The sequence below is a fragment of the Culex pipiens genome, chromosome 2 (assembly GCF_016801865.2).
Source record: "Culex pipiens pallens isolate TS chromosome 2, TS_CPP_V2, whole genome shotgun sequence".
NCBI lineage: Eukaryota > Metazoa > Arthropoda > Insecta > Diptera > Culicidae > Culex > Culex pipiens.
The window spans coordinates 205,441,602-205,500,659 of record NC_068938.1 but is presented as its reverse complement, the minus strand read 5'-3'; the positions used below and the strand labels follow the sequence as shown (position 1 = coordinate 205,500,659).

Sequence of the window (59,058 nt, the reverse complement as noted above, 5' to 3'; positions counted from 1 at the left end):
GGAAGATCTGCAGATTGTATGGGAAAAGTTGCGTAAAATCAAATTTTGATCACAGGAGGCTGAATAAGCAAACAAGCAAGAAACGTCAGGAAACCAAACAAGGGCAGGACGAAGTTTGCCGGGAAGAGCTTGTATATATATAAAAAATTTCGACGGTTTTGTTCGAACGCGAATCAGTTCAACACGGAGCGTCGGATCGAGGTGCTCTTTGTTGCGTTGGGTTCGTATAAGCCCAAGGAAGGTTCTTACGCCAAAAAGTTACAACTTTGGCCACTCTGGAACTGATTCCGGAAAATCTGCAGATTGTATGGGAAAAGTCACGTAAAATCAAATTTTGATCAAAGGAGGCTAAATTAGCAAACAAGCCAGAAACTTCAACTAACGAAAAAAAGGCAGGACGAAGTTTGCCGGGTAGGGCTTGTAATATGTTAAAATTTGATCGTAAGCTACAGTGAGTCAAATATTTGTCCGTACCCGGAAAATGTTTGTGATATAAAAGTACATAAAATTCGACTAAAGTGCCATGTTTTATACATCAATCGACGCGGCAGAATATCCTCTTTAAAACACTGTCATTGGATTTGCAAAAAACTTTTTCTTAAAAAATACAAAAATAGTTTACTGAAAAAAGTCAAAAAAAGAGGTCAAATAATTGTCCGTACCCCTTGTAAAAGTACAAAATCTGATCGATTCAAGTGAATTTATTTATGAAATGTTGTTTCTGTGTCAAATACTAGTACCTCTAGCCAGTTTGTGACAATTTTGAACTTCTGATAACTTTGTTTAGTTAGTTTATATTAAAAATTGGTTTAAATTTAGTATTTTTAAGTAAAACTTATCAAAACATAAGTTTATAAACAACTATTTTTATAAAATTGCTATTTTATGTTGTAAGAGTCTCTATTGAACAAGTTTCAACAATATTTGTTCAAAATATACATTGTTTTCATCTTTTTTATTGACATTTTCGATCAAAAATACTGTTTCGGAACGATACCGTTAAACAATCCGGATTGTCCCGGAACCGGTATAACCCCTCGGGGGGAAATTTTGTGGTGGTCAGATAGAGGACAAAAAAACCCACCTCTTGCAATTTGAAGCATCCAATTTTGTCCACTACAGCCCAATTACGAGTCCCTAGTCTGAAAATTTAAATTTTCACTTTCCGTGCTGAGAATTTCTGTACCGTCCTGGGTCAGAATGTTTTGCTTGAGGTATTTGAAAATTTCAAATTTCAGACTAGGGACTCGTAATCGGGCTGTAGTGGACGAAATTGGATGCTTCAAATTGCAAGAGGTGGGTTTTTTTGTCCTCTATCTGACCACCACAAAATTTCCCCCCGAGGGGTTATACCGGTTCCGGGACAATCCGGATTGTTTAACGGTATTGTTCCGAAACAGTATTTTTGATCGAAAAATGTCAATAAAAAAGATGAAAACAATGTATATTTTGAACAAATATTGTTGAAACTTGTTCAATAGAGACTCTTACAACATAAAATAGCAATTTTATAAAAATAGTTGTTTAAAAACTTATGTTTTGATAAGTTTTACCTAAAAATACTAAATTTAAACCAATTTTTAATATAAACTAACTAAACAAAGTTATCAGAAGTTCAAAGTTGTCACAAACTGGCTAGAGGTACTAGTATTTGACACAGAAATAACATTTCATAAATAAATTCACTTGAATCGATCAGATTTTGTACTTTTACAAGGGGTACGGACAATTATTTGACCTCTTTTTTTGACTTTTTTCAGTAAACTATTTTTGTATTTTTTAAGAAAAAGTTTTTTGCAAATCCAATGACAGTGTCTTAAAGAGGACATTCTGCCGCGTCGATTGATGTACAAAACATGGCACTTTAGTCGAATTTTATGTACTTTTATATCACAAACATTTTCCGTACGGGGGGGTACGGACAAATATTTGACTCACTGTAGTTTTGTTTTAATTCAGACAATCAATTTATTTATTAAATATTTCATGAACAGCCTTGAGGGACGGTCATAGAACTATTTTGAAAAACCGTTGCGGGCCGGATAAAATGGCTTCACGGGCAGGATCCGGCCCGCGGGACCTGATTTAGATCATTTTTATTTTCATTCTAAAATTTCGTGTTTTTTTGTTGTTGTTGTTTTTTTTGTTGCTTTTCACCTTTGTAGAACATGACACACTCTTAAAACAAACAAACGGGACACATGGGGTGAATTGAGACATCTGTTTCGGCCCACAGGAAAAATATATATCAAAATCTGCAACAGTGGATTTGCTGCAGAAAATGTTACATTCTATAACAGTTTTAGCTGCAACAACATGTATCATTTTTGCCCTGGTGTAAACATGTCAGTGATATGCAGTTCTCACCAATACATATTCATGCTGGAGCAACCCCGAGAAATTTCTCAAAGTGAAGAATGTGCTTGTGATCTATCCTTAACAAGCGCTCCACGGCGCAGTATCAGATTTATCAGATTACCAACCAAGAAGTTGCTGGTTCGATCCTGGTTTGAACATGTTTTTTGTCAATACCAGCAAACAGCAGTCGGTAAAGTCGATAACTGTCGGTAACGGGCAAAAATGCCATACCCCTATATCGCAAAAAATGTAGATTTCGTGCATAACCTGATATACTTTCATGATTCGCTCCAGTTTACGATACAACAATACAAATAATTAAATCATAGCGTCAAATTTATGTTTTCCTAAATATAGCAATCCTTTATTAAGAAATCTGTAGTTTATTGCATCATTAGTTAAAATTTCATTCTATGAAAAGTGCCATCAGACACCGTTTGTCACGCTACCCTCCAACACAATTCCGGAATCTGCAGGAAGCTCGACCGAGCTGCGATCCACTACCGATCCATCCACATAGTTGGTCTGCATCGAGGATGTGATGATCTCAAACTCCAGCGGCAATCCTTCAAACACCGTTGACAAATCGACCACCCTTCGGTTCTTGTTAAAGTTCAGAACGACCACGATGGTGCTGACGTCGGCTAGCTCTCGCTTGTAAATCAGCATATTGTCGACCACTTTCATGTCGAAAGTTCCTTCGCGAAGTGTTCGCTGCTTGCGCAGTCTCAACAGTGACTTGTAGATCTTCAGATGGCTTCTTGGGGCGGCTTTCTGGAGCTTGTAGTTGTTCTGCTTGTAGTACGGAGATACCGGCAGCCACGTTGTGGAGTTGGTGGAGAATCCGGCGCTGACGCTGTCATCCCACTGGAAGGGTGTTCGTGTCGGGTCGCGGGTGTACTTCATAAACTCTTTGGGGTTGGTGTTGCAACCGGCTGGATCTACGGTGTCTTTCCACGAGATGAACACGTCCTCCATGGCCAGTTCTTCACCGTTGTAGGTTACGGCGATTCCTGGAAGTGTGTTTAGGACAATGTTGTACAAATCTGCCCGGGATACGCCTAGGCGGGAAGCGAGCCGCTTGTTGTCGTGATTTCCAAGCTGAAAAGGAGGATACGTGATTTGTAGAATTGGGATAAAATGGTTCGATTGTAGTCACTTACCACCCAGTTGGCAAATTGATCCGACGGCAGAGCTTCGTAAAAACGCATCGCATTATTGTAAAAGTCCTGGGCCGTGCTGTCCTTGAAGATGTTGCTGAGAACTTCGAAGTTGAACGGAATTTGAGCACCTGCACGACCATTCTCACCAAACAACCGGATAATATTTGCCAGCGGCGTGTACGCTTCGGCCATCAGAATTAGATCATCGCCGCCGTTCTCCGCCTTGTAGTCGTCCAGAACTTTACGCCACTGGAACATCATGTCAAAGGTTTCTTCTCGGTTCTGCGTGTAGATGTGCTGCACATAGTCCGGATTGGTCGGATCGTTGGTCCAACCAGTCTTTGGTTCATCTGGGTACTGCCCGTCCGTCATTTCGATTTCAAAGAGGTACGGAACGGCATCAATTCGGAACCCACTTACTCCTTTCTGAAGCCAAAACGTGAGCACATCCTTCATATCTTGGACCACCTTTGCGCTACGGTAGTTCAAATCGGGCTGCTTCTTCACAAACTGATGGAGGTAATACTCTTTCCGAACGTCGTTCCACTCCCAAGCACTTCCTCGGAACACACTAATCCAGTTTGAAGGTTCCACACGCGTTCCATTCTCCAACAGCTTTCCCGGATGCCACAAGTAGTAGTCCTCATACCCAGCCTCACGGTTCACCGACTTTAGAAAGTTTGCATGCTCGTCACTACTATGGTTCGGCACAAAGTCCAGCACCAGCTTCAACCCCTGGGCCTTACATTCCGCTGCCAAGCTCTCCAAGTCGCCAATCGTACCGAACTCGTAGTGAATGTCCTTAAAATCCGAAATGTCGTACCCAAAGTCCGCCATCGGACTCTTGAAGATCGGCGACAGCCAGATCGCGTCCACGCCCAACTCCTGCCGCAAATAGCTCACTTTCGATTGAATCCCACGCAGATCCCCAACTCCATCCCCATCACTGTCCATGAAGGATCGCGGGTAGATTTGGTAAAAGTTCGCATGTTGCCACCAGTGCTCATCGGCTCCGACCAGCCCGATTCCGGCGACGATCACCGCCAACACCGTCACTAGTTGTCTCATTGTGCCCGACTGACTGACGCTGGCCAGGGTCAGATGGGACACTTTTATAGTTCCCAGCTGAAGCCCTTGCGGCGATCGTTATCATCTTACAAGTCAACAATGGGAAAAAGCGCGCGCGCGGTCGTTTGTGAATCAAAGCTGGATGACTTGGTGATGTTTGCTGTTTGATAGCACCTGGATTGGCAAGTTTGTGCTCAACAAACTGTTTGGCAAATTGATTATTTCCTTCGTTTTACTTATATTATAATTGACGAAACGCAAGGAGATTGTTTTGTAACTGGAAGAGTAACGCTCTCGTATATTAGTCAGCTTTGCTTTATTCTGAAATTTTGAGATACGTTTCAGCATTTAAATTTCCCTTAAACTAGTTAAGAACAGTCAATAAGGAAGAGAGACATTGAGCCAGGAATGACTGAAAAATCCCGTTCCTGGAAAAATAAAATGGGGTTTAATTTATTTTTTGAAAATGAACCCCAAACTTATAAAAAGATTATTGCAAGCCGCTTTTAGTACACGACCTACAGATTATTCACTTGTATGATTTAATTACTTAATGATACAAAACATCAAAAGAGGTTGATACAAAATTCCACCTATTCTAAAACATTAAATTTTTCATATTTAACAAATCCCGATTTTAACATGAAAATTCCAAATTTTCAAAAATTTTAGCATAACCCCAATTGAAACATCGAATTCATTTTACATCAAAATATTTTAAAAGTACAAAACAAATTATCCCATTACATTCAAACCACAATAAATTCCATTTTTTTTTGTTATTTATATTAAATCATTACCACGCTCATCCTAAACAACACTATTGTAATATAAAAGTCATTATTCGTACTCTGCGTTTTATGACGGACCCAAAATCGCGCCCGATCTATCCAACCCATCCCATATGAACCGCGAACCCATTCAATCGCAAAATCAATGAACAATGCCCCATTTCCAAAAAGGATGAAAATTCACAATTGAACTTGTTTCACAAAAATGGTACATAAATATTCGAGTATCTTTTGAGGGAATTTTCTGATCAAGGTATTTGAAGGTATTGATTAGGACCATTAAAAAATAGGTGCACGGAAAAAAGCCGATTCAAAATTAAATTTCCCAAAAGCCGTATTTATTTTATTGTTGAAATGTTTTTATAGGGGACAAAACCCCGACTTTTTAGCCATAAAAGAGAACGGCCAATTATTTTATGATTATTTTAGGAAATTTTACCCTGAAAAAAAAATGGTTTGTTACTGCACAGTGTTGCAAATGAGTGATAGAAAAGCTATCAAATGATTATCTCTGCACCAAAAACATCCGAGAATAGAGCTCCCGTCACTACAGCTTGTGAGATCTCTTCTTGGGTCTCGTGATTCCCAGCGATGTCATTCTCTCGCTATCACTCCACCCTCTTTCCTCGATTACGCGCTCTCACCGCTGAGTCTCTCAATCTCTCCGAAAACTGCAATGAGAGAACGTGAGATGGCGGTTATGAGCCGACCACGCATGATGTCCCGTTAAACTGTGGTTACGAAATTGGTTTTGTAGTTAAACGCTGTTGCGGTAGAATGATCGTGGAAGCGGGAATGAGAGAAAAAAGGAAAATGTCAATCGCGAGTGTGTAAACACGAAAACGTGTTCTGCTATGTTCGGCGCTGAGAGTTTCAATAAGGAGAGAAGAGCAGTTGTATTTGAGGCATGAATGTTCAGGTGGGATAATTGTAGTTGCTGAGAGCTGATATTTTGATATTTTAACAACCCTGTTACTGCATTTTCATCACTTTTGAAAAAAAACCTTAACATATCAAAAAAAAATCTAAAAAACCGGAGGAAATCCAGTTTTTTCACTGAAACCCAACACGTAGCCTTATGTGTGAGACAAACTTTCCTAGCATTTTTCTCTACTTGTTGTTTTTGCATATGAGACATTTCTGAGAGCAGGGGCAGACATAAAATGTATTGTTGATAGAAATTTTAATTTTAGGTACTTTATTTTGTCATACCGTTATTGCTGAGTTAGCGATGGAATAATCATCATTAAAGTAAAATCTTTGGACGTTCATCAGGATAAAAAATCCTCTCTCGCGCACGAAAGATCGGTTAAAGAAATCTAAAAAAAAATCATCATCTTGATTATTAGGCGGAACATCTTTTTCACCACTACACTTGCAAGTGTAACGTCACACGTCGAAAAATGACCTGTCTCATTTTGTAGACGAGCAATGTGTGTAAACAAAGTGAAATAAATTATTTTAAGCGTGCACAGCAACCAAAGAAGTTGTTGTCTTCTTATTCCAAAATAGATAAACTTACGGACCCAATCCTGCAACAATCAGATTATAAAAATAGGCAAATTTTGTTGTAAATCACTTAGAGGATGAATAAAAAAATATTTCGATAGTTCTCGTAGTTACGAAAATATTAAAATATCTGTAACAAAAATCTTGGTGCAAAAGCTCTGGTTGATGTGCACCGTTAAGTTGTGCTGGGAAGGAAATTAATAAGAAATCATCAGCAGTTTGATTTTCTTAAAGAATTTCGGGAGCGATTTTCTTTTGCGTGATTCGCCTCCTCTCTCTTTCGCGGGTGAAGAAAGTTCGCTTGCGAAATGGTTTGTTTTGCGATTATCCATCCCTGTTGCTGATTGTTTGCTAACACAATTGGAATTATTTTCAAATGTACTGTTTTTCAATAAACAGTAATGCCAAACATTTCGAACGTAATAATTCTTTTTTTTAATCATCAAAATTTTCACAAAAGTACGTATTTACAAAAATACTCAAAATTTTAGTTTTCTATAATATGGGTATCAAATGATCGGGAATTTTACATACATTTCAACAGTTATATGAAACAATTTTTGAAAATACTAAAAAGACTACAAAACCACGTATTTAAAAAAAGATTTTTTTTACAATTTTGGTATCAAATGATTGGGATTTTTTCATACATTTCAAAAAAAATATTTTTTTAAATACTCAAAATTTTCACAAATCTACGTATTTGAGAAAAATACTAAAACAATTGGTTTTAATTTTTTTAAATTCTTTAAATTTTCACAAAACTACGTATTTGAGAAAAATAATAAAAAAATGGTTTTTCACAATATGGGTATCATATGATCGGGAATTGCTTAACCGAGGCAGCTAAACGAAACATAAGCGGGGGCAGTGCAAAACCGGGGCATGACTGTTATTTTTCAAGGAACTGTTTTTTTGTAACAGTTTCTAAAATGTGAAATGGTACACACAAAAAAATCAATTCTCGTAATCGTGAATAAAGTTCACGAATGTGAGAACCACGAAGAAATTAATTCATGAGTATTGTGCATTTGCACTATAAACGTGAATATATTCCTTCGTGGTTCTCGCATTCGTGAATTTAATTCACAATTTCGAGAATTGATTCTTTTCCGTATAAAAGCAAATTTGCAATCGAAAAGTAATTTAGAGAAATTTTGATAAAGTGTACTGGGAGCACAAACATATCATACCTTGACAATATTGAAGCGTTTACTGCATCAATTTAAAAATATTTCTAGTAGTGTTATTAAAAAAAATGAGTATCGATGCCTCACGTTTGAGTTATAAGTTCAAGTAGTTGCAAAAAACCCTCGATTAAATCGGAGAACGTTGACTCAATGATACCGCCCAAGTCTGTTTGACCAACAGAAACTTTGAAAAAGCTTAAGTTTCCTTCAAGCAAACAGAAGCATTTCAAATGAAATGATAAGCGTTAAGTTTAAGTTGACAAAACTTTTCCTTGATTTGCGGCGATAGCGCCGCCGCACTTCGAATAAAATCTCGCGACACCGCGAGAAGCCATTTCAGTCGCGGTCCGGTAGCTGAACGTGCAAGTTTTCCACAATGGCGCAGGCCGGAAGTAATCAACGGTTAATTTGCGCCTCAATTGCACTGTTGGTGGTGTTGCTGCAAGTCGGTGCATCGTACGGTGATAACCTCCGTGAACTTAGTGTGAGCGATTGGTGGGAGAAGGCCGGATTCTACCAGATTTATCCGCGCTCGTACAAAGACAGCAATGGTGACGGGATTGGCGATCTGAAGGGAATCGAGGGCAAGCTGGAGTATTTGAAAGGGATCGGAATGAAAGCGTTTTGGCTGTCGCCGATCTACAAGAGTCCGATGGCAGATTTTGGGTATGACATTGCTGACTTTGTGGACATTCAGCCTGAGTACGGGACGATGTCGGATTTTGAGAGCCTGGTGAAGAAGGCTAAGGAGTTGGGTTTGAAACTGATCCTGGACTTTGTGCCCAATCACTCGAGCGACGAGCATGAGTGGTTCGTGAAGAGTGAGAATCGAGTGGCAGGGTATGAGGACTTTTACGTGTGGAATGACGGTATTGTTGGTAGTGATGGGCAGAGATCGCCACCGAATAACTGGGTAAGTTGTAACAGATTACCTCATTGATATGGTTAGTTCAATTGAAATTCTGCTTTTTAGAATGAAGCATTCCGAGGAAGTGCCTGGCAGTGGAGTGCGACTCGGCAGCAGTACTACCTGCATCAGTTCCACCGGAAGCAGCCGGACTTAAACTACCGTAATCCTGCAGTCGTGGAGGCGATGAAAAACGTGCTGAGGTTTTGGCTCGGCAAGGGTGTTGATGGGTTCCGAATTGATGCCGTACCATGGCTGTTCGAAGATGAGCAACTTCGCGACGAGCCTCTCTCGGGATGGTCGCAAGATGATCCGCTGCGCCCTGAATACCTGAACCACATTTACACGCAGGATCTGCCGGAAACAGTTGACATGGTGTATCAGTGGCGTGAAGTTCTGGATGAGTATAAGAAGGCTAAAGGTGGTGAAACTCGGGTGTTGATGACCGAATCTTGGTCTGCCTTATCGGTTGTACAAACATACTTCAATGATTCCAACGGTCGCTTGGGATCACAAATGCCGTTCAACTTCCAACTGATCATGCGACTGGATCAGAATTCGAAGGCATCGGATTACAAAACGGTTATTGACTCATGGTTGGATGCGGTTCCAGTTGGACACGCTCCCAATTGGGTGGTAAGTACGAGGTAATGATATTTGTATAACTTCACTAATTAAAAAAAATCATAGCTCGGAAACCACGACAAGCGTCGTGTGGCCTCACGTATGGGAGGAGAACACATGGCGGACATCATGGAGATGGTCGAGCTGTCCATGCCGGGTGTTTCCATCACCTATCAGGGAGAAGAGCTGGGCATGACCGATACCGACATAAGCTGGGCCGACACCAAGGATCCGTCCGCATGTCAAACCAACGAAAACGTCTATCAACAGTACACTCGTGATCCCGCACGAACTCCATTCCAGTGGGATGCTACGGCGAACGCTGGCTTCACGACCGCCAGCAAACCGTGGCTTCCGGTCAACTCCAACTACGCGACGATCAACGTAGATTCGGAGCAGAAAGCGGACAAAAGTCACCTGAAAGTGTTCGAAGAGTTGGTAAAACTTCGCGACGACGACGACTTCCACAGCAGTCAATTTGGAACAGCGGTTTTGGGCCAGAGCACATTTGCTATCATTCGGATCGCAAACGGCAGGACATACTTTACGTTGGTCAATCTGGCGAATGCTCAGGACACGGTCAATGTCGCTGAACTCTTCACCAAATTCAGCACTACCAAATCGTTCGATACGGCGGTCGTTAGGGTGGCAAGTGTTTCCTCAAAGAGGACCGCTAAGGAATCAGTTACGTTGAGTTCGATTCAACTGGATCCGTATGAAGGGCTTCTAGTACAGAGTGGAGCGAAGAATTGCGTGGCAGGTTTGCTGTTGATTGTCGTTGCTGTTCTTACGCTTTTAAAGTTGCGTTGATGAGCTCATATGAATAAATTAATGTTTTTTTTGCGTCTTTAAATATAATATATTTACCAAATTACAGCGGGCTGTTAGTTCTTAGCATGTTCGAAAAAATCCCCAAAAATAGTGTTCAGCGGACCTTAAACATCATTCTTCAACATATCACGTCTAAGAGCGCCTTTTTTCTCATTTTGTTTCACGGTGATATTGTTCGGTGTTCAGTTGCAAATTTTTGTGCAAAAAAATGTTCGATAGGCAATGGCATGTTAATTCTCAATAGGTTTGCCAAGAAACTATTCGTAAGCAAACACTTTGAAAAATATTACAACTGTCGTACTTGGTAAAAAAATCAGTCGTGCATCTCAGTTGTTGGTTTTTCTTGTCCTCAAATGGAAAAAAAAGAAGAGAAGGTTTAGTTTGAATAAAGTGTTTTTTTTTGTGTTTTGTTTTGAAACATGGGGCGAACCAGGTTTTATTGAACAATTTACAGGGTATTTAATAGAGCGTCCAATTTCCCGGGAAACGGGAAATTTTCAACCAATTTCCCGGGAATTCCGGGGAAATTTTAAATGTATTGAAAATTGTTATGATCTTGGGATTGATTAATGTTTTGTATCAAAATTGTATATAAAAGCGACTCTAATGGTTAAAATAAATGCTAAAATCAATTAATAGCTTGACTGCATGTAGCAAATTTTACAACTAGAACTAAATGTATATTTTTTTCTAATTTTATAAGATCAAATCGTACAATAAACCAAAAACTGATCTTATTTTTTTCAAACAAATCATATTGGTTTCAGATCGTGACCAAAATAGAAAAGCTTTTAAGTTTTTCTTGAAAAAAAAAAGTAATAACTTCTCGTCATGCTTCGAACAACTCAATGTTTTTAAATATTTGGAGCAAATTTTTAAAATATTGTTTTGGCACCTCTGAAACAATACAAAGTAGTTTTTCAATGATTTTTTTTATGGTTTTATTATGCCACATGGTTTTTGAGTTTATAAATGACTTCGGCTGAAGTTTTTTTCACAGCACAAATACCATGATATTAATTAAATGTATGATGAATTAATAGCACTCCACAAGCATTCTTCCATATTTTTTTTTCAAATTTAACCCTCTAACACTCAAGTGCTCCATAATTATTTTACTTCAAATTGTAATTTCTTGAATAGTAGGTATTAAACGAATTGAAGTAATTCTTTTTGCAGAAACCTTTTTGAAATATTTTATGATACTACATTATTCAATATTTATCTCATTTGATCATGGTAAACAAAAACGTAAAAAATCTCAATTTTGTTTAAAGTTTATTTTCATTTAGCTAGATCTATTTCCAGATCCTTCTAAAAAATAATATTAAATAAAATAAATTTTAATTTAAAATTTTCTGATCATTTGATTAATTCTTTTTCATTAGAACTGAACAATAAATGGAATTAAACAAATTTTTGTTGAGATTCTTCATTTATTGTTTTTTTTTTTCAGAGCAATTTCACAAAATTGGTTTCAAAAAGTGGAGAATATGTATATTTTCGCTTGAATTTCGGGAATTTGGAAATTTCCCGGGAAACGGGAAGTTTTTTTTTACGGGAATTCCCGGGATTTTTTTTGCTTAGGCTTTCTAAAAGTTTATGTTTTGTTTTGGGCCCCACTCTTCAAAGTCGGCCTGAAAAATCAGGGCAATTTTATTTTTCAAAAAAATTGCTGAAATAAATTTAAAACTTATCCCCATGCGTTTAGAATCATGTTTAACATGTATGAGTTTATTCAGAAATCTTTTAAATTTATGAACATTTTCGGTGTGCAGTACCGCATAAGGTTTTTTTTTGCTAAAACTTTTGTTTTCGTAAAATCTTATTTTTATTAACTAATGATTACAAAATGACTGAACTAGTGTGAAATGCATTTAAAACACTTTTCTTCATTCAAATGTTGCGGCTTTGGCTTGTGATTTAATATTTTTATTAACTGTTATTTTTTGCCCCCCACACTTGAAAAATAACTTTGAAAAATATTTGCATCAGCCTTATTTGAAAAAAAAAAACAAACTTTTGATTTAAAACCATCCTGCATCATAAATTTATTATTTTTTCCGTGTTTGGAAGGTCATATTCTATAAAAAAAAATTACTTCTCTTGTTTTATGATTTCTTTTTTTCATTTTTTGTGTTTATATTTCCATTTATCTTGTTAAGTTTTTGTTTATCTCTGATAGTTTTTGGTTTACTCTTCCACCTCCTATCATTACCTTTTTCCTATATATTTTTTACATGTTTTAAAGTCATTTTTTGCTTGTTTTTCGCATTTTCTACTATAGAACGATACGATTACCATTTAAATTGTAAAAAAATGCTTACATACATAGTATGGTACAATACAAAAATTATACTGCATATTTATTTTAACATAACATAGGGGAAAAGTTAGTAAGAAACACAGTTGATCCCAGAAAAAAATACTTTTTTAAACATTGGTAAAGTCACTTAAAACAAGTCGAATTCCAAATTAAAAGATTGATTTCTCAAATTCATATATATTTTTTTTATTTTTAATGTTTAAAGGAACAACCTTAAATAAACCTTAAATAAAAAGATTTTTTAAAGCAAAATCAAACTTGCAATACAATCTTGATAAGATGCTATTTTTCTAGTTTTTTTCTAGGCACTTAACCCTCTTCTGCCCAATTTTCTTTCGATTTTTTTTAATTTTTCCCGTATTCAGTAGGTCATTTTGAGCAACTTTTGTTCTACGAAAAACTTTACTTCTCTGGCTTTATGTTTTTCTTGTTTCATTTCTAGTATTTTGATTTGCATTTATCTTGTTAAGTTTATGTTTGTTTTTGGTAGAATTTGGCCTATCCTACCATCTCCTATCATTATATTTTGCCTCTCTATTTTTTTTATGTTTCTACAGTCACATTTTCGATTTTTGCTTGCTTTCAAATTTTCTGCTATAAAATGGCACTATTATCATTTAAATTGTAAAAAATGCATAGAATGGCATAGTATGGGACACTAGAAAACTGCATACTTCTTTTTACTTAAGATATTGGAAATGTTAGTAAAAAATACAGCCAAAGTCGACCCCTGAAAATATGACATTTTTAAAAACATTGGCAAAGTCACATAAAACAGGTAAAACTTCCAACCCATAAATATTTTTTTTTTATTTAAGAGTTCTTCGTTCCAATGCTCTTAAAGATCAAAAATTGGTTGAAAATGGATTTTTGGCGATTTTTTTAAAATGAAGCCCGTCTAAAGGAGGGTTGGGTTGTAGAGGGTTAATGTGTGATTTTTCGAAAAATGTTCTTTTTTGCAGTTGAAAATAATTCATAGTGGGAAATCACCCCTTCAAAATATATTTTCAGAAAATTTCCTGCAATTTCTTTTTTTTGTTGAATTAGTTGATCGAACTGCTGGTTACTGAGAAATAGTAATTTTGTGAAAAGAGAGTTTTTCTCAAATAAACAATGTGCTACCAATAACCGTGCATCCAAGCTCAATAGTTTAACAATCGATTGTGCAATAATTGAGAAATATTCTGATTTTGTGGGCATGGTTACAAATTTCATCCATCTTTACTTATTAATTTTAATTCTCTTAGTTCTAGTATTGGTCAACAGATGGAACTGACTTTAAGAACGCTCAACCGTACCATCGCTGAACCCCTTGGCATGTATATTGCTTTTCACTATTTCACGGAACCCGTGATCTAAATTATGTTTAAATCGTAAAAAGATACAATAATGAAACTTTTCGGCATTTAGAAATTAAGGTCAAAATCATTGCTGACTTTTTTATTGTTTTGGCTAAATTTGATTTGAATTTATGGCAACTTTTGTTCGAATTAGGCAAATCCAATAGCTGAAACGCTGAATATATGATGTGTTACGTATTTTTCGAAGGGTAGTGGTAAAATTTTTTCCCACAACATTAGATGGGGTCTAAGTAACGTATTGACTGGACGTTCCCTTCTCTACCGATGCCGTGAAATTGCCTTACCTATCGCCGTGACTAAAACACATACCTACCCTTGCTGCAGGGGCACGCGTGTTCGTTTCTCCGAGCATCGCACAAATACAACCGCACGTACAAGTCACCAGTTTTGCAGATACAGAGTCCGTCAGACAGTGGATTCAGTTTGTCAGTACAGTGCAGCAGTGAAGTGAGCGAATCGCGTTTCGTTGTCGTTGCGGGGACAGGCCCAGGCCAAAGCCAGTGCCAGTGGTTTTCCTTTGCCACTTTTTTTTCTTCTGCTCGTCATCTCACGGGATTTTTCCTGAACTCGGCGCGGAGAAAAGCAAAATCGCCACTTCCGGTTTGAAATCGAACTGCACTTTTTTTGGCGCGCCCAATTCGAACTGCCGTGAATCGCGGGAAGCCAACCAAGTGAATTCCCGAAACGGGTTTTCGTGTTGGGAAGGGAGGAACGAGCCGAAAAAAAAGGCAGCCTTGGGGACGCCTGGTAGCGGACGGACCACGGACAGGCGGGAGAACCGGTGCCCGGAACTGGTGGTGGTATGTGGACAGGTAAGCGCCGGGAAGGGTGTGTGTGCGTCGATTATTATGATGGAGACTTTTCCAGATTGATGGGAATCGATCCAAGTTTGGATCTTGGGAAATCTCTTTGCCCCCTCCTCTGTCTCTGCCTTGTCTTCGTGAATGACTAAGCTTTGTGTGTTTGTGGGACGGTGCGAAAAGCGGTGGATGTTTTGTGAGTGATGATTTTTTTTTGAAAGCTAAAAACATAGTTTTTTTAATTAACATCTATTTTTTAATTTGAGTAAATTTAAAACTTAGAAATCTCAATTGTTGAGAGCAACAATGTAAACAAAATGCGCTGAGTTTTTATGGACCAGTATGTTCTCAATAATCGTTCTTTAAGTTTGATTCAATTCCACATGACTTTCTTTTCCTGATAAATGTATACATTATATGCATTGTAAACTAGCAGGATACCACTTCAATAAAAATTTCAGTAACTTCTAACCTGTTTGTTTATATTAGGTCAACCTTCAATATTTCTTATCAGTAAACACTAGCTTAAGTATCACTAAACATTATGTTTTTATTGTTTAAACAACTCATTGTGGCAGGTCAAGCGTCAGGTTATTGCCGAATGCATTTCTAATGTGTATTCCAGTAATACATTTGTTTATCTTAAATAATCAGGTTTTCAGCCATTTCAGTCTTCATTTACTTCAGATATTGGAGAATATTTAAGATATTGAAGAATATTTTTGTAAATATTTAAGTACTGATGTTTTGAAGTAAAAAATTATATCAATTATGCGTTACACTATACAATCCATACGTGATTTCCCGAAGGCATCAGAAAAGTTTTGTTGAGCTCTAATATGACTCCAAAAATGCTCTTAAAGTAAAATTTGGCGGCCAAAATGGCGGTGATGAAATATTGACAAAAATATGCATTTGGTAATGTACCTAACAGGCAATCTACCTACCAATAAAGTTTGACCAAAATAAAGACGATGTTAAAAACGAGAAAAATAATAATAATGTGTCCATGATTCTATTAACCGACGTTCCTAAGAAACCTTTGGATAATCTAACTATGGATAGTCGTAACTTCGGATAATCGAATCTGAACTGCAAGTGTATGTCGTCCCTGAATGGAATCAATCCAACGTTATTGATGTTTTACCCATATTTTTTTTTTTTTGAGAAGTTTGTTTTATTTATCAAAATACGAACTTCTTTCAAAATTTAAATAATATTATAAATTTTCATCAAAATTTTAAACACAGCTAATTTAAGAAGTTAATTTTAAGGAACTGTTAATTTTAAGGAACTTGTTCTACAAAAAACTCAGGATCACACAATAATTTTTTTTTCAATAGTATTTTATATTTTTATATGCGACTACTTTTCACGTTTAGTTTTTTTGATTTGTTATATATCAATCCTTTTTCAATCATTATCTTCAGCTTTTTTATTGTGTTTCATATTTTTATAATAACTTTTCTTGCTCTTAAACTGAGTGGTGTGAGTTTTGTTACATTTTTTACACCAGCTCAAACTGTCGGAATTGGGTACTAAAGCCTTATGTCAATTGGGTCCTAAAATGAAGCTTAGATTGCTGATATTATTGTTTACAGCGATAAAGCTTATTTTTCTGAGTAAAATGACCCTTTGTACGACCACAAAGAGTTTAAAATGGATTTTTAAATCAATTTCGAAAAATTAACCTCGCGGTCCTTCTTGACAGAAAAGCTCCTACTTGACAGCTCGTTCCAAGGGACCATAGTTGATCCATCGAAAAAATGTTGTCTTGTCAAAAAAAAATTGCATTAAAATGAAAAAAAGTGATCAGAAATGGTTTTTAATCGTGTTTTTTACCGTTGTACATAAAAATTGACATAGGGCTTTAGTACCCAATTTTTATGTACAACGGTTATTTGACAAGACAACATTTTTTGATGGATTAACTATGGTCCCCTTGGAACGAGCTGTCAAGTAGGAGCTTTTCTGTCAAGAAGAACCACGAGGTTAATTTTTCAAAATTGATTCAAAAATCCATTTCAAACTCTTTGTGGTCGTACAAAGGGTCATGGTACTCAGAAAAATAAGCTTTATCGCTGTAAACAATAATATCAGCAATCTGAGCTTCATTTTAGCACCTAATTGCACCAGCGTTTTAAGGATCTAGATTCTTTGGAAGCTTATGTTATACCGAATTTTTGAATTTAAAAAAATCCAGAAGGTTTTTTTTCTATATTTGAGATTTTAAAGAATTTGTATGAGCATAATTGTAAGTCGTAAGTTTTAATAATTAAACATTTATTGTGTGCACTATTACCACTGATGAACTGACGTGCCACTCCGAATTCAAACTTGGCCGCACTTTCCTATCTTCCTTCACACTCACCTTCAGCGATCAGCGATTGTCAAACAGACGATTTGACAGATGCGCAGCTGCAGTTTCTGAGAAACTTTCTGGAACAACAAATGAAAATGGGAGAAAACATATTGCAACCTATTTTTTTTTGCGAATTCTGAACTTAACGGTGAATATTTCGATGCCAACATTTCAAAAAGCATAATGTACAAACCATGCGTTTTGAGAAAAACGCATTTGAATGTTGAGCATCCATTTTCAATTACCATTTTTATATAAAAGCAAAATAAGATGTTCTAATGATAACAAACGATGAAAAACGTTGCTTTTGTTGATACTTGATCATGCATATTCAATAAAACATTATTTCCGTAATTTTATTTGAGAAAAAAAAACATAACTTTTTTGAAATCACCAACGTCGATATCACCCTGCTGTCACTGAGGAGGGCGCTTTGTTATGATTCGTTTTTCTTCGCCGAATGTACATGGCGCTTTTTTCATGTTGCTTTTTTTTCGTCACGAGGTTTATGTAGCCTTTTGTTTGACAGGTTGACAGGGCTATATAAGCAGGGACTGCTGATGGCAGAGATTTTGTTAATGTTACTTAATTTAAAATCATGATTAAACAGACTTTACTGAAGTAACTTTTGCTCATTTTTGGTGGAGAGGTAGCTTATTAGAAGTACTTTCAGAATATACAATAACCCAGAAAGTGTCAAAATGTACATGATGCCTTTTGAAATGTTACCGTCGATTTTACAAATCTTGCTTATTGAATGGGAAATAAGCAGTGATGTCAACCATCGCGACGCTCATTTTTGGTTCGCGGCACATTTTTCGTTTGTAGTGCTTTTCAGTTACGGAATTCGACAAAATGGTGTTCGAAGCACTTGTAGAACTCACCAACAGCAACATTTCTTCAGAACATTGTATAGCTGTAAAATTCATACGCAAAAAGATACAAGAAGATTCCAGACCTCAGGACCAATGGTTCGCGATGCTTTCGTTTGCCAAACGCATTTTTGGTTGTAACTTTTTTTGTATTCATCAAAAATTAATACTATGTTCAGCAAAGTTGTACAATTTGGTGTGTTCTACAAGTCCTTCATACACAACTTTGTCAAATTCCGTAACTGAAAAGCACTACAAACAAAAAATGTGCCGCGAACCAAAAATGAGCGTCGCGATGGTTGACATCACTGGAAATAAGACAACAAATTGCGTTAAACTTCCAAAATAGGCTTGTTTTAGACTTTTCGTTACAATTCCATTCCAAATGATTTCCGTCATTCTCGCATGTTGTTCCAGAATTCTTCACAGCAAGGAAGCAGCTGTTGTGGCAAAACGTCAAACTCGAATTCTGACAATCGCCGAAGAAGAGAATAGTACAAAGAAAAAGAAACAGTTTGCGGTCAAAAATGATCAACAAATATGTTCCTGGTGGTACGTCAGTTTGTTAACAACATGATGTAGTTTCGCGCTGTTTCATTTTATTAAGAGTCAGTATTTGTAGATTCTGCTCGGTTTGTTCTAACGTTGTATAATGTTTGTTCTAGAAAAATCGTAAAACTATGAGAAAAACTGTGATTGGCCCAAAAAGTTAATACCGTAGGCTTATAGTCCATAAAATTCCCTAACTTTTGACCTATGGGAGTATGGGTGTTGGAGGCTGTTGCCAAAAGTTATTAAGGTTTTAAAAAATCCATTTTTAACAGTAATTTGCAAAAGCTAAGAGAAAAAGTCAAACCAATCCTGGATGTCTATGGCACATTTTGAAGTGCTTCAAAAGACCTTTCGAATGCATCTAAGAGAGTTGGAATTGATGAAGTTTTACGGAAATGCAAGCAATTTTAAGATTTTTCATGTTTTTTTGACCTCAAACTTCAATGCCCGTTTTAACCCACTTCCCTTTGTAGTAGAGGGCTCATATTTGACATGAGTTCATCTCATGTATAGACAAACAAACCCTGAAATTTTCGTCCAAATCGGAGCACCTCGATACGACCTGTTTCACATCGGTGAAAAACTCGCTCTTAATACAACTTGAGCAATGCCAATTTTCTTTCTAAACATTTGCAAAGTAACATAAAACAATTAAAATCACTAAATCCAATATTTTCTAAAATTTAAAGGTTTTCTTCAAATGATTTTTGAAGATTCAAAATGTTTGGCAAATTTTTAGATCTAAGTCCGTTTGTAAATTGGTCTTTGAGGGTTGAAATATTAATAAATGCATGACAAATATTTATCAACAGGTTGCATTTTTTTTATATTTTGTCTAATATGGAAATCAGTTTTTTTTTCAAGTTTAGGATTAGGAAGAAAAAAGGTGGTAGGGGAGAGTGGGGAGACTTGATCCCCTTTTTTTGTATCGCACATAACTCTGTCAATTTCTCACAAAACTATGATCTTTTTGCATGAATTGAAAGCTTAAACATTCAACTATGTTTGGCTGATAAGGGTACTTCATCAGATAAACTCTTCGAATCATGCCAAGCGTTTTTAAAAAATATTTTAAACCGGCATTTTCAAAATGTTGGGGGTAATTTGATCCCTCTTTCAACATTTTGAAGAAATCTTAAGCAAAATATTTCTTATTCATCCAAACTTTTAATTTTCTATAAGTTACACTATATCACATTAAACCTGTACGTTTGTGTTCAAAATATAACAAGTTTAGCATGTAAAATATTTAAAACTTAAAATTTTCTTTTTTAGACCAATATTGAGCATGTTTACAAAAGCTGGTAATTTTTGTTTACAAAAATAGTCTGACGATAAATTTAACGTCAAATGCGTAAGGGTTTTGGAGTTGATATGTTTATCAAACAATTCATGTATAAAAAATATTTTTTGAACAATTTTTGAGTGCTTTCTTTTCTTATCAAAACAAAGAAAAAAGATCTCTTGAAAGTTTTTTGCAGCACTTCTTCGAAAAATGTGTGTAACTCAATCTAAACATTTTTATTTTTTTTTCTCTGTTTTCTACAATGAATTTTAGTCAATTTCGCACAACTTTCTAGAACAAAGCTAATTGTTTTACCCACATGCTGACGAGATACAGGCTTGGGATCAAGTCTCCCCGGGGATCAAGTCTCCCCACTCTCCCCTATGTCATGTCAGATACATTACCGAAAAGCACAGGACGGTTTTTTTAGGTTTTTGGATCGCAATTTTGAACTAACCCGTAAAAGCCATAGTCCTATGTTTAAATAACATATAATATATTTTTTCTGATTAAAAAACATGTTCATTTGGACAACCCGTTCTGGATTATATTGATTGATTATTTTTATTTTTCAATTCCCAAAACATCCACAATTTCTACACCGTCCCACGAAATCACCCGCAGCAGAGAAAACGTCACTGAGCCATCAGCCAGCCCGCAGCTAGCTAGTGTGCAAGTGTATTAACAACTTTTTGCTCGCCAGCTTCCATAACCAGATTTACGCCACCACCGCGAATGACTAATGGGTGTATTTGTGTACATTTTACCTCATTCATTCGTTCTTTCCAGTCTTCCTGCCCGCTATCTAGTAGTAACTCACTCACTTAATAAGGCGTCTCGTTCTAAATTCCAGGGCCTGTCGGTTAACCCCGGGGACCTCACACCAGACCCGTCACCGTCCTCGTCGTCGTCGTCGATGTAATTGCTGGCTAATCTAATCAACGGCACCAAGTGACTACGACGAGAGCGGGTATGCTGCTGCGGTATTTCGTACGTTATCACTAGTTTGCAGGTCGTGAAGCCGTGACGACGTGCCCGGAGGGTTTGAGTTTGAAGTTTGTTTGGTTGCGTGGTGTGGAACCAGATGACCTACGCGTAGGCCGGAGCCTCTGGAAGGAGGGGGTTTGTTGTAAGCATGGTAAAAGGAGTTGCTGGAAGTCGGCTACGATGATCACCGTAGTGCACTGTCTGGCGATCGGGATTCTGGTGTTTTGGTGCGGGAAATGGCTGGTCCACGCGATGGCGATTACGTACGGGAAGCTGAAGCTGCACAAGAAGACGAACGGGGTGACGAATCAGCCGCGCGAGACGCCGTACCCGACGGTGTCGATACTGAAGCCGCTGATGGGCGTGGACCCGAACTTGGCCTCGAATCTCGAGACGTTCTTCCTGATGGACTATCCGTCGCAGTACGAGCTGCTGTTTTGTATTGAGTGTCCGGACGATCCGGCGATCGATGTGGTGAACCGGTTGCGGGAAAAGTATCCCAACATTGAGACGTCACTGCTGCTGGGCGGCTCGGACGTCGGGGTGAACCCGAAGGTGAACAATCTGTACCCGGGCTATTTGGTGGCGCGGTACGAGCTGATAATGATTTCGGACGCGGGGATCCGCATGAAGACGGACACGCTGACCGATATGGTGAACCATATGACGGAACGGGTTGGCCTGGTGCATCAGATGCCGTTCGTGTGTGATCGGGAGGGCTTTGCGGCCGCCTTTGAGAAGATCTACTTTGGGACGGTCCAATCGCGGATATATTTGTGTGCCGACCTGCTCGGCATCAACTGCCACACCGGGATGTCCTGTATGATGCGAAAGGACGTGCTGGACGAGCTCGGAGGAATCCAGGCCTTCGGGTGCTACCTCGCCGAAGATTTCTTCCTGGCGAAAGGTTTCCACGATGCTGGCTGGAAGCTCTCGATCAGCAGCCAACCCGCGTGGCAAAACTCGGGCATTTGTGATATTAGCAGCTTCCAGGCGAGGCTGACCCGGTGGGCAAAGCTGCGCGTCGCGATGGTCCCCGGAACCATCCTGCTCGAGCCGCTCTCGGAGTGCGTCATCGTCGGAATGTTTGCCTGCTGGGCGGCCAAGATTCTGTTCCGGTGGAACCCGCTCGTCTTTTTCCTCATCCACACGCTGTTCTGGTTCCTGTCCGATTGGGTCCTGCTCTCGATCATCCAGAACGGCTCGCTCCCGTTCAACAAGTTCACCTTCTTCGTCGGGTGGGCCTTCCGCGAACTCAGCGGACCATACCTCTTTTTCAACGCCCTGTGGAACCCCGCCATCAGATGGCGAACTCGGGTTTACAAGCTGGCGTGGGGCGGCGTCGCCTACGAACTGACCTCCCAAATCAAGTCGTAGCTCGACTCACTCAACACTCATAAACCACACACCTCCTATGTAATGTGTTATTATCTTCTTTTGTATAAAGCTAATTTATAAAACAAAAAGTCGGTTAAACCTAAGCGTATATATATATAAATATTTTTGAAACTTTAACAAATTAAACAGTTTGTTTTAGAAAGCAAAAACCCCGGCTGGTTCACCCCCCTTTCTGTTAGGTTCGCGTTCTTGTATCTTGTGTAAATATTTAACGCGCTCGAGGGCCACCCCGCTTTATTTGCTGGAACCAACACTCCCAAATCCTCCTCCCCCATCCCCATGCTACATACTAGTAATTGAAGATACATGTTAAGGTGGAACCAACCAGTTGATAAAGCGGCTAATAAAGTAATAGTAATAATCAAATTTATGCAAAAAAAAAAAACGCCAAGACGTCTTTTTCCTCCTCGAAATCCCAGACTAAAACAATCATCTTTACCCAGATGAGTGACTCATCCAGAACGACCAGCAACCTTTTCTTTCTTATCAGGTTTGTATATCCTTCAGGCGAGCACCCGCGCGGCGGCAATCTTCTGATAAGGCCAGCCACCAGAGAGAGAGCGCGAGTGCATCACGTTTCGTCATCGTTGCGGACAACCATTTTACGCGTGCACGTTGCAATCCACGTTGGCGTGGTTTTTTTTTTATTCTAACGCTTCACGTGTGTGGCCAACATTCCACAGGCTCCTCTGATGTAACCAGTCACCATGGAATTTTGGAATTTCCACGAAACAGCGACGTTATCTCTGTTTTGAATTAAAATAAAATCTAACAAAAAACCAAATCGTGATGACATTCTAGGAGTTTCGAAAGAGGAGATCACCGGCAGCGCGGTCAACGGTCAGCGGCAGTGATTTGTACCCCGTCGTGTTCGGCTTTCTTTTACAAACGTCCGGCTTACTAATAGAGGTTTCCAGTGAATGCAGAGCTCCAGTAGCAGATAAGCGGGCTAACTAACTGGACTCGCATGGGATTAGCCATTGATAACGGCACCTTTTGAGCGCGGGTTCTGGTGGGGACCCCGCTCAATCTAATCGAAAAACGCGCGCGCGGAAGCGCACTTATTTTCGATGATCGGTTTTGATTTTTGACCTGTGGTGTGACATCTTTGTCCAAGGGGTTTGAATGAAGCATAGGATATAACGATGGCTGGGTTTTATGTGTTTCAACATGACACAAGCAACACATGCTCGAGCACTAAACCTCTTTTAAATCTAGGAATTCCCTTCAACCCAGAGATTCGTACTTATATCTTTTGGATTGTGAGTCAAACCGCCCACCAACGACTCTGACGAAGCGTACTTTTTTGTCATTACCAAGTCCAGGCAGATGACTTCTACACCTGGAATAACCAAACGACCTAATTTAATACTCAGAAAATTAATTCAAATAAACTTTGTTTACACATAAAATCAAGCATAAACATAAATTTATTTGCAAAGTAACCCGAGGTAACTTAAAGAATATAAACTTCACGCTAAATGTCATCAAAAAGTGAATCATTTTTCAATGCTCAATGTGGCCATGCCAAGTTTCAGCAAACCTTAATTTAGGTGTGAACTGATAACGACTTTTTTTGGTATCTTTTAATACCGCTTTAAAAATACCTGCACATAAAATTACTCAGTCTTGGGACGGCCCACAATTTACAACATGTGATTCAGTATTGGGTATCCGATGACTTTATCTGGTAAAGCATGTGCGAAGGGATTTCTTTGTGGTTTGAGAGGAAAGTTTTGTTCTTTCCTTATCATCATAAAAAAAGAACTAGTAAATTAAAAAAAACCCATACAGATTTTTTAAATATCTTAACAGCACAACATGTTTAACAATTTCAAAGCTTGAATTTGTACTTAAACTAAAATTGCGATAGTTTAAAAATCTTTTTGCAATTATGTTTTGAAAAACAAATGACCTCATTATAAGATAAACGATACTGAAAAGTTCATTAAAGCATTCTTTTAAGTGCTAAACATTTCAATTTTAAAGCAATTGCATCGAAATAGTAGTTTTTGCAATTCCTCAGTGAAACTGTCAACTTTTCCTGACCTTCGGAAGAAACGAAACGGCCTACTTTTGTCTACCAAAAATAACAGAATCGAATAGCAACACTTTTCAAAAGAAACGCTGAAAATTTCTTCTTTTCAGCACTCAAATGGGTGCTGAAAAGTTGAACTTTTCAGCACTTGTTTCGAAAAGTAACACTTTTCAACATTTTTTTTGATTTAAACGATTTATTGACAAAATACATGAAAATTTGACATAAAATTTCACTCAGTGTGTGTTTTTTGGAATTGCAAAAAATGTTGTATGGAACTCGTTGCAAAACTTGATTTTTTCAGCACTCTCGTGCTGAAAAAATTCTCTTTTTGCAACTTGTTGCATAAACTACTACTATGCAACAAGTCAAATTTTCATGTTGCATGAACTACTATTATGCAACAAGTTTCGAAAACAAGATTTTTTCAGCACGAGTTGTACATTTATCCAACGAAGCTTACCGAGTTGGATAAATACGACGAGTGCTGAAAAATCAAGTTTTGCAACGAGTTGCTTACAATATTTTTTGCAATTCCGAAAAACGCCTTTTGAATGGAATATGTTAAGTAAATTCACCATTCAAAACAAAACAATATTGAAAAATATTACTTTTAGATACATGTGTTGAAAAGTAAGACTTTTCAGCATCCATTCCAGCGCTGAAAAGTATGACCTTTCGGCACTGGTATTTAAAGGTAATGATTTTCAAAATCGTTATTTTTGGTAGTTATAAGTAGGCCGTTTCGTTTCTCCAAAAGGACAACAAAAATTGACAGTTTCACAGCGGAATTGCATAAAGTTTTTTTTTTCTCGATGCTGTTTTGGATTTTGAGCTGTCCAAACAAACAGATGCCAATGCGGTGAAATAAACGTTTCGCTGAAAATATATTCAAAATGTTCTACGGTATTGCAACAAATGTTCAGAAATCCAATCAAAATAAAAAAATCTGGAAATCAAAACTTCAATTGATATTTTTTCACGATGCTTTTTCACGATCTTGTCTTGATTGTCTAAAAAATATTAGTTCGTACTAGATTTAAGGACTATTAAATGAAAAGAATAAAATATTCGATTAACAAAAAACTAAATGAAAAATTGGCTACCCTAAATAAAATGGGCATTTCTAAAAAAAATGTTTCAAAAATGCCGTTTTTGGGGGAAGCCAAAAACTTAAATTTTGTTCAATATTGATAGTGCATCCAAATCTATGGACAAAATTCTATCATTTGAAGACAATATGAACCTAATAGAAATAGTTTGTGTATTGATTCCGAGCATCTTTAGATTTTTTTTTTTCAAAAACTGAACTTTTTTTTATTTGAGAGAGGGCGCGAGAAAATATTTCATTATTTTTTCTTGTCTAAGAAAACACTGTTCCTGACATCATAATCTATCACTTAAGAATTGAGACCCTAGAATTCCTCGACATAACTACAAATGGGACAGGCTGATCAGTAGTCAAGAGAGTTTTCTCTTACTTAATTCATACAAAAATTATAAAATTTGTTTGAGGTTTGGTTGTCTCCGGATTTTAGATTTTTTTTTTAAAACGTTTTTTTTTTATTTTTTGGGTGTTTCTGAACGGTTTTATTAAAAACCCAGAAAGTTAAAATATTTTATTTTGTTTATTGGGGTTTTTTTAGACTGTAGATTTAAAGGAAGAAATTATACTAAAGGTTCTATCCCATTCCCTAGAATGCCATTCATTCCCCAAAAAAGTTTTTTTTTAAATTCCGTAATGTACTTTATTTCAAAAAGTGATCAGTTTTAAAGTGTGAAGTGTTTAGATTCCGCTTTTATTGTGATGACTGCTGACAACATTTGAATTATTCCTTTTTTAAAGAAAGAAATGCTCTATTGACTTGTGATAACTGCTGACAAAAGAGGAATTTTTCCTTTGAAGTTGAGTTTCTTTTTCTTTAAAGAAGGGAAAACTGTCTTGCCTATCGTTACTTCTGACAAAAGTTGAATTTTCCCTTTAAAATTGAATTTTCCCTTCTTTTGACTGTTATTACTGCTGACAAAATATGAATTTTCCCTTCTTTAAAGAAATGTATAAGATTTAAAATTATTATGCCAATTGACCATTATGGACCGTTATGCCAAATCACGTTATGCCAAACCGCTTTATACTAAACCGCATTATTCCAAATGGAAAACATAACATGTTTTTCAAGGTCTTAAATATTTCTGGGGAACGGTACAGAACCATACTAAAATCGTCATAAGTTCATTAATACCAACTTTTCTTCGTAATGATATTCTATGAGAATACAAATTTTGTTAGTGAATTCGTAAAATCAATGTTGTTAAATTAGTAAAATCATTTTTTTCTTCTCAATTTCATAGTAAATGTTTTCAAAATTGACAACCTTGCCTTCAATTTTAGGAATTTTTTTTAGATCATCTAAAAATTCGATTATCCGAAGATTTCTAAAAACTTTGGATAATGAAATCAAACATGTTTTTTTAAATATATTTTTTAACAACTAATTTGAGCTCTACGACCCAAATAAAAGTGGTTAACTACTCAATGCATTTTCTCAATATTTCATTTTGGCTACCATCTTATACTTGAAATTTGCAATTCGTTTTGAAGCATTTTCGGGTGATAACAACGCCCCAAACAAGACAATTTTTTTCATAATTCGAATTTCTAATTCCTATCGAATCGAATTCATAATCGAATTTGGACTATACATTTTTTTAGGACATCTAAAGCTGTAGGGGAAGGTGGGGCAAGACGACCATATGACGAGACTCAGGGTGGCTACTCAAATCGGGAAATCGGGAAAGTCGGGAATTAGTCGGGAATTTGCCAAAATCCGCAAAAAATCGGGAAAAAGTCGGGAATTTATTATTTTTTGTCAAAAAGTCGTGAAAAGTCGGGAATTATAAGCATGCTTGATTGAAAATTAACTCTTGAATAGTTTTGTAATATTTTGTACAATTCTCAAATTGAATTCACTCAATTCTGCTTTAATAACTTACTTTAAATTTAAGGTTCTTTTCACTATTTCAATATATTTTAGTATGGAAAAGCTGTTTAAGACATTCAAAATCTTAATTAATATTGGAGTCTTTGACCCAGATCTTCATAATATTTTTCATGAATCATATGATCTCTATAATTTTTTGTTTATCATACAAGAGGTAAAGTTAATGAAAAACTAATTTAAAAATAGAGACTAATGGCCAGCTTAGAATAATGATTCTATTTCATTTTGTCACATAGATTGAATATTTGAAAACAGATTCCAACTTGAGTTTGGCAATGGTTTTTTGGTAAATATTTTTAATTGTTTAACTAAATTCATTAAGTAATTAAAATATGTTTTTTTTAATGTTGCGTTAAACTTTTTTTGTGAGTATGGTTAAATTACTACTATATATAAAGCTTGATTTTCAGTTTTCGGAAAACTTAAATATCGAATAAAATCCAAAATATAAAAACTTTTTAACGTTTTGAAAACATAAAGAAAATTTTGAAATTGCAAAAAAAAAATAATCCAAGAAATTTAGAGTTATTGTAAAACTGTTTAAAAAAAAATCTCTTCAAACATTTTGCTTTAAATAAGTGGTAAAACATAAAATCATATCTAACTGAATGTTCATTGAAAAAAAAATACAGTTTAATACTGACCACTAGATAAATTAACATTGATTTAAAAAAACAATATCAAAAATTACAAAATTAAAAAGGGAACCAGGCAATTTTTTAATGAATTTCTTGACATTTTTTAAATCCGTTGAATGAATAATTTCAGCAATTATGTTTTAATCATTCTCTGATTTAAAATGGTGATAAAGTTTAAAAAAAATAGGAACGAAATTTTAAGTTCAGTTATCTTTAACTTTTTGTCATTTCCAGTTGAAACGAAGTATCAAAAACTTTTGCTAATTTAAAAAATAACATGAATGTTATAAGTATTGTTGAACTTTCGATATTTTTTAAAAAGACTAATTGTTTGTGTTTCTACTCTGAATCATAATAATGAAGTTCCATTTGTGAAGTTTTTTTCAATTGTTGTTTAATTTCTGTATTTACAAAAAATGCCTATATTTGGATTATTTTTAAATTAATTTATTTTTTTTCGGTAATTAATATTGACTTTTCTTGTAGAAAGTTTCTTGTTTGAAATCATTCTTTAGATAAGAAATGCCTATTATTTGAGCATTCTGGAAAAGTCTGGAAAAAGTCGGGAAAAAAGTCGGGAATTTGAAAATGGGATTTGAGTCGTTTCCCTGCGGCAAGAGGAACAATCGCTCGTACGGCCGTTATTTTTACAATTTTGATTATTTCCAGTATGAGGAACTGTTGCTAGAAATGCAATTAGCTGATTCTACTACCACATAACCGCCAAAACGACGTAAACGCCACGGGGCATAAGATTTAATGAAGTTCATTCATTGTCCATACATAACGTCATGATTCGAATTCCCGGACGCTTCGAAACCCGGACACTTCAACTTATTTTATCAATTATTTGGATATAAGTTCGCATTATGAATGTCAAAACTGTGTTATTTGATTAATTCTAACACCAACTTTCATTTAAAGTTAGTTTGAACGCTGTAGTTAATGCCAAAACAATAAAATAAAACAAAATTATAAGTTTACCAAAAATGCGAAACATTTCAACGGAAATATTTCATAGGCGTCCGAAGCACCGGGAAAGCAGAGCAGAAATTTATGTTTTTGATATCCTTAAATTCTAGCAAACTTTATATAAACTATCGATTGTTTCGATGTTAACAGCTTATTTGAGGCTTAAAGAATGCCATTCACTAACATTTCAGTCCAAATTTGTGCGATTCATAAGCAAAATCGAGTGTCCGGAATTCGAAGCAAAAGTGTCCGGATTTCGAATCAGCTTTTTACAGTGTCCGGGATTCGAAGCACAACAAGTCATTTTAATTTTCAAATTCTGATGAAAAATTGTTTGAAAAGACATATTTTGCATGCATTTTCTTAAAACTGAATGTTTATACTAAATCCTGATGATATTTCTACATTTCCAACTTATTACATGATTTTTTGCCAGCTATAACAAAAATAATATGGTACTAAGTGTCCGGATTTCGAATCATGACGTTAATAAAGTGATATTATGAAAATTTACTATTTAACATCTAGGTAAAAATTTTTCGTAAAAACGATCAAATTTTTAGTTAAATGTTATTATTTAATCTAAAAATGAAAGAAATGTGTCAAATACATTCTAATCTGATGTATCTAAGTGATAACAATTCAATTGTTAGCTAATTAACATGTTGTTTCATGCATTGTTCGTCTTGCCTAAGGCTACCAACTGTACGGATTTTTTCCTTACCATACGGATTTTCGAACCTCTTCGCGGATTTTTAACAGGCCGGAATTTTTGTAGGGAATTTTACGCATAATACGGATTTGTACGGAATTTTAACAACTTTATAATCATTGAATTGCTTTTTTGATTTGGTCGAAGGTTTTGTTACTAGAAATTTTTGGTTTCTGTGAGTTTGATTTAAAAAGGGAGAGTTTTCCGGGGTTTTCTTCAATTCAAACTTGATTATCAATTATTCTAGAGTTTTTAAACTATTGTCTTGCTTATGTTGATAGGACCTTTAAAAAAAACTTTAGAATTGTTCTTTTAGAAATTCCTTACTAAATATATTCCATTTCTAAAAGCTTTCTAAAACTTGTGAAAACATTTGAACAATTAACAATTCTAGAGTTTTTTAAAAGTCCTATAAACTGTTGTGTTTCACATACTATAGGACCTTTTCAATAAAAAAACTCTGGAAAAGTGTTCGTGAAAACACTAAGAGCGATATTATTCGTAAAAACAATCTTGACATTTCGTAAACTTTTGAACGTTTAACAAAACAAAATTGAAGAACATAATTATTTAATTCAAATCATGGTTTATTTTATGAATACTTTTAAACGTGCAAGTTATAAGCACTCTGATAGCATTTTGTAAAATTTGTTAGCTGTAAAAACGACACAGTTGTATATTTTTAATTCTAATATTTATTAAATTTAATTTATCTAAATAATTCGATGACAGTTTTTGTTATACCATGGTGGCATATCGGCTAAGTGTACGGATTTTTGCTCAGCAAGAGTTGGTAGCCTTAGTCTTGCCCCACTAGTTGAGTAGAACGTACGGAAAATCCAAAATTTTAAAATCGATCTTTTACAGTAAAAAACAGGATTTTTTTAAAAACTTGTCCTATCAAAGTCTTAGTCAAGACCTGGAATAAGATGGTTATAAAAAAATCCGACAGATTTTTAAATGTTTTTAATGGGTTATAACGAACATTTCCTTAGCTTGTTACACTTGCCCCACTTTCCCCTACTAGATCATGAATTCTGATATTTTTTCTTCAAATGAATAGCGCACTTTATTTAAAATGCAACTGCCATTTCAAACCCACATAAAATTCTATGCAACCATCACTCACCGTCCATTTTGAACCAAAGCCGAAACCACCCCACAAAGTATGCTCAACACAACACACAACATCAATCCCAAAACCACCCCTCGACGCCGCCGCCGGTCGTCGCCCAAAACGACGCCCACTGTCAACCGCGCGACGCCCATATCGGTTTGCGCCTCGGCTGCGCGTGACACAACTCACGAAGGGGAAAACGACGACGAAGAGGAAGAGACAGGCAGCAGCAGAAAACAGCAAAAGTCGGCCTGCTTTGCCTTGCCGTGGTGTGTTGATTTTCACGCACTCTTCACTTTTCCGTCGGTCGTCTCGCAGGTTCGTGGTGCGCGCCCGTCTGTCGGTCCCGAGAGAGCAAAAAGAAAACTCGGGGGGAAAACCTCGCGTACAAGTCGCGTTTTTCCGAGCGAATTTTTTGGCGACCGGATTTTTGTGTTGTGCGGATTTTTGCAAAAGGAGGGGAAGGCGCGTTTGCGTGCGTGAAAATCGTGAACAAAATTTCGCTTGTTGCGTGAATAATAGTTTTCCTGGAGGAAATTCAAGGGATAAAGGATTTCCACGGGTTGGTCCTGGTGGCCTCGCGTGAAGGGCTTTTCCTTCGGCGGAAAGAAAGAAAAGTGCTCCTCGGCGAAAACGGGGCTACTGCGACTGGTGTGTTAGTGTGCGGTGGATTTCCGGAACAAGTTCTGGAAGAAAAAGTCCCGGATCCCGGGTGCTCCGGTGACAGTTCTCGGAAGAGTGCTGGAAGTTGCTCGTCAAGTCGTTCTTCTTTTTTGCGCCGATTCTGGCCGCCGTGTGTCGTGTAGACAAAACCACAAAATCCGAAAGGAAAACACACAACAACCATCGTGCACACACAAAAAAAAAACGCAAACGGAAGTTATTTTTAGAACCGCATCTCTTCTCTTCTTGGCCGCGGCCATCTCGCGCCGTGTGTCATGGCCTGCCGGGACGACGACTGCTTGGAGCAGCAGCGATTCCGCTGAAAAACTCCAAAGGAAAACGCACCGCCTGCCGCCTCAACATTTGTTGGTTGGTGCGTACACGCGTGTGTGTGTCAGTGTGTGTGTGCGCCCATGGAATAGACATATTTTATCACCTTCCCTATTGCACATACACACGGGGTTAGGCTGTCTCTGTTGCACTCGTTGGAGTGAGGGGCTCTGCGAGTGTGGACGTCGAAAGGGATTACACGACGCCGCCGCCGACAACATCATCATCATCACAAAGGAAGCCGCACGCCGCGCGACGACGAACTGGACGGCAAGGCATGCTGCAGTAAAGTGACGTCAGCGGGAGTACGTTGTAATAGGAGTTGTGCGAGAGCGGGTCAAGTGATTGTTGGCCAGGTGAGGAGATTTTTTTCGTAACAAAAGTCTTTGTTGACATTGTTTGTTTACAATAAAATATTTTTATCATTTCCTAAATTAAAATTTTATTCTTCATCTAAAGTTGTTTTCAAATAGAAAAAAAATAAAAAATCAAATTATTCGCTCTACAGCATTGCCTTGGCGTTCTCGATTGCGAGATTACTACTCAAAACTAGGTGTCCGAAGGCTTGATTGTTGAGGCAATTGCAAACCTCTTTTTACACCTAAGCTTCCATCCACCCCGGGATTCGAACTGACGACCTTTGGATTGTGAGTCCAACTGCCTTTAACATATTTTATTATTTTTATCAACATAAATGTATCAAACTATCAAGTGTAAATCGCCATACTTATGTAAAATTGTCTGATCTTTACGATAAAAATATTTTCAGATTTTTAAAATCTGACCTAACATTTGAAAATGGCCAAAAATGCTTTTATAGCGGAATTGGGGTTAAATGGACCCTAGATGATTTTTGCGGTGCAAGTGGTTATTTTTACTGGATTCCTGGGACATTTTCACATAAGTTAAATGCATTTTGGATGGCCGCATGAAGCCTCCGCCCTAAATACAGACTGATTGTTCAGAAAAAATGTGAAAATTGGGGAATTGGGCCAAAATGGACCCTTTGCCGTTTCGGCTGCCGAAAACAAATTCTAGCGTACATGTAGCTAAAAATTAGCTGTTGTTTGCATTATTTTAAAATTGAATTTGAAGCAAATTTTGTAATACTGCCTCATTAATTAATGCTGGGTGTTTTTATGTTCGCATTTATTCTGCCTAAAATTTTAACTGCTTATACTAATTAGTTTTTCGCATCAAATAATTAAATTACTGTTAAAAAGCATAAGAACAAACATTTATTTTAAACTTTTGTTATAAAACATGTAAAGTTTGGTATATGTTTTAAAATATATCTATAAAATGATAAAAATCTACATCTACAACGGTCTCTGGTATAGTTATTTTTGTCTTGCATGGTTGGACACAGAATTTACACCAAAGCGAATCTTTTAGACATTTGAAATTCATTTGTCACTTAAAACATAATTCTTAATTTCGGCTACAAACTGAAAAAAGGAAAGTTAGTAAATGTTACATGCTTTAAAATGAGGAATGAGGGAATCAATGAATAATTATCAAGCTTACATTTATTAAACTACTTTTGGCAACAACATTCATCAGTTTCCTCAAAAAAATATTTTGAGTTTTACTCACCAGTATATTCAGCAGTCTTATTTCAACAAATTGTTCAAAATAGGTATTATCTTCTTTTATATGTTTATGTTTTTTCATATTTCCCTTCATCTCTGTTATTTTTTGTTATCATGTGTACGCATTTCATAGTTATTTTTTTTATGATTGATGATCCTGGAAAAACCATTATCTGTTAAGATTTTATCCGTCGTGAGCACGAAGCTTTTTATGAGTCAAGTTTATAATTAGAATCACAATAGATTAATTATTGTGTAAAAATAAACCCATACTTCCTAGATTAACCTAGGGGAACTATACCCTTTTTCAACCTATTTCTATTATCGGCCTATCAGCACTTTGATCATGAATTACAGCTTTCATAAAGTGTTTTTGTCTGTTTCAAAGTAATAAATAGCTCAAATAAAAGTGAGCATTGTGGTTTGGTTGAGCGTTTTAGCAAAATGCATTACTGTGAATACAAAGAGACGAGTTGTTCCTTAGCGAAATTAAAAGGAACAACTCGTCTCTTTGTATTCACAAAAGTGAGCAAGCAACTTTCCATTGTTGATACATCTGAAAATGTTGATTTAATAGCGGAAAATAGCGGAAAATCCGCCTCTTCCTTCCACTGCCCCTCTCTATCCCTCAAACATTCTCATGAAGTCCCCTCGCATCAGAGGTCCTCATGGTGAATGTCCTCCTCTTGCACTTTATTGTTCATCACCTGCAAAAAAATCATCACCAAACCTACTCATCAATTCCACCTCCACCGATGCACCAGTGTTTTCTTTGATTTGCACATTTTAACATTGATCAAATTGTGTGATTTTCACCTTTCGCACCCCTTCACTTCATAATTAACAACACAAACTCAACAAAGCCTTTAGAATTTTCAACAAACAGCTCATTAAATTAATATTGAATTTTGATTGTTTTAACAGAAAATTGGCATTAACACGTACGTTTTTGTTAAAATTTGCGAAAGTAAAATATACAATTTTAATTGCTAAAAATTCTGCGCACAATTTCTCCATGTAAGAAGTGAGCAAGTAGGTTTTTATCAACAGTTTGTGAAAACCAGCCAATTGTATGGAATTAGGAGCGATTGTTATTCTGGATCTTTGCGATCTTTGGGTCTTTTCCTTACATAATCGATCGTAATGAGTAGGCTTAGTGATTTTTCACGCTCAAAAATTGCAAATTTCACGGGGACTTTAATTTTAAAATACCAAATTTCACGGAAATTTCACGGAACGTGAAAAATGTTAAAATAACTATCAAAATCTTATGTTAAACTTACAGAAACTAATTTTTTGCTTTTTATACATTGTTTTCAAGAAACATAAAAAAGGAGAATGGGCAAATTTGTATGGGAGCTGGTCCAAGGATGTACACGAACGGGACAAACTTTTTTCGAAAGATCTCGCCGAGACATGAAAAAAAGTCTTCTGGACCAACTCTGTAAACCCCGGGGTTCAAAAGTTACATGCTGGTGAAGTTTGAGCATTTTGGGTTAAAATGTACAAAAAATCGTATTTTTGCTATTTTTAAAATCATTTACAAAATCTCCATTTTATTATGGATTTTGCTCATCTTGACTTCATTCGACGCGTATCAGCAAAAACTATGAGTTCTAATATGTCTTAGCATGAATGAAACATGATTTCTCTTGTTTTTATACGTTTGAACCGTTTGTACAAGAGGCATCCCATAGAAACAAGTCGAAACTTCAAGGTTTTGAAACCGGATCCGACCCAGACTGCTTCAGTGAGTATGGAAGACTTCAGTGCAATGTAGTAACAACTTATTGGGATGGTCTGAGTCATCCGAGAACTCCTTGGAGTTAAGACCGGCGAGTCTACCGCCGTAACAAGTAAGATGTCGGCGGTTTTTGACCACTGATCATACCCGCATAGCTTCAGTGAGTGTAGTAGACTACTTTGCTAATATGTTAGAATGTCCTGGGTCATCCAAGGACTCCCTGGAGTTATGATCTGTGGAGCTACAGCCGTAACAAGCAAGAGGTCGACGGGTTTTGACCCCTAGCTTCAGACAGTATGGTAGACTGCTTTGTTAATGTGCTGGGATGTCTTTGGTCATCCTAGGACTCCCTGGAGTTTAGATATTTGGGTCACTGTAACAAGAAAAAGGTCGATGATTTTTAACCGCGCATCATAACCGCAAAGATTCAGTGAGTATGGCAGACTGTATTGCTGTTATGTTGGGATGTTCTGGACCATTTCAGGGAGTCATTGTAACAGCCGTAGACCTACAGATCATAACTCCAGGGAGTCCTTGGATGACCCAGGACATCCTAACACATTAGCAAAGTAGTCTACCACACTCACTGAAGCCATGCGGGTATGATCCGTGGTCAAAAACCGCCGACATCTTGCTTGTTACGGCTGTAGACTCACCGGTCTTAACTCCAAGGAGTTCTCGGATGACTCAGACCATCCCAATAAGTTGTTACAACATTGCACTGAAGCCTTCCATACTCACTGAAGCAGTCTGGGTCGAATCCGGTTTCAAAACCTTGAAGTTTCGACTTGTTTCTATGGGATGCCTCTTGCACAAACGGTTCAAACGGATAAAAACAAGAGAAATCATGTTTCAATCATGCTAAGACATATCAGAACTCATAGTTTTTGCTGATACGCGTCGAATGAAGTCAAGAAAATCGAAATCCATAATGAAACAGAGATTTTATGAATGATTTTAGAAATAGCAAAAATACGATTTTTTGTACATTTTAACCCAAAATGCTCAAACTTCACCAGCATGTAACTTTTGAACCCCGGGGTTTACAGAGTTGGTCCAGAAGACTTTTTTTCATGTCTCGGCGAGATCTTTCGAAAAAAGTTGGTCCCGTTCGTGTACATCCTTGGACCAAATTTGCCCATTCTCCTTTTAACTTTCAACGTGACGCTAAAAAATACTTTTAGTAATTTAAAAAAAATCCACTTGGTTTATGGATGGGCTGTATATCTATTTTGAAACTAAAATGTAGGGCATGCATATTATCATTTATTGAGCTGCTTTTTTATGTTCGACTAATACAGCAAAACAGTTTTTGCTGATATGCTACTATTTTATCCTATACATTTTATTGAATTCCATATCAAGACCACATTCAACAAAACAATCTAACAGTTAACTTTTTTGTGACATTTTGCCCAGTTAAAAATATCTTTAGAGTTTTAATCACACTTTTCAAAAACTAAATTTAAAATCGATAGGCAAAAGTAATTTCATCTGTAACGAAATCATAAAAAAAATCAAAATCCAAACAGAAAACAAACATTTTTTTAAATTTCCATTTGAGCCATTCGCCGAAATATTTAAATATCGTAAAAATTAAACAAGGTAACTTTAAAGATAAAAAAAAATAAATAGAAAAAATAGTGATTACGGCTAAAAATATTGCTAAATTAAGTTAGTTTCATAAGTAAAATTGATAAAATATTTTTTAGAGTATCAAGTAAATAGTTATCTATTTTTTCAATATGTTTCTTTACTCTGATGAATAAGAATTTTTCAATCTATTTTTTTTGCTCCTCCGTTAAATCATTGACCGGAGGAAAAGGGAAAGACAACTTCTTTCACTGAATGTTACTTTTACAAGAGTGTTTGCTTTTTGTTGATTTCTAAAAAAATCTATAAAATTTAAAAACAAATCTGTACAATCTTTAAAAAATATCACAATTTACTTGTTTAATCAAATTTAAAAAGGTTCGGTTGAAAAAAAAACAGAGTTAATAAAAAAATTGTGTGAATATTTTTTTCTTTGACTGATTTTTGTTAACATCATTTAAGTTTACGCAGCATTCACTTCCTAGTAAATGTTGTATCAGTTTCATGTTAATGTTGGTTTTGCTAACAATTTTTCAAATGGTTCATATCACATTTTTTAATTGAAAACTTATAAAATTTACTTAAAAAGTCTCTTATGAATGAAATATTGATTATATTATTATTTTAAAGAATTGATTTGAGCAAATTGATAAATTTCACGGGATTTGGCAAACCGATGTGTTCAAATTCGCGATTTTGAGAACTAATTTTTCTTCGTGTAGGGTCCCAATAAGCTCTAACGTCACTTTGCAAGGGAGACGCTTGGTTATGAAACCCGTGGAGACACTCAGTACGTTATGCGCACTTTTAATACCACGCGCTCCAAAAAAAATACGATTCCAAATTTTAGAAAATTTTCATGTTCTGCCTTCAAATAATTAAATATTCATCCCTTCTTCTTTCTCCCACCTTCCAGCCTCATCGCCGCTAGGATTAATCCTTGAAACAATACAAAAGGCAACTTGCCACCGTGAAAATGTCTGACTTTCCCACCGTCACCAACACCACCACCACTATCATCCGGGGAAAAAGAAAGTAGTGTGACTCTGCAGCGAGCACACCTGCGAGATATGCCATAGCTGTGAAGAAGGAACCAGTTGGGGAAGGATAAAAAAAGTGCAATACAAGTTCTAGTCACACCATCGCTGCAAAGATATATAAATGTACACAGAAGAAAAATGTTTATTTAGTTTCTAAGAGAATACACACAGAAAATCTCCGACGACCGACGCTCGACGTCTTCGCCGTCAACGTAGAAAATAAAAGGGATAAGGAAAAGTGCATGTGCTCCACTTCCAGGGCCCTGGCCGGCCTCGACAAAGTGTCACTGTGTGTGTTGGTCTGTGGGGGTGGGTGATTTGTGCCATAGTGTGCCATAAATAATAGAGAGAGTGTTGCAGAATTTTCTTCGTTGGAGAAGGGAATATTTTAGTGTCGGTGAAGAGTGGATTTGGCAAATCGGTGGAAAACGCGGGATCGATGTGCGGAGCGAGGGAGTTGGAGTAGTGGATTAATTTATGTTTATCAGTAGCTGTCGACATATTTGCGGTGGATCTGTGCTTCAGTGGATGGCCGAAGCATGCCCAACACGAATGAGAATTCGCACTCCGGCTCGACCGGCGACGACCTGGGCAGTACGGATGAGGTGAAAGTGTTCAAGGATGAGGGTGATCGGGAGGACGAGAAGGCCTCGTCGGAGAACCTGCTCGAAGAGAAGTTCAACCTGATTGATCTGACGGAGAGCGCGGAGAACCTGGTGAAGAACTCGCGGCAGGATTTGAGTCCGCCGTTTTCGAGTGCGGGTGGAGGGGGAGGTGGTAGCGGGGGAAGCAGCGCCGGTAAGCTAAACTCTCCGGACCATTCGCCGGGCTTTATGGGATACCTGCCGCCTTATCAGTATTCAAGTGGTACTGCCAGTGCAATACAGGGCTCGATCAGCAAGATGGGCCTGTCGCAGTTCTTCTGCAACGAAGATCCTCTTTCCAACCCACCACCCGCCCACTGTGGCATCATTCCTTACCAGCTGGACTCGAAAGCGCTCGGACTGTCCGCCCGGCAATCCCTCTATTCCTTCTCCACCAGTCAGTACCCGTACCCAATCCTGTCCTCAAACATGTTACCCGTTCCTCCCTCGTGGCACACGCCCTCGATGTACTCGACGGCGCCCAGCAGCTTCCGAAATTCCTACCCATCCTCGCTGCAGATCTACACCACCCTAGCTAGTGACCTCTACTCGCGCTACCAGCAATCCTCCTCCCTGCTCAACTCGGTCCACCCGGCCCACCAGGTGCTCAGTCAGGTGAAACAGGAAGTGGCCTCGCACGACGCCCTGTCCCACAACTACAGCGTTCGGCAAGCCCATCACCACCACCTCCAAAGTCACCAATCCAGCAGCAGCAAATCCACCGACCTGCCCCAAGAGCTCACGCTGAACCGGGGCTACGGCCGACCCGCCACGGGCAGTAGTGCCGGAAGCAGCAGCGGAGGCTCGGCGGCCAGCAGTGGGGGCGGCGGCGGCGGCGGAACCAAGAAGAAACTGACCAGCGCCCAGCAAGCGAACCTTAAACCACATATCAAAAAGCCCCTCAACGCATTCATGCTGTACATGAAGGAGATGCGCGCCAAGGTCGTCGCCGAGTGCACCCTCAAAGAGTCGGCCGCCATCAACCAGATCCTCGGCCGGAAGTGGCACTCGCTGACGCGCGAGGAACAGAGCGTCTACTACGACAAGGCCCGCCAGGAGCGCCAGCTGCACATGGAAATGTACCCCGGCTGGACGGCGCGGGACAACTACGGTTACGGTTCCAAGAAGAAGCGGAAAGCGAAAAAGAAGGACACCCTCGGCGGGGACGGATCGGCGAGCAGGTGAGTGGCGCAAAACCCAACCCACTTCTCATTTCCCGAATGTCTTTTGTGTGTTCCTCCTGTTTTGTCTGCTACATTTTTTTTTGTGAACAGAAGAGCATCAAGTGTGATAACGAGTGGGAGGGGGGGGGGACCTGTTGAGTGTGGCCTCGTGTTTTGGCCTGATGTGCACCTCTCACTCACGAGTCCAAATTAGCTGATCTGCTCAAAACAATCCCATTGTGTGTCTTTTTTGAAGGACGCTACGGGAGCTAGATGGGAGGAGAGGGCTAATCTGGGGCATGACGTGCCTAACAAGGCCTTGGGTTGAGGAGCATATCTTTTTTTTGTGTATGTTGTGTCACCTCTTGAAGTGGTTTCCTTGGGTGATGAGACACGAAGAGGAGGTTTATTGTGTCTGTGAGCGGAAGTTGTAACATTGACTGATGAAGAGGTGGTTTGCTTGCAGGGTAGGCCAATGCCCTTTTTGCTAGGGGTATTGTGTTACAGCATGTAACATTACAATTTTTGTAATCAAAATTCCGTCAGTGCTAAGGAGACATAATCAAATTTCAGGGAAAGAAGATGGGGGCATTTTTAAAAAGCTTTTCTAAATATTGTGTTAAGTGTTTTAAGACACAGGATGAAGACTTAGTGTTTTAACCTTAAGATATTATGAAAATCATATAATATGTCGGACCAACTGCTCTTAGCGACAATTTTTATTATTATTTGTATCCGACAGTAATGAAAAATTCAATTGATTCAATTCTCAATATGAATTATTATGAATTTAAATTTATTCAAATTTGGTTTGTTTTTTTTTTTGTTTTTTAGCTTTTCTTCAAATTGTAAATAAATTGAAATTCTTAAGACTAGTCTTCTGATAAAGTATGTAAAGTCTTCAGACGACATTTTCGGAACTTCTACATAATTAGAACACTTTTTGTGTGATATCAACATTTTTCGCTTATTTTGGAACAATTCTTTTAATAACACGATCCAACTAAATGAATCAACTAAATCCACAATACCAAGCGGCAAATGCAAAAAAGAAATAGTTGCAGATACCGTAAACCGGGGTAACATTGATAGGATTTAATTTATTTTTGGACATTTTACAACTGATAAGGTTTATCTCAAAATTATTATTTTTAAAACATCTACTGGGGTAGCCCACATAGAGTCCATGCACTATTTCTGAAAAAAAAATCAATTGTGCTTAGTTACGTTAAAAATTCTTTGTTTATTTTTCGGGGTGACTCAGATTTAAGGTATTATAATTTTATTTTTACGTCAAGACAACCATTACTAAGGTTACTGATATAGTTTTTAATGTTTATATTTAGTTAACTAAGTTTATAAGCTTTTAAACAAAATGTATTTAAAAAATTAGGTAAAATTGCTAAAAGTCAGAATTTTGCCTGAAATTCTTCTAAAACTAAGGCCGTTGCAAATATTTTTCAAAGTTTATGTCGCCCCCTTGAAAATTGGCCTGAAAAATCAAGGGGAAAAAAATATTTTTTCCAAAAACCTTCAAAAATTTACATCAAAATTGAAGTCTAATCAACGAAAAACAATCTAAAATGCATTTTTCTGCATTGGAGCAATTCCATGTCAAATAGGGAATCGGTTGTACCTGACCCTCTCCGATTTCAATGAAACTTTGTAGACATGTTATCCTAGGCCTATAAAAGCCATTTTTGTGTATATGGAGTGTAACTACGATTATGACATTGGAGAAGGGCGTAAGTGTTTTAAATATTTTTGTATTTTGTAATTTAAATATTGCTGTATCTCGAAGCCATTGCATCGTATCAAAAAGTGGTCAAAGACAAACTTGTAGGAAATTTGACGGGCTTTCCAAAAAAAATACACTGAAAGAAAAAAACACTGCACTTTTCAGAGATTTTTTGATTTTTAAGTTTAAAAGTCAAATTTGAGGGTGAGCCCACGATTTTTTTTCGTTCAAAATTTTTGTGAAAATAGCATAAGATGTTACAAAAAGACTAATGAAAAATTCAGGATGGAGCAACTCACCTAAAAAATACAAAAATCATTTACTGAAACTGTTTTTTTCAAAAGTGCTCTAAACATCAAAATTTTCAAAAACCGATCACGAGAGTCGATTCTCCAGACAATTTTACATAAAAGTCTCCATATTGACCATTGTCCTAAGTACAATCCTTGTAAAGTTACAGTGGTTTTGAAAATAAAAGTGTTGAAAAAATAGGTTTTTTGATGGTTTTTCGCAATTTCTATATGACAGACTTGATTTTTCAGTACCGAAAATATTTTTACCGGAAAAATCGTCCAATTTCCCATAAGTTTGTCTTTGACCACATTTCAATTGGATGTATGGGCTTACAGATAAAAGCTAATTTACTATCCAGGTTACTATACTACACTGAAAAAATATTATTTTTTTAGTTCTTAGCAATGTAATTAGCTTATATCTGTAAGCCCATACATCCAATTGAATTGTGGTCAAATGCCAACTTATGGGAAATTGGACGAGCTTTCCGGTAAAAATATTTTCGGTACTGAAAAATCAAGTCTGTCATATAGAAATTGCGAAAAACCATCAAAAAACCTATTTTTTCAACATTTTTTTTGTAACTTTACAAGGATTGGACTAAGGACAATGGTTAATATGGAGACTTTTATGTAAAATTGTCTGAAGAATCGACTCTTGTGTTCGGTTTTTGAAAATTTTGATGTTTAGAGCACTTTTGAAAAAAACAGTTTCAGTAAATGATTTTTGTTTTTTTTAGGTGAGTTGCTCCATCCTGCATTTTTCGTGAGTCTTTTTTGTAACATCTTAGGCTATATTCACAAAAAATTTAAACGAAAAAAAATCGTGGGATCACCTTTAAACTTAAAAATAAAAAAATCTCATAAAAGTGCAGTGTTTTTTTCTTTCAGTGTATTTTTTTCGGAAAGCCCGTCAAATTTCCTACAAGTTTGTCTTTGACCACTTTTTGATACGATGCAACGGCTTCGAGATACAGCAATATTCAAATAACGAAATTAAAAAATATTTAAAACTCTTGCGCCCTTCTCAAATGTAATTATCGAGTATAACTGGCTCCATATATACAAAAATGGCTTAAATAAACGTAGAACAACATGTCTACAAAGTTTCATTGAAATCGGCGAAGGTCGAGAAAAAAGTACCAAAAAAAATCCTGTTTTGGGCTGGAATTGCTCATTGATAATCATATTTAGCATGTTTGGGCGTGTTTGAAAATGTTTTGAATTGATACGAAATTCCAATGTACAGCACCGCAAAAGAAAAAAATATATATTTTGGAAACTAATGATGGCAAAACAACAGGAGAGGTGTATAATGCATTTTAAAACATTGTTTCATTAAAATGTTGAAAGCATGGCTCGTAATTTCAATTTTTATACTTTTTTATGTTTTTTCCCTAGCCCCCCCTCCCTTGACTTTGGTCAGAGTGGAGGGACATAAACATAAAAAAATATTTGCACGGCCTAATTTGATTTATAAAATTATCGATTTATATTGCATTTTAAACTGCATTCAAAGCACGAATAAAAAGTTTTCACATTTATATGAAATTTGTTAAACTGAAAATGCCTATAAATTTGGAGATATTTTTTAATTATGTTTCTAAAACAAAAATTATTTATTATTTACAAACTTATTTTACCTTCTCCTGGTGGAAAATTGAGCAAAGAATTTGAATATGCATTCCGCTTTCCGATTAAAAATCATGTTCATACCATAGTCACCCCTTTACGGTAACCCTACACGGAGAAAAAAGAGTTCCCAAAATCGTGAACAAGTGTTCATGAAAATTGGAACCTCGAACAAAGTGTTCAAATCCCATGGTACGATTTTGAAAAACGTACCATGAAATTTGAACACTTTCTTCGTGGTTCTCATTTTCATGAACACTTGTTCACGATTATGGGAACTCTTTTTTCTCTGTGTAGTTCACTTGAATCATTCAATCACACAATATTTAAAGTGTTTTTTTTTAATGTAAAAAAGATGAATTGGAAAAAACTAATTTCTTTTTATAACGTTGAATTTAATGAGAAAATAATTCAATCAGACAATCCGCACTGGCAATTGGCAGTGTTGCCTTTTTTTGAAAAATCATATTGAATTAGAAACTAAAAAAAAACAATAAAAAAAATGATACTTCATCTTCCAGATGCAAAACCATATTTAAAACAAAAAAATACTTAGAAATTTTGATAAAGTTTACGTTTTCGATGCAATGTTTTGACTTATTCAGTAGTGCCCATAATTGCCCATGTTTAAAGATATATTTATTCGAATTGATTTTAAAAAATCTTTCAAATTTGTTTGAAAATTTTACTTCTAGTTGCTGAAATATAGCCACAAAAAGAAAAGCCCAAGTAGCACTCAATTTTCATATGCCGATATCTTAGCAACAATTAATCTGATTTTCAATGTCACAAAATAAAACATTCATTAAATTTTCTGATTTTTCTGACGAAAATATCATCAAAATATTAAATTCAACTCTAATATGTGAAAGGGGTTTAAGATATAAAATTAGGCCCTTTTCAAATGTTAGTCTTGAGTTTAATATTTTGATTATATTTATATCGGAAGGATCAGTAAATTTCACGCTTGTTACATTGGAAATCGGATCAATCAAACATTTGTCATAAAAATATTCTATCTTCTATGAAATTCTCTAAACATTCTGAACTTTCCAAAAACAAGTTTTTCAACCATGAGCACTACATATGAAAACTGAAACTTGCAAACATATTGCAAAAAAAAATGTTGGATTTATTTCGAAAACAGTGCAATTAATCTTAACTTCTCTTATTTAGAGATTTGATTTCAAGTCCGATTTTGCTTCTTAAAATTAAGTGTTCTTTTCAAACTTTTTTTTTGTCAGGATTTGAAAAAAAACTAGAATATTTTCAAAACATTGGCAACACTGTGGAATACAGTATGTAAAAAAAGTATTTACACCCCTTGGGCACTATGCTCATTTTGTGATTAAACATGTAAAAATTTAAAGTTTGACAGGAACCTAGTACTACGTTTTGTTCAGAAACTCATGCCAAACATTTTGCTACAAAAAGCTCATGAAAAGATGATTTCTATAAAAAGTTATATAACAAATACTATTACGAAAATAAAAAAGGTGCAAAAAAAGTATGTACACCTTTCGAAAAATTTGCATAAATAATGTTATTTGTTGACAAATCACCATAAATCCAGTCTCCCAACTCCAAATAGGCATCCTTGACTGATTAAAAAAATAATTTGGATTGAATATAAAGTTTACTAACTACTTAGTATAAAAGTTTATATAACTCTGGAAATTCTATAGAAAACTTATCTTAACTTAATTTTGAAATCCTTTAATTCAACTAAATGTCAATTTATTACCATAGAATTGCAAAATAAACATTTGGGAGTGGGTATAACACCGTTTTGGGGGTATTTGTATCGATAGAATAGATTTTTCGTTGGAATTTCGTACCAACCCGGAATTACGTCGTAGGAAAATCCGCCGGCATCCGAACCGGTCCACGATTCACAAGTCAACCTATGTGGAATCGGAAAGGTCATAAAATTTCCGATCTTTTGATACCCAAACATCTACGTTTTCTTTAAAACCTACGTTTTTAAATACCTAAGCAAAAACGTTGTTATGGTTTCGTTTGAGCAACCTGCCAAAAATGTATGGAATTTCGTAATTTTTGTTCTCGTGGATCAAACTTACTTTTTGCCCAGGTATTCAAAAACGTAGGTTTTAAAGAAAACCTAGATGTTTGGGTATCAAAAGATCGGAAATTTTATGCCCTTTCCGATTCCACATAGGTTGACTTGTGAATCGTGGACCGGTTCGGATGCAGGCGGATTTTCCTACGACGTAATTCCGGGTTGGTACGAAATTCCAACGAAAAATCTATTCTATCGATACAAATACCCCCAAAATGGTGTTATACCCACTCCAAAATGTTTATTTAGCAATTATATGATAATATATTGACATTTAGTTGAATTAAAAGTTTGCAAAATTAAGTTTAGATAAGTTTTATATAGAATTTCCAGAGTTATATAAACTTTTATACTAAGTAGTTAGTAAACTATATATTCAATCCAAATTCTTTTTTTAATCAGTCAAAGATGCCTATTTGGAGTTGGGAGACTGGATTTATGGTGATTTGTCAACAAATAACATTATTTATGTTAATTTTTCGAAAGCATAGCATAGCATAGCATAGCATTACGGGTCTGCACCACGCTGTAGGGGGTGCCACAATGGTCAATTCAATATTCTTAGACAATTTGATTGCTGCCCGGTACAACCAAAAATATCTAAGAACGGAAATTTCCACACTGTGCTCCAAGGCTACGCCCATACAGTCCCGTGGGGATTTGGGAGGGGATGTTTTTGTTGTTCACTAGTGGCAAAAGTGCAGGGAACCCATGCGACTTTTAAAAGTGAACGGAATATTTTTGGGAGGTTTGGAATGGGGGTTAGAGGAATTTCATCGGGCCGATGAAAATGGTTGAATGCGTAATGTATTACATGATTTGGATGTTTGTAAGTGTAAATGTTAGTCTGTAGTGTATTATCTAATAAGCATATAGTTTTGTAATAATAATAATAATAATAATAAATATTATAAATATGGTAAATAAAATAACTTTAAATATAATCAAGATGATTCCAGGAAGCTGTAAAAAATAGCAGTAAATTAAAATCTGAATGCTCCAGATGGTTCCCATGCTGTTTTAGAAAGATTCGTTAATTTAAGCAATTTGATGATATATGGTATGAGGAGATGGTATGTTACAGGAAAGGTATAGGATGAGGAATAATATGAACATGTAAATAAATAATCATTTAAAATACAAATGCTCCTGATGGTTCCCTTGCTGTTTTAGTAAGTGTCGTTAGTTTATGTAATTTGATCATATATGGTATGAGGAAATGAGGATATAAAGCAAAGCAATACGAAAAAAAATAATTTGAACATTCAAATAAATTTACATATCAGCAGCTAAATTGAAATTAATTCCAGGAAGCTGTAAAAAATAGCAATAATTTTAAAAAAAATGCTCCAGATCGATCCATTGCTGTTTTTTAAAGCATCGTTAGTTCATGCAATTTAAATGTATATTTTATGGGAAAATAGTATGATAGAGGATTAGAAAAATATAAATAAATCATATAGTGAATAGATACATGTTAGCAGTTAATGTAAGGAAGCTGTGAAAAATATAAATATAAATATCCCGTGGAAACAACGACGCAGGCCAAACACGATCGAAGCAGGCCTTGCCTCGCAAAGAGCAACGGCGAGACTGGCCAGCTTCTTTCAAATACACTTTTTTCTTCTTTTTCTTCCGCGCGAAACAACGACGCAGGCCAAACACGATCGAAGCAGGCCTTGCCTCGCAAAGAGCAACGGCGAGACTGGCCAGCTTCTTTCAAATACACTTTTTTCTTCTTTTTCTTCCGCGCGAAACAACAACGCAGGCCAAACACGATCGAAGCAGGCTTTGCCTCGCAAAGAGCAACGGCGAGACTGGCCAGCTTCTTTCAAAATCACTTTTTCTTCCTTTTTCTCCCGTGCGAAACAACGACGCCGGCCAAACACAATCGAAGCAGGCCTTGCCTCGCAAAGAGCAACGGCGAGACTGGCCAGCTTCTTTCAAATACACTTTTTTCTTCTTTTTCTTCCGCGCGAAACAACGACGCAGGCCAAACACGATCGAAGCAGGCCTTGCCTCGCAAAGAGCAACGGCGAGACTGCTATTTATGTTAATTTTTCGAAAGGTGTACATACTTTTTTTGCACCTTTTTTATTTTCGTAATAGTATTTGTTATATAACTTTTTATAGAAATCATCTTTTCATGAGCTTTTTGTAGCAAAATGTTTGGCATGAGTTTCTGAACAAAACGTATTACTAGGTTCCTGTCAAACTTTAAATTTTTTACATGTTTCATCACAAAATGTGCATAGTGCCCAAGGGGTGTAAATACTTTTTTTACATACTGTATGTTTTGCCCTTGCTGGGTCAAAGAACATATAAGAAAATATTTTTTTTTGATATAACCTTTTTGTACACATTATTTTTTGTACACATTTGATGTTGAATGAGAAAACGGTAACATGTAAAATTTACTATTTCTTCCCGAAATGGCCTGAAAGGCACCAAAAGGGGGCAGATTTCTATGCGAGTTGCTCAGATAATTGTTCACAATACATTAGAATCAAAATTTTATTTCTCAAAAAGGAAGAAAAACTCTTGCAAAGCAAAAAAAAATCCAGATTTCATTTAAATTCACTCATAATTTTGCATAATCACATTAACTCAGGTGCTGAAAGATTTAAATAATTCAGAATTGTTTTGAATCATTTTAATCAACAAAAATGCGGCTTAATTATTCAGAACAAGATGAACATATTTTTTTAATGCGCCTTACTTAATAATTTGAAACATATGAATTGAACAATCTAAACTTCCACAAAATTAGGCTTTGGGAACTCGTGCCTTAAATATTTATCTTATTTTCTGCATAAGCAAATCCTCAACTTCCTCAACTCCTTATCACACTTACCACTAATGCTCTTCTATGATTTCGAAAACCAATTTCTGACATTCGATTTTTTCCACCCAAAACACCCCCTCACAGGCGAAAGAAAATCTGTATACGAACCGACGAGGCCGACAACTACGACGGGACTCGCATGTCGGACGAGTTTATGGGCAGTTACGGTACCGTCGTGTAATGAATCGCGTAAACTACCAACAACAACAACCAAAACAAAACCAAAAACCTGTGCAACAGATCCCACACGCCTACCAGAAGACTTGAACAAAAAAAACACACACACAAAACAGCGGACATCAACCAAAAACATTTAAAGCAACAACAAAAAAAATCATGTATACCGAGGCGGCCAATCTCAACAAACCCAAATTTGTTACTATAATTTTAGCTAATTTATTGAAACACAAGTCTTGCGAACATACGCGAGGTAAACCAAAAGTTTGAAAAGTGTTGTCGAAGTTTATCCGAAAAAAACGTATACATTTCTGTTGTAAGAAATAATCGCAACAAAAACAAACTGCTGGACCGAAAACACTTGATTTTTCCTCGATGAGAGAAAAGTTGTTCGTACTTAAAAACAAAAAAAAAACAACCTTACTGTATACACGTTTAAACACACACACGCGCATTATCTGTACTCGTTTAGGCCGTACTATACCAAACCAAGTTCTACATTATTGCTAATTGAATGGGGAAAGCTGCAACCAAAACAAAAAAAAAAAGAAACACAAACTTGAGAGGACTATTCTCGGGTGCTGAGAGCGAGGAAAAGGTGACGAAATACTTAGTAGGTAATAAACAAAAAGATAACAATCTGTGGTGTTTTTAAAGGTAATTTAAAACGAGCGAAGCAAGGTGGGAGGTTATGAGGAAGATATGAAGAAAAATATACGAGAATGATAAGAATGAGTACCGCAAGTCTTTATGAGGATAAGGCGAAAACAAAAAAAAAGTATATTAGAGATAGGTATATTAGATATTTAGAGGGCAACCATTTAACTAAAGTGTAAGTAAGTGTTTAGTAGTAGTAATTTTTGGGGGACGAAAGAGGGAGGAAGCGTGAGTAAAAAAAGTGGGAATGGGAAGCACAGCAATAATGGAGTGTCATTTTCGAGGTTATGAAAATGATAATTATTGTTACAAAGGAGGATTATGAGAAGAAACAGGGAATGAAACAAAGAAGAAGCAGCAACAAAAAAAACACTGACTAAGAAGGGCCAGGTTTTGAATGGCAATTCGTTTCCGCTGAAACAATCAGGATCTCTTTTGAGGCGAAGCGTAAAAATCGCAAATGAGAGCAGAGGAAAAAGAAACTGACGAAATCACGAGGGGTGGGAAGTAATTTATTTGACTTAATTTTTACGTTCTCAAAAAAAAGGAAAAAAAAACAACGGGGGAAGTTTATAATCTTCCTTCACCAAAACGAGCTTATAGGAAAATTATGGTACTACTTGAGCGGAAATGAATTGTTATTTTATCACTCTCGAGACGCATTAGGCTTAGGAGGACATGTAATTTGGTTCGAGCTCGAGCTGAGTCGTTCAGTTTGGAGCCTCCCACACAAAACGCTGCTGCTGTTCAAGGGTCGTCGTCGTCGTCGTTGCCATCGCCGCGTCATTAAGGGGGAAAAAAGGGCGCGCGCGCGCGCTCATTTTACTGCCGAAACGTCGTCGTTAAAGGGAATACTTGATACGGGGCGGAAAATGATCCCGGCTTGATTGAGATGTCGAGCGGAAATCGAATCTTTTAAGCCGAGAAGTGAGCACAATGGGTTGGGGAGTACGGTATGGAGGGTTTTGGGAATTGGAATATGTTTTTTCCCTCATTACAGCTTTGAAATTGATGAGAGAGGCAAATCTTTAAATTAGAAAATGTGTATGGTACTTGGCAAGATAATTTCTTGGCAATTAGTTATAATCTGATTTGCGTTTAATCTGATTCATGCTTTTTTTTTAGCATAATCAATAATTTTATAATGCATTCTCATGTCGAATTTTTTGATACTCGAACTCAAGACAAAACAAGGTATTTTTGGGGAAAAAGTATAGCAATTCTCCATGTTTTGAACTGACTAGAGTTTTCTACCAATTTGAATTCATTTGGAAAACATAGTGATGAAACATGTAACTGGAGAATTTGCGAATTTTGTTAGAGTGGTACCAATCACTTTTCTCCTGAAAATTGGCGTTTTTAACTCAGATAACTATTGTTTAAAAAGCCGCATTTCAGTATTCTTTAATTTAGCATATTTTGGTTTAAACATTTATGGTGTAATTGGTTGTAACTTTAACCAAAATGTCCAAATATATAAGAATTTGTTTTGTTTCAAATTGATGCCTTTCTAAAACTAATTTTTGTGAGTTTGTTCTGATGGTTTGAGTAAATTTTAACATATTTTCTTTTTCGGTAATTCTTTAGCAACAAAATTGCTTGCTTTAGATCACTAAACATGTGAGTGTTGAAGAATTCATTATAGCACTCATTTGAAAGCTGCAAAATTCTACTTTTTGCAATTCCATCGTGAAACCACTTACTTTTCCTGTCATTCTTGACCGACGAAATAGCCTACTTTTCTGTACCAAAAATAACAGAATCGAATAGTAGCACTTTTCAAAATAAAAGCTGAAAAGTTCTACTTTTCAGCACTGAAATGTCGAGCTTTTCAGCACTAGCTTCGAGAAGTAATGCTTTTCAACATCTTTTTTTTATTCTATCGATTTATTGACAAAGTACATGAACATTTGACTTATAATTTCACTCAATCGGTGTTTTGCTGAAATGCAAAATATGTTGTATAGTACTCGATGCAAAACTTGGTTTTTTCAGCACTCGTCACATCTATCCAACTCGGTGAACCTCGTTGGATAAATGTACGACTCGTGCTGAAAAAAAAATCCTTTATTTGCAACTTGTTGCATTGTTTTGGGTTTTGAGTTGATCAAACACACGAACGCCAACTTTGAGCGGAGAATCGAAGGTTTAAGGCTCTGCAAGGTATCTTTCTCGATCGGGCATTTGGCGGCCATGTTTGTTTTAGAAAAACATTCTAATCTTGATTCAGAATGTATCAATCAAAAAAAATTGTTTGTGTTGTTTGTAGAAGCATTTGTCCATATCGTGATTACTTTTTCATTTAAATTTATCAATTTTGGACCCTGAATTCAGAACCATCACGGATAGTCATTGCCCCAAGAGTGAAGGACACTATCTACGTCTTTAACTGAATAGTCACTTCGGAATTGAAAATTATGTTGTATGCAACTCGTTGTAAAACTAATTTTTTAGCACTTCAGCATGACCTTTTTTCAACTTGTTGCATAAACTACTAATTTTTGACAACGTTGCTTTCACATAACAATTTGTCATGGCCATGATCTTGGTGGTAGCTGGATTTTCTGGCATCTTCTTACGGTAATTGGAAACGGTCGTGGATAGACCTAGGGATTCTCAATAGGAGTGAAAAAATAGAAAAATTATGGATTGAAATTTTGGTTTTTAATCACTTCTCCGAAATCAGGAATAATTCTGGAGTTTTTTTTGAAAAGGTCCAATAAACCAAATTTTCAGTTTTTGCTTTTTGGGTGTTTTTTAATACCCCAGACTCAAGGCGGTTTTAAAAACACCCAAAAAGCAAAAACTGGAAATTTGGTTTATTGGACCTTTTCAAAAAAAAAAAAACTCCAGAATTGTTTGAACATGCTCGCAAATTGTTTATTCAGTCGGACAATATCATTTTTCTTGAACAAACTTTCATTTTAAATCACATGATCACCCCTAATTCTGGCTCGATGCCGCCATCATGCGACCGCGTGCTCCGAATGTTTGTCTACAAAGCTGCAGATGGATGGTGAGACGAAGTGGGGGGGGGGGAGAGATTTTGACATTTTTATGCCCACATCTAGCCCGCCGCCTATTTCGTCGGTCGTTGAGCCGACGGTCGTTTCCAACGACCGAGTCCAGCTAGGAACTGATCGTACAAAATGATTCATCAAAGCAAAAATGTTTTTGTTTTGTTACTAGTCCCAGGACATTTTCGAATATCTAATTTTCTTTAGTTAGTTTAGACGTGTTAATGATTAATCATGTTAGACCACAGTCTGACAAGCGTTTGTTTTGATTGAAATATATTAAGGCCAATGCAATTTTTAAAAGGAAATAAAACAAACAGGGGGGCAAACAAATAATTTTTGCTAGAAATTTCAATGAAATCAGTTGCACAATCGTGTGTAAACACTTCAACTTAATTTCAATATACACAGAAAAAAAATGTAAATTTGGAAGCTGTAATTTTGGAAGGTTGAATATTACCTCTTTTATGATGTAATTTTACCTCAATTTAGACTGAAAAAGTTACATTACACCAGAAAAGTGGTAAAATTACACATTTCCAGAGGTAAAATTACACCTTTTTTCTGACATAAAAGATGTACCCCTTCCCAGATGTAATATTACCATGATTTTTTTTTTTCTGTGTAGTAGAGCACTTTTCACCAAATTTTTTTTAATTTTTTGGTCGCTGAATGGAAAACCCGTAAAACTTTGTAAAGACATTCTGTCGAGAAACAACTTACTTTTCCTGTCATTCTTGGACGATGAAAATGCCTACTTTTCTATATCAAAAATAACAATATTGAATAGTAACACTTTTCATCACAAATGCTTCACAAAAGTTCTACTTTTCAGCTCTGAAATGGATGCTGAAAAGTTAAAGTTCAAAAAGTAATACTTTTCAACATTTTTTTTTATTCAAACGACAAAATACATGAACCTTTGACTTATAATTCCACTCAAAGGGTGTTTTTCGGAATTGCAAAACATGTTGTATGGAACTCGTTGCAAAACTTGATTTTTTCAACACTCGTCGTATTTATCCAATTCGGTGAACCTCGTTGGATAACTCGTGCTGAAAAAATCTTCTTTTTGCAACTTGTTGCATAAACTTCACAGAAAAAAAATCATGGTAATATTACATCTGGGAAGGGGTACATCTTTCATGTCAGAAAAAAGGTGTAATTTCACCTCTGGAAATGTGTAATTTTACCACTTTTCTGGTGTTATGTAACTTTTTCAGTCTAAATTGAGGTAAAATTACATCATAAAAGAGGTAATATTCAACCTTCCAAAATTACAGCTTCAAAATTTACATTATTTTTTTCTGCGTACTATTTCAATGTTACATTGAGAAAATAGAAATCTTGATGAATAAATTGTTTGCTTGTGATTCGATTATTTAAAGTTCATAACTATAGGGTAGTTCATGCAAATTCACGTTGATTAATGTGTGAATCTTTGATTTGAACTTCGATACTCTTTTTATGGTAGCATATTAATTTGAAACTATTTTTTTTTTGTGACTGATGAGAAGCAAAGTATTTGGCTTGGAGTTGTTTATTGACAAATAGTCATTTTCGTCAGATTTTTCAAAAGATCAAATCTCCCACCCAATTCCACTTGAATCCATATCGTCTTTCCTAACCTTTTTTAAGCTTCCCTTCCATAAAAAAATATAATAACGAGCGCACCCCACGTAAAATCCCATCTACCTTTCGCGGTTCACTCCGGCATCCTTAGCGTGCGGCGCTGACGTTTCCAGAATCTTTCCCTGTCAGCCGCTCGTCATCTTGGGGCTGCCGGTTTCGGCCTGTCGTCACGTCAGCGTCCCCGTCTCCCTGGGCCAAAGCTGGTTATTAATACCACCTCGTGGGCTCGTCAAGCACAGACGTACACCGAAACCAACAACTAAGATGAGAAAGAGGAGAAAAAAAAGCCTCGTGAAAATTCCTCCAGCAACCACCACGCTTGAAGGATATAATTTGCTTTAAATCGGATCGAAAATTTCCCACCACCACCACCCCTTCGGAACGGGGGTTCTGATGCACAGTTACTAAAAATCTGCTTCAAATCCAAATCTTTAATATTAAAATCATTTGTTTTAGCTCCCTCCTAACAAAAATCAGTTAATAATGCAAACAAACTCTGACATAGTTATAAAGAATTTTGTACAGTGCACTTCATCCTGAAACTCGCCCCCCGGAGAGTCGCAAGTGTGCGCTCGCTTTTCCTCCCTATAATTTGAGCACTCGATAATCCTGATAACCTTCAGGAACAGAAAGCACTGCTGCAGAGCATATCGACGGCGGCGGCGGCGGTCGTCAGCCCAACGAACCGATGCCGATGCCGTCGACGTCGTGAGCAAAATTCTCTAATTACCGGGAAAAGGGATTTCTTGCGATCATGGTTTTGAGGGTTTGTTTGCTGAGGGTGGTTCCTAATGTGACGTATTTCTTGTTCGGTGATGGATTTCCTGAGGCATTATTTTAACGAAACACACAATTTAAATTCAACTTTAATTGTTTAGGACCAATGCAATTTGCATAAAATTTAAATATTATTTGCTGTTTCTTATCTAACTTTTCCTCAATTTATGTTTCTAAAGATATCTTTATAAAATTAAATATGGGCTAAATTTTGACGTGATTTGAACAATTGAGTCCAATTTAAAAGTTTGCAAAACAATCAATTTCCGATTTGAATTTTTAGCCACGATTGAGTAGGATTTTAAACGAAAATTGGTTTTACTGTCAAGCTTCAATTTTACTAAAATCGTAACTTAAATGAAACGAATTCAATTTACACAAATTACTTTGATTTTTTTAACATAGATCTTCAACTAATAATCTATCGTTATCGATCCGATTTTTTCGATAATTCCATCGGCAATTATCTTATCGCCGATAATAGACGATAACTCATTTTAAAAATTGTTCTAAAATCGATCAATTCAACCATATCATGTTAAATTTTTAATGCTTTCACTAAGATATTTTTTTGAAAATCTACAAAGTTGTAAAGTAAAATATGTAATCAAAATTGTTCACAAAATACAGTATTTTTTCGAAAGGCCTCAAATATTCCTATTTGCAAAATGGGCATCAATCGAAGCAAAATTTTGCATTTTTTTTTCACTCTATTAGAGTTTTTTAAATACTATTTTTCAGTGTTCCCACTAGCCTAAGCCATCGGCTAGGCTAGGTTCATTTTTCTGGTTCAGGTTCACTCCACACGTCGGCAAGCATCGTCGGCTCAGGCTCAACGAGCGCCGTGAGCCATGGTTCATTTGGTTCAAACCAGGCGAGGCTAGCCAAAATGAACCATTGCAAGTGCAGTGTTACACCGTACAATTGTTACACCGTAACATTGTTACACCGTAACATTGTTACATCGTAACATTGTTACACCGTAACATTGTTACACCGTAACATTGTTACACCGTAACAGTGTTACACCGTAACAGTGTTACACCAAAACAGTGTTACACCAAAACAGTGTTACACCAAAACAGTGTTACACCGTAACATTGTTACACCGTAGCAGTGTTACACCGTAACATTGTTACACCGTAACAGTGTTACACCGTAACATTGTTACACCGTAACATTGTTACACCGTAACATTGTTACATCGTAACATTGTTACATCGTAACATTGTTACACCGTAACATTTTTACATCGTAACAGTGTTACACCGTAACAGTGTTAAACCGTAACAGTGTTACATCGTAACATTTTTACATTGTAACAGTGTTACACCGTAACAGTGTTACACCGTACAATTGTTACACCGTAACATTGTTACACCGTAACATTGTTACACCGTAACAGTGTTACACCGTAAAATTGTTACACCATAACATTGTTACACCGTAACATTGTTACATCGTAACATTGTTACATCGTAACATTGTTACATCGTAACATTGTTACACCGTAGCAGTGTTACACCGTAACATTGTTACACCGTAACAGTGTTACACCGTAACATTGTTACACCGTAACATTGTTACACCGTAACATTGTTACACCGTAACATTGTTACACCGTAACATTGTTACACCGTAACATTGTTACACCGTAACATTGTTACACCGTAACAGTGTTACACCGTAACATTGTTACACCGTAACAGTGTTACACCGTAACAGTGTTACACCGTAACAGTGTTACACCGTAACAGTGTTACACCGTAACAGTGTTACACCGTAACAGTGTTACACCGTAACAGTGTTACACCGTAACAGTGTTACACCGTAACAGTGTTACACCGAAACAGTGTTACACCGTAACAGTGTTACACCGTAACAGTGTTACACCGTAACAGTGTTACACCGTAACAGTGTTACACCGTAACACACCGTAACATTGTTACATCGGTGTACTGTGTAACACCGTAACAGTGTTACACCGTAACAGTGTTGCAACGAATGTTGTGGTGTAACAATGTTACGGTGTAATATTGTTACATCATTATATTTGTTACACGGTAGCATTGTTGCACCGTAACACTTATGCATAGTCATGGTTTTCATTAGCCGGGTTAGCCTGGCTTAAGCCATGGTTCATGGTTCACTGAACCAGGATTGAACCACAAAAGGAGGCTTAAGCCGAACCAATTTTATTGGTGAGCCTAGCCTAACCGGTTCATTTGGGAACTCTGCTATTTTTTTTCAAATCACCGCATTTTTTTCTAAAATACTAAAATATTTAAAATATGGGCTTCAAACGAAGCGAAATTTTCTATGCTTTTTTCACTTTATTAGAGATTTTTTGGAAAAATACTATAATTTTCACAAAATACCGTATTTTTTCGAAAATATAAAAATTTTCGGAATATGCAATATGGGTCGAAGCGAAATTTGGTAACATATTTTTTTAGAAAATATAAAAATATTCACAAACTTCCGTTTTTTCGAAAATACTCAATTTTCAAAATTTGTGCAATATGCAAATTTTGTATGCTTTTTTCACTTCATTGGAGTTTTTTTTTGGAAAATAATAAAATTTTCAGAAAATACCGCATTTTTTTTGAAAATATATAATTATATATGGGTAATTCTCCGCCAACTCACACAGCAGTTGCCCCGACCCCTCTTCGATTTGCGTGAAACTTTGTCCTAAGGGGTAACTTTTGTCCCTGATCACGAATCCGAGGTCCGTTGTTTGATGTCTCGTGACGGAGGGGCGGTACGACCCCTTCCATTTTTGAACTTGCGAAAAAAGAGGTGTTTTTAAATAATTTGCAGCCTGAAACGGTGATGAGATAGAAATTTGGTGTCAAAGGGACTTTTATGTAAAATTAGACGCCCGATTTAATGGCGTACTCAGAATTCCGAAAAAACGAATTTTTCATCGAAAAAAACACTAAAAAAGTTTTAAAAATTCTCCCATTTTCCGTTACTCGTCTGTAAAAAATTTTGAAACATGTCATTTTATGGGAATTTTAATGTACTTTTCGAATCTACATTGACCCGGAAGGGTCATTTTTCATTTAGAACAAATTTTTTCATTTTAAAATTTCGTGTTTTTTCTAACTACAAATTTATTTTTTTCGTAAAATCGCGATAACTCGTGATGTTTATAAGCAAACCCATTATGTCTATATATCAAAATTTTTGTAATTGTCTGCTCTACAACTTTGTAGAACATTGTTACACTCTAAAAAATAATCCTGCAAAGTTAGAAAAAAACACGAAATTTTAAAATGAAAAATTTTGTTGTAAATGAAAAAATGACCCTTCCGGGTCAATGTAGATTCGAAAAGTACATTAAATTTCCCATTAAATGTCATGTTCCAAAATTTTTTACAGTTGAGTAACGGAAAATGGGAGAATTTTTCAAACTTTTTTAGTGTTTTTTTCGATGAAAAATACGTTATTTCGGAATTCTGATTACGCCATCAATTTGGGCGTCTAATTTTACATAAAAGTCCCTCTGACACCAAATTTCTATCTCATCACCGTTTCAGGCTGCAAATTATTGAAAAACACCTCTTTTTTCGCATGTTCAAAAATGGGAGGGGTCGTACCGCCCCTCCGTCACGAGATATCAAAAAACGGACCTCGGATTCGTGATCAGGGACAAAAGTTACCCCTTTGGACAAAGTTTCACGCAAATCGAAGAGGGGTCGGGGCATCTTTTCCCGATTTCGTGTGAGTTGGTAGAGAGTTACCCATATATAAAAAATTTCGACGGTTTTGTTCGAACGCGAATCAATTCAACACGGAACGTCGGATCGAGGTGCTTTTTGTTGCGTTGGGTTCGTATAAGTCCAAGAAAGGTTCTTACGCCAAAAAGTTATAACTTTGGCCACTCTGGAACCGAATACGGAAAATCAGCAGATTGTATGGGAAAAGTTACATAAAACCAAATTTTGATCACAGGAGGCCGAGTAAGCAAGAAAGTCAGAAACGTCAACAAACGAAAAAAAGACAGAACAAAGTTTATCGGGTAAGGCTTGTTTTTTTTTTCTAAATATGCAATTTGGGTCTCAAACGAAGTGAAATTTGGTAATATAGTTTTTTTTGAAAATGTAAAAATATTCACAAGCTTCCGTTTTTTCGAAAATACTCAAATTATTAAAATGTGTCAAACAACGTAAAATTTTGTATGCTTTTTCCACTTTATTAGAGTTTTTTTGGAAAATACAAAAAAAAATCTTACATATTACCGTATTTTTCTAAAATCATTGAAACAGTCATGCTACTCTCAACATTTTTTAAATTATCAATAAAGTCATGAAAATATTGTTTTTGTTCTTTTAACGGTACACATCAACCAGACCTATTGCACTAAAATTTGAGTTATAAACATTTTAGTATCTTCAATACACCGGGAACTATCTATGTAACTTATTTACTGTTTTCAACTTAATTTAGGGCAAAATTTGACAGTTTTTACAATCAGATTGTTGCCTCAAATGAAGTGTTGTGTTTATTTTTGATGTTGAGTTCCAAAATTTTAAAAAAGTAAAAAATGCACTTTTTGATCAAAATACACAC

At 36.3% G+C, this 59,058-nt stretch overlaps 4 protein-coding genes across 5 annotated transcripts; 3 read left to right on the top strand and 1 right to left on the bottom strand.

Moving 5' to 3' along the window:
* Nucleotides 1-2,694: 2,694 nt before the first annotated feature.
* On the bottom strand, nucleotides 2,695-4,618 carry LOC120422211 (probable maltase). Its single transcript, XM_039585595.1, has 2 exons — nucleotides 3,522-4,618; nucleotides 2,695-3,459 (listed from the first exon to the last, which is right to left on the bottom strand). Exons 1-2 carry the CDS (start codon nucleotides 4,587-4,589, stop codon nucleotides 2,785-2,787), a joined length of 1,743 nt encoding a protein of 580 aa, XP_039441529.1. The 5' UTR covers nucleotides 4,590-4,618; the 3' UTR covers nucleotides 2,695-2,784.
* Nucleotides 4,619-8,399: 3,781 nt separating this feature from the next.
* LOC120422212 (maltase 2-like) lies at nucleotides 8,400-10,484 on the top strand. The gene is made up of 3 exons (XM_039585597.2): nucleotides 8,400-8,992; nucleotides 9,053-9,622; nucleotides 9,677-10,484. Exons 1-3 carry the CDS (start codon nucleotides 8,456-8,458, stop codon nucleotides 10,418-10,420), a joined length of 1,851 nt encoding a protein of 616 aa, XP_039441531.1. The 5' UTR covers nucleotides 8,400-8,455; the 3' UTR covers nucleotides 10,421-10,484.
* Nucleotides 10,485-14,540: 4,056 nt separating this feature from the next.
* On the top strand, nucleotides 14,541-22,753 carry LOC120422213 (ceramide glucosyltransferase). Its single transcript, XM_039585598.2, has 2 exons — nucleotides 14,541-14,940; nucleotides 20,853-22,753. The coding sequence occupies exon 2, from the start codon at nucleotides 21,167-21,169 to the stop codon at nucleotides 22,361-22,363; it is 1,197 nt and encodes a 398-aa protein (XP_039441532.1). The 5' UTR covers nucleotides 14,541-14,940; nucleotides 20,853-21,166; the 3' UTR covers nucleotides 22,364-22,753.
* Nucleotides 22,754-31,091: 8,338 nt separating this feature from the next.
* On the top strand, nucleotides 31,092-49,477 carry LOC120422223 (protein pangolin, isoforms A/H/I/S-like). 2 transcript variants are annotated; one of them, XM_052708156.1, is made up of 3 exons: nucleotides 31,092-31,338; nucleotides 38,186-39,650; nucleotides 48,305-49,477. In XM_052708156.1, exons 2-3 carry the CDS (start codon nucleotides 38,365-38,367, stop codon nucleotides 48,399-48,401), a joined length of 1,383 nt encoding a protein of 460 aa, XP_052564116.1. In that variant the 5' UTR covers nucleotides 31,092-31,338; nucleotides 38,186-38,364; the 3' UTR covers nucleotides 48,402-49,477. The 2 variants fall into 2 exon arrangements, with proteins under 2 accessions (XP_052564116.1, XP_039441542.1); XM_039585608.2 differs by having other exon boundaries at nucleotides 31,092-32,212; nucleotides 37,702-39,650.
* The last annotated feature ends 9,581 nt before the right edge of the window (nucleotides 49,478-59,058 follow it).

Bases quoted from the DNA above. Each gene is read 5' to 3' on its own strand.
- LOC120422211 (XM_039585595.1), bottom strand. From the start codon at position 4,589: ATGAGACAACTAGTGACGGTGTTGGCGGTGATCGTCGCCGGAATCGGG. The intron at 3,460-3,521 runs GTAAGTGACTAC...CCTCCTTTTCAG, and splicing joins ATCAATTTGCCAACTGGGTG to CTTGGAAATCACGACAACAA.
- LOC120422212 (XM_039585597.2), top strand. From the start codon at position 8,456: ATGGCGCAGGCCGGAAGTAATCAACGGTTAATTTGCGCCTCAATTGCA. The intron at 8,993-9,052 runs GTAAGTTGTAAC...TCTGCTTTTTAG, and splicing joins GATCGCCACCGAATAACTGG to AATGAAGCATTCCGAGGAAG. The intron at 9,623-9,676 runs GTAAGTACGAGG...AAAAAATCATAG, and splicing joins GACACGCTCCCAATTGGGTG to CTCGGAAACCACGACAAGCG.
- LOC120422213 (XM_039585598.2), top strand. From the start codon at position 21,167: ATGATCACCGTAGTGCACTGTCTGGCGATCGGGATTCTGGTGTTTTGG.
- LOC120422223 (XM_052708156.1), top strand. From the start codon at position 38,365: ATGCCCAACACGAATGAGAATTCGCACTCCGGCTCGACCGGCGACGAC. The intron at 39,651-48,304 runs GTGAGTGGCGCA...ACCCCCTCACAG, and splicing joins GGGGACGGATCGGCGAGCAG to GCGAAAGAAAATCTGTATAC.